We start from the raw sequence: 71,838 nt of genomic DNA, 5'->3' as shown, positions 1-71,838 counted from the left end.
CTCATCACATATAAACATACATTTTAATCTAATTAAAACAATTTTGGTCCTATTACAACTATTGGTCCATTTGATTGTTTTAGTTGTATATAATACTCCCACTATGCTTATAAAACGGTTTTTAAAGCAAGAGTATATGATACTACTAACATAAGGTTTGCATTCATTGATGGACTATATAGTTGCCTTAGGGCCTTAGGATGACTATGAACCTTTGTTTAGATTCAACACGAGCCTAGTGTTGAATCTCGGTCTAGGGATGGTGATTGATTTTAGTTACGCGTTTAATCACATTAAGGCGTGTTGTCTTAGGGGCGTTGGACCCTCTACTCCATTTTCATGCATATCAAATAATACAAGAAAGGAGTACTTCAAAGTAAAGAAGAGCTTATGCTCTTTTACAACAATTGATCAAAATAAATTACTTTAAAGTAAAGAAGAGCTTATGCTCTTTTACAACATTTGATCAAATCAAATTGCAACCAAAATCTAATCTACACATTCCCATGGTTCAAACAAATTTGAAACGGCCTTTCACATAGCTCAATTATCGTAGGCTTAGGTTCATAATCACCCTTTAATTAATTAACACTTTAACTAATTAAATTGAATGCAACATTTTCATTTGGTTTTTGTATCCATAAAATTGATTTAAATGGAGCTAAATGAAATGAAAATCCAATTCTCATTTAAAGAGACAAAACAATTTTGTTCTCAACCTAATTTGGGCCAATATGCAATTACCACAACATTTGGGCTATATTGCAAAAACATAAACTTTTGGGGTCACTTTGTAAAAACACAAAAGTCCACTACTTCATGTAATTACAACTAGAACCCAAAATTTAAACAATGCAAAAACTTCATTAAAGGAGCAAAACAATTTGTCCTTTAGCGTTTGTGGACCTAAACGTAAAAACGTAAACTTTTGGGCCAAAGTGCAAATACACAAAAGTATCAAAACTTTATGCAAGTGGTGTGTGTGAAAGGGAATTAATCCTTACACACCCACCAATAATTCTACCACCTTTCTAAACAAATATCTAATACATTTAAACATTTGAAAATTCATAAAACATAAACTTTATGAAATAAATTAAAACTTTGAATCAAAACACCAAACTTTTTGTTCTTGGCAAAAATGTCAAGAACAATGAAGAACACTCATGAAAAACTCAAAAATTTCCATGAACATTTTTCACCCAAAAACATCCCAAAACCATTCAAACTTAAGGGAAATAACATATAACCAAACTAGGGTACATAGGGGTTCCAAAAGTCACTTGAAAACACTTTTAACAAGTCAAACAAGAACCCAAAAATCCACCCTTTGGATTTGGCCGAAAATTCCCAAAAACATGGCACCAAATTTTAGCTCCAATATTCATGCTCATATGAACTACATCTACAACATTTGAGATGGCAAATTTTCTAACAAAATTTACATTCAAAGAAACAAGAATAAAGCTTGTAACATATTACAACTTTTAAATCACAAACTATGAACTACAAAACCCAAAAGGATTCACCAACTACTAGACCTAGGCTCTGATACCACTTGAAGGAAGATTTGTGAAAAACATGTTCATTTAAGCAACATCTATAAGCATGCAATTAACAATTAAAGGCGGAATCATGCTTGCATGCACTTAAAAACAAAACATTAACCATGAAATTCAAAGCCTAGTAGATTGGTGAACCAAGACTCAACTCAAATCAAAGTGAGTTGAGAAATTTATACCTTTGTAGATTCCTCTTTGCATAAGCAAAGGCTAATCACCCAAGGAGAGGGCCTTCATTCCTTTCTTCTTAGATCTATGGATTGGATGGATGAAATGGTTCTCCAAGTTCTCAAACTAAAGAACCTCTAAGTCTCCACACCAAGGTTAGATTTAAGTAGAAATGAGTGACCTTGGAGGAGAAAGATTACTAGCTAATCCCTCCAAGGGGGCCGGCCTCTTTAGAGAGAAAGGAGAGCTTTGTGTTCTCTCCAATTTCCTAAAAAGAAACCCTAAATGAATTTTGGCTATAAAGTCATATTTATACCTTAATTCATTGGAGTGGCAAACTTGTAAATAAGTCCAAAACCCACTCCATCTCTAAATGGCCGGCCTTAAGGGTTTCATTGGGCTTTTAAGGCCTTTGTGAATTATTAGTCATTAAGTTGTCATACAACTTAAGTCAATGGGCTTGACGTTCGAAGCCCATTGGGCCTTGAGGCCCATAACTAAACCCGTGGTCTTTAACGAACTTATTCGTTTGATTAATTAACATATTAATTAATCCTTGCTATAAATAATTAAACCATTTAATTATCCTTACTCAACCCGTGGTCTTTAACGAACTTATTCGTTTGATTAATTAACATATTAATTAATCCTTGCCATAAATAATTAAACCATTTAATTATCCTTACTCATCTCCTTTGTTTCTTCAATCTCCACCTTACACGGTGTACGATCCATTAGGTTCCTTTTAGCGAGGCAGTGGGCGATTAAAACCATTTCAAATCGATTGTGAATTGAAACTTACTTTCAATTCTCCCTTTAGTGATTATACACGTTTAGGGCTTCCACAAACCATGAGTGACACCTAGCAGCATATCATGGTTACCCAAGCTAATCAGAAGAGGTGGAGAGCCTATTCATTTTAGGATTACAAATGCAATACGGTATTTCTCTAATACAATACTCTTGACCACATTGTTTGGTTTGATAGTTTATTCATGTCTACTATCCAATGTGATTCGTGTGCTTATATGATTACCTTGAATGTGATTTGGAACGACTTCCTAAATCTCATTCATACTCTGGCCAGAGATTCTTAATCATATCATGGAGTATTCTCCCTCAAACAGTTTGAAGGTTAGAGATCCCTTGTTGCGCATTCACTTGCCTCCATGGCTAAGTGGCTTAACCCCAACTATGTCGTGGACACCCTCCTTTTGGAGTGACTTTTGACATAATCAAAGATGAAGGACTTAACCACAAGACAACTATGATGCCTCAGGTCAAATGACTACTTTGCATTATGCCAACCATGAGTTCTCATGTGACATGAATATGAGAACTCTTCGTTGATCGTGTTCAGTGAACTCATTCTCTATTGAGCACCTACGTACTTGTCTTGATGTCACACACACCAATGACTCGAGACTATTCACTCTCCCTGAGAGAAGACACAGCACGTACTGATCTTAACGGACTGTCAATGCCCAATTGGCAATCCTATGATCAGGAACGTTTAGGATGTGTCTACGAAAGAATGGTCTCATGAATCTAACTTCTTTAGATTGCATTCTCCCAATCACATATTCCTTAGACTTATCGTTTAAGCATATAACATTTATATGAGACGACTTAAAACAATAATCTTTGCCCTTTATATTTAAACTACATTAGTTTAACTTGTGAAATGTCCGTAAAGTATCATCATATGATTGGTTTTAGGGCACATTTCTAACAGCTCAATCAGTCGAATCCGATTTATCTAAAGGAGTTGTTCATGCCAAAAGTGCCTAGAAGGTGTGGGCAGATTTCAAAGATCAGTTTTCATAGAAGAATGCACCAACAATCTATCAAATTCAGAAGTCAATCGCATCTCTCTCACAAGGTTCCATGACAGTCTCGGCTTATTTTACAAAACTTAAAGGCCTTTGGGATGAATTAGAAACATATCGACCTCTTCTTATCTGTGATCAGACAAAGGCACATAATGAGCAAATAGAAGAAGATCAAATGATGCAATTTCTTATGGGTCTCAATGATGTCTATAATGGAGTTCGTAGTAATATCCTTATGATGACACCATTGCCTAAAGTTTGTCAAGCATATTCACTTGTCATTCAAGATGAAACACAACGACAAATGACATCGGGACCAACCGAAAATTTCTCAATCGCTGCTGCAGTCCAAAGTCGATCCAACCATACCTCTGACAATTTCAAGAATCTTCACTACGAATACTGTGATAAAGATGGGCACACAATTGAAAATTGTAGGACTCGAAAATATTATTGCAAGTTTTGTGACAAAAGAGGCCACACTGAAGATAGATGCCGAATAAAAAATGGGACCGATGGCTCTAGTCATGGGGGAAACCAAGAGAAGAAATACATTAACAAGTCACACTCCCGTGGGTCCCATAGCAGCAATTCCCGTGTTGCCTTTCCTGCTGCAAATGCAGCTGCTACATCCTCCTCTCTTGCTGCCAAAGCAGCACATGATCCTCATCTTGCTGCCACTACATCAGTTGCCCCTTCTCAACCACACATGTCTCAATCAAATGCTCTGTAAGGGCTTTCAACAGAACAGCTTCAACAATTGGCCCACGCTATATCCATGATAAATTTAAACCATGCTTCTGGTAACAACAGTGCTTATGCAAACGTTGCAGGTCTGTGCCCTTTTACTGTTGCTTCTGTTAATTCCATGTTTACAAAGCCTTGGATTTTGGATAGCGGGGCCACCAATCACATCACCTCAGACTCCTCACTTTTCACTAAAACAAAACCTTCACCCATATCTACTGTTAAATTACCCACTGGCTCTTCAGCCACAATCACTTCCGCCGACACCATACCTTTCAATTCCGATATCACATTAGATAATGTTTTATGTGTTCCTTCTTTTCACTTAAATCTCATGTCTGCTAGTCAAGTCACTGATTCTCTAAAATGTTGTGCCATTTTGTTTCCCACCTTTTGTGTCTTGCAGGACTTAGCTACGGGGAAGATGATTGGATCGGGTAAGCAACGTGATGGTCTTTATTACATGTCACCGTTGCAACGGACGCCCATCTCCTGTCAAGTTTCCCATTCCACCAATTTATGGCATATGAGACTTGGCCATCCTTCGCCTACTCGCCTTAAATTAGTCTTTCCCTCATTATTCTCGAATAATATTTCTTTTGATAATAATTGTAATGTTTGTCCCATAGCCAAGCAAACTAGACTTCCGTTTCCTTCAAGTTTTATATCCACTCATAATCCATTTGATTTACTTCATTGTGATATTTGGGGACCTCATAAAATTCCCACGCATTCAGGAGCTCGATTCTTTCTCACCATTGTGGATGATTTTACTAGATGCACATGGATTTTTTTGATGAAATATAAATATGAAACTCAAGACCTTTTAAAATCATTCATTACCTTTGCTCATACTCAATTTCATGCCAAAATCAAAGCCATACGAGTCGATAATGGGTCTGAATTTTTGTCCATGAAAGTTTTTTTCCAAACCAATGGCATTGAATATCAACGCACCTGTGTTTACACCTCGCAACAAAATGGGGTTGTCAAACGTAAGCATAGGCACATAATCACTGTTGCACGTAGCTTATTATTTCAATCTCACTTACCCCTTTCTTTTTGGGGTGAATGCGTTTCCACCGCTGTCTACCTCATTAATCGATTACCATCCCCTTTGTTATCCAATAAATCTCCTTTCAAATTATTATACAAGCATTCACCATCTTTTGATCACTTGAAATTTTTTGGTTGTTTGTGCTTCTCCACTGTTGTTCATCCCACACACAAATTTGACCCTCGTGCTAAGCGTTGTATTTTTGTTGGTTACCCAACTGGTCAGAAAGGTTACAAACTTTATGATTTAGAGTCTAAAACCTTCTTTGTCAGTCGTGATGTTAAATTTTTTGAAAACACCTTTCCTTTCCACTCTATGTCCCCTTCACCCCCCCCGAGGATATCCCTGCCATACCGTCCATTCCCATCTCAACTGATACACTTAGCCCCTCAATTCTACCACTCAAGGACCCTATCCACATTAATATTTCCCCACCCATCACTTCCTCCACCCCATCTCATCCTGAAGCCGTCCCATCTTCTCCTGGACCCCACCATTCAATCAGTCATCATTCACCCCTCCATCATATTTCTAACCCCCCATCAGACTCTCTCCCTCCCTACACCGACCCTACCCACCATTCCTACCCCATTCCGTCAGACACCTCTTCTCCTCTCGCCACATTATCCTCTCCACCCCCATGCCAGTCCCATCGTCCTAAGCAACCTCCGGTTTGGCATAAAGACTATCACGTGACTAACCAAGTCAGTCATTTTCCTTCGCAGCCTCGTCATACCTTAGGTACTCGGTATCCTCTTTCTAATTTTCTTTCCTACTCACGTCTTTCTCCTACCCACTGTGCTTTTCTAGCTACCATTACAGGTCCCATCGAGCCTACATCCTATGCTCAGGCTATCCTTGATCCCAATTGGCGACAGGCTATGCATGCTGAATTAGAGGCTTTACAACACAATAATACCTGGAGCATGGTTCCCCTCCCTGCTGGTCACAAACCCATTGGATGCAAATGGGTTTATAAAATCAAATACAAGTCTGATGGTACCATTGAGTGGTACAAGGCTCGTCTTGGTGCAAAAGGATACACTCAAGTTGAAGGGCATCGACTATCAGGAAACTTTTTCTCCTACTGCCAAACTCACCATTCTCCGCTGTCTCCTTACGGTCGCTGCTGCCCGTCATTGGTTCGTCCATCAATTAGACGTTCAAAATGCATTTTTACATGGTGATTTGCATGAGCTTGTCTTCATGGAACCTCCTTCTGGTCTTCGCCGACAAGGGGAGAACGTTGTATGTCGGCTCAACAAATCTCTCTACGGACTCAAACAAGCCTCTAGAAATTGGTTTTCCACATTTTCAGCTACCATTCAGAAAGCTGGCTATCAACAATCAAACGCTGATTATTCTCTTTTTACCAAGGCTCAAGGTACTTCATTCACTGTTGTCCTCATCTATGTAGATGACATACTTCTTACAGGAAATGATCTTCAAGAGATGGAACGACTCAAAACATTTCTTCTCACACGCTTCCGCATCAAAGACCTTGGTGATTTAAAATATTTTTTGGGGATTGAATTCTCTCGTTCTAAGAAAGACATTTTCATGTGTCAAAGAAAATATGCACTAGATATTTTGCAGGATTCTGGACTTACGGGGGCACGTCCAGACAAGTTTCCAATGGAACAAAATTTGAAACTCACTCCCATTGATGGAGCATTGTTAGATGATCCCACCAAGTACAGAAGACTAGTTGGACACTTGATTTATCTTACTGTCACCAGGCCTGACATAGTCATTTCAATTCGCACATTAAGTCAATTTATGCATGAGCCTAGCAAACCTCATTGGGATGCAGCTTTACGAATTCTCAGGTATATCAAAGGCACTCCTGGTCAAGGCTTGTTATTCCCTGCCTCTGATAATCTTGAGTTAAAGGCCTTTTGTGATTCTGATTGGGGAGGTTGTTGTGCAACTAGAAGGTCAGTTACAGGATATTGTGTTTTTCTTTGAAATTCTCTCTTCTCATGGAAGTCCAAGAAACAAGACAATGTTTCCAGATCGTCTGCAGAAGCCGAATATCGGGCTATGGCGAACACATGTTTAGAATTAACTTGGTTGCGTTATATATTGCAAGATTTACAGGTTCCACGAAAGGCTCCCATACCATTATTTTGCGACAATTAAGCCGCCCTGTATATTGCAGCTAATCCCGTTTTTCATGAGCGGACGAAGCATATTGAAATTGATTGTCACATTGTTCGAGAAAAACTGCAAGCTGGGATGATCAGTCCTTCATATATTCCCACACGTTTCCAGTTAGCAGATTTATTTACTAAGGCCTTGGGGAAAGATCACTTTGTGACATTACGCAACAAGTTGGGACTTCATAACATTCACTCTCCAACTTGAGGGGGAGTATTAGGAAATATTATACGGTATTATATGTAAATATCTTGTATTATATTTACCTAAATAGGTTTGAGTCAAATCCCACTAAATATGGCTCACTGTTCCCTAGCCTTTAATGTAGGGTTGAATAGTTGACTTGTGATGTATATATATTGTACAACAATGTAATAAACAAGGCATTCAATCTGCCATTCTCATAGCCTTTTCAGTGTTCAGTCATCTCAACAGAACCTGCCTGGTAGTTGACCTTTGATTTGATTAAACAACGCTCTTCTATCCTTGTTGGTTATTTAAGTCTCGGTGAATGAGGAATCTCTATTATTTCGTCACAAGAGATCATCTCATCATCTTCGGCGAAGTGAGGTATTCCTAAGTTACTCTTTTTTCGACACAACGAAAGCCAAATCAATTATTGAATTTTGCAGCCAGATTAACAACCTTGCCGTTAAGTTCTAAGAACCATAGGCATAAAGTGTTCATTCCTCGGCCATAGTCGCTTGGTTCAGAAGTCAGCAGGGCGATTCTACCCCGCCACCACATTCATCTTACTAGCTCGATTCACCCCGGTGACAAGTTGGCACACCAACATCAACCATAAGAAAGACGTAGTTAGCTCTTAGTTTCTCGGCCTGTGCACCACGTAGGCGTGATAGTTTTTAGGGCTCAACATTTTGGCACGCTAGGTGGGACGCAATGCTAAAACTATGATGTTCATATGATATTCCAATATTATGATCTGGCGTTATTTGGCCAATTGAACGACCTCTAAATTTGATAGAAGGCAAAAAAGATCCTTGACGCACACGCAAAGAGGCAAAAGTCTTTCTTCCAAATGATAAAGGTGAAAGCTCATAGCGCGTTGCAAAAACAACAGTTAAAAGAAGATAGAGCCTGATTTAATGCGTGGCTCAATGAGAACATTTCCTTTTGTTCTCGGGTTCAAATTGATTCCATTTGAAGTGCGGTTGGATAAAAAGGGCAAGGGACAATTTTCCGCTCCAGCCAAGCCTAAGAAAATTGTCAATTTGGCTGAAGAAGGAGTTAGGCCACTTGTTCTTTTGTCTGAAATTGAAAATTTGGTTGGCCTAGAAGAAAAAACGCTAGGCCACCTATTTTTTTGCCAATATTGAATATTTGGTTGGCTTAGAAGGAAACCTTTTTGATGATTTGTCAGAGGAATTTTCCAATGACAAACAAGGCTGAAACATGGCCTTAGATGAAGAAACTATCTCAATTGAGATTATTGGTAATTCCGCTAATATGGAGCAATCTTGTTCAGGTGAATTGTTCAAGTTAAAAGTCAAAATTAGCAAAGCAATTATGCTCGGGGGCATAATAACTCGGCCTGTTCTGCAACCGAGTATTACAAACATTTGTCGGGTGTGTTGTGATTTCATCTCAAAACCTGAAACAAAATAAAATCGACATTGGTGATACAAAAATATCTCGGCTTGAAATAAAGTATCGTTGGCCTCCTCCTCATTATGTATAAGCCACTTTTATTTTCGTTTGTTAAACTTATGTTCTTTTTATTTTTTTAATCCATCTGGCTGCTTGAGCCGATGCGAAGAAAATAGGGGGCAACTTCATGCTGACTTGCAAAAATAAGGGGAATCCACCATGATTCTTCGTATGGAGCATTAAAGCATTTGGTGGGATTTTGTCACTACCAAACATACTAGAATGTTTTTTGTAGAATAAGTATTCGGCGGTGAGGTTTGCAGACTAGTGGCCATTCACTATAATTCTCGGCTTAGTTTTTTCATTATGTTGCAGTCCTATTAGATTAGGAATGTGATTGTGTAAATCCTAATAGATATGGGAATATCTCTTATATTCCTATTAGGAGTAGTAGATTACCTATTAAATGTTGTAATCCTAAAGGTAAGGAATTAACCTTCCCTACTACTATAAATAAAGGCACAATGGGGTGGAATAACACACACCCACAATTACACATCTCTCTTCTTTTCTCTTTATGCCGCACCCTCTCTCTCTATGGCCTCCTTAATTGTTCAGTAAATTGTGCCTACAACATGTTATCAGCACGCTTTTGACGCTGTGCTAAAAAGAGTTTATTTTTCAATCAGGGGAGTATTACATTTTAATCATTCTTATTATGATTAATTTACTATTTTATTAAATTGATCTACGTGCTATTGATTCAATTTAATTTTTCTATGCTGAACGTGATACAACACATTGGAGATGCAATTTCGACTTTCCGAGATGGATCTTCTACAAATTCAAAGACTTTTGTTGTTCTCTGCCAATCAGGTACGCTTAAAATAAAGTAAGATATTTGAAATGACCTTGAGCATGAAAACATTCCCCATGATGCATGAACCCCCCCTATGTTTATATTTTCCTTCCGATATATATATTGTATATGTTCGTATATTTGTCAGTATATATATATATATATATTTGTTTCATGCATTACACAATTAAATCGCTATGTGGAATTTGTGAGTGAAATTATATTCATAAATTAGAAGCATATTAGGGTTTCTACAACACTAGAAATTTCGAAAAAAAAAAAGTAAAAAAAAGAAGGGAAATTGGACATCATGCGACACCACGACCGTGATGACCACTTTGCTGGCCCGAAGCCCAGTCATTTGGAGACACTCCTCAAAACGACATTGCTTCGATGTATGGACCTTGGCAATAACCCTCTGGGCTTTACTATGGAATACATAGACACACCAGACCGAAGGCCTGACCGGTTTAACTAGGGCCCGTAGCCCAACTCCATAAAGGAAACCTGGAGCATTTCCCTTTTGGACCTATCCCATGCTCTCGGCCTAAATCTGCCTGCAGCAATAGGCTGCTGGACATTGTCCTACATCCCGGCCCATCTTTGCTACAAGCCTGCAGCTTGCATGCCCAATTGGGCTACTTTTGCAACCTGGCCGAGCCCAGCCCGCAACTTGAGGTTACATGAGCTTGTCTAAAGTAGCAGCCAGCAATCCAATGTTGGGTTGCCTTATTTTCTCGGCCCAAAGCCAATTTTTGGCTTGTTTTTTTCTTCTTTTCAACCCATATTTATGGTGCCCTACTCACGGCACCCAAGCCTAATGTTATTGGGTTATGGCTTTTGGAATCTAATGCTAATTTTTGGCATTATAAATAATGTTAACCCGAATGTTATAATTATTTTTGCTTCTACAATCGACCCTGTATGGTCTGATCTATTGAATTAATTAAAAGTGACCTGCAATCCATTAATCTGACAATGAATCCAAAATTATTGACTTGAAGATCACTTTTGGACATTAACGATTCAATAATTTATTTTTATACTTTGAACCATTGACATACTTTCGTAGTCCCGAAGCACTCACACTTGAGTTCTTGAAGCAACCCAAATCCACTACACTTAGTTGTAGGGACCTCTCTTTTATGAACTAAACGTTCATAAACTAAATTGAACCTGTAGTTTCAAATTTAGTGCCTTTGAAACCCTAAGTTTTCATAAAACAATACACCCATGAAAACCCGACGTTTTTCATGAAAACCATGTCCTAGAACTTGAATGTTCTAACTTTGATGCTTATGGATGATTCATTCTTATAACACCAATCACAATCTTGTTTCCTCCAATTCAGTGGATTGTCGAATCGTCACAAGTTCGATTTTCTTGATTTGGAAGTTTCTAATATAAACCACTTTATGTGGGGTACAAGAAGTGAATCTCCATTTGACCATCAAGAAGCTGAGAAACCATTGAAGCCAACAATGGCATGGAAGAGCTGAATAAGCCTCCGCCATGATCTTCATTCAAAGACTTATGCTCAAAGCATTACAAATGGAAATACCTCTCGATCGAGGATTCCATGGCTCTTTGGCTCGCTCCTACGGACTGTCTAATCATGAAAGGCATTGCTTGAAGTGCACCACGATTACGTTCATGAATGAGTACAATTCTGAAGTTTATAAATCCGATCGAATTTTGACTGAAAAATACTTTTCTCGTCTTTCCTTATTTCTAACTCGCCCCTGAAGTAGCAGTGTAGATAGCGGAAGTGTACCAAATTCTCGGATCCGATTACTACCACAAACATGAGAGAAAGGTATAAACCCAGTTCGGCTGGAGTTTACTGAATAGCTTGACCCAATTCGGTCAAAGCCTACTGAATGGTGATGCACTACTTTGGCGGGGATACATTGAATGGCATATTCTCTCACAATCCAATTTCGATTTTGTTTTTATAACATATGGTAGAATCAGGGCCTGCTAAGGTTTAGCATCATGCCTGAAGCATGATCCTTGGTACCTGAGACCTAAAACTTCAAGAATAAGGGATAGTATTCCCAAACCTCAACCCTGCAGAATCTACTTCCGTCTTGATGGAATAGATCATTGGTTGTGCACCTGTTCATGCCCCTACCAATGTTGTTGAGGAGTACCATTCAAGTAATCAATATGTGAGACTAATTTTGCTTCACCAAAAATCGTTGGAAAAGCAAAATTTTGACATGGATGGCATTGTTGGCCGAATTCCCTTAGTAAACCATTTACTTTGTGAACATTTTTCCATGTTCTTGGATTTATGTTTGGTGTTTGTTTTACTTATGGATAATCTTATTGATATTCTCCTCGAATATGAGTTAATTGAATCATATTTCTTAATACATGTGATCGATTCAATTAAACACGTGATTAGGTAGGAATGTGGGAAAGTTAGTTCTCTGGATGAATGCATACTACGCACACTAACTTTACACCTAAATGACATCTCTAACAATGACTTCATGTCTATCCAACCTAATTAAGAGCATTGTCACGCTTCTCGTTGTAGGAATGGTATCGAATTACCATTTAAGGGACCTTAAATTCTCCCTGACGTTGAGTTTTTAAGGATATTTGAGATGACGATGATCATAAATGAAACCACTGAAGAAAATAGAGTGAAAATATTTGCACCACCTTCAAAAAATGAGCCTGCAGCTTTGATTTGGGGCTAATGGGTTGTCTCCCAACTGGAAACATGCCACATGTGGCTGGCTTGGAGCTGGGTGATTAAGCAGTCTACTTGTTTTGGCACGACCTTTTGGGTCACTTAGATCGAACAATGATGCTACGACTCATCTCCTTACCCGAAGTAAGGATCGTGTGCCTACAAGCACACTTTACCAAAACCCGCTCGTTTTAGGAAATTTGATTTCTAAATCATCCCAGGCAAAGATATGAAACGACTTCTTTTTCATAGTGGATTCGAGGGAATATATGTGGACTAATCCAACCAAAATGCGGATCATATAAACACTTATGGTTTTCATTGATGAATTGACAAACTGGTCACATGTTTGTCCACACATATTATTGCTAAACCTTCTGGCCGATTAAGGGTTCACCACCCTACTTATCCCATAAAGTCTGGAAGACTAGATAATGCCAGAGAGTTTACATTGACGGTTTTCGATAAAGTATTGCATGTATTTTAGGTTTATAATTGAACATCGAATTCCCATGCTCATCTCAAATAGTCTCGCCTAGTGATCATAAAGCGCAATTTAAATGATCACCCAGATTTTGGCAAACATACCAAGTTTTCGGTTTCTACCTAGGGCTATGCAATCTTTATACACAGTTATGTTGGTCCGCCTTGAGGCCCATTACCACCCAACCTATATGATGTTACAGTTGGTTACTGGGTACGAACCTGACGATTTTCATATTTACGCATTTGGGTGTGCATTCCATGTGCCAAGTTGCGTTGTGACAACGTACCACCATGGGTCCTCAAAGAAGGATGTGTATCTTTTGTCGATCATAATTCTCCTTCACAGTAACTCTCTTATCTCTTTACCGCTCATTTACGGGTTGTCACTTTAATAAGACAGTCTTTTCGCCGTTAGGGGGAGATAAGAACGTCAACGTTCCTGTAAAACGACGCGAAGTTGTGTGGACGTTGCCCACTATGTCTTATCTCGATCCCTATACCGCCCAATGAATGTCTTTCTTCTCCTAAACCAGTTGTGCAAGGATATTGATATGGCTATTGCGAAGTTTTAGTGGGCAAATTCCAGCAAGGATCGTGGTGTACATTGGATCAATTGGGATGACATGAGGTTGTCTAAGGCTGAGGGTGACATGTGGTTTAAGAACATTGGGGACTTTAATCTTGCCCTTCTTACTAAGTGGCGCTTAATCAAGGATTCAGATTCCTTATAGGCCCGGGTGTTGAAAGACCGATATTTCCCTCATTTTTCTTTCCTTGAAGCAAAGAAGGGTGGTCATGCCTCTTGGATTTGGTTTAGCCTATTGGAGGGGAGAGACCTGATATTAACAGTGCGCACTGGCAAATCTGAAGTGGTCGGCAGATACGACTTTGGTAGGATTTTTGTGTCCCTGACCTTGCAAATAGTCACCCTACTTACGATGAGATGATGGATATGGGCCAAACTATGGACTCAATCATTAACCATGATGCTGGGGTTTGGTAGCTGGAGGCGATTTCTAATGTGATATTAGGGGAGGACAGATGTGAAATCAAGAAAATCTACTTTGGCAAACCTGATTTGCCCGACCGCCTTATCTGGCTAGCGGACAAGAAGGGAAACTATTCGGTCAAATCTGGATCTAGGTGGGTTTATGATAGGGGTGGAAAATGGAGAGCCCAGCGCCCCTCATCCTTTTGTCCAACTAACCCCTTTGTCTGGAAGCAGGTGTGAGGGTTGGAGGCACCCCCCAAGGTGTGAAATTTCTTATGGCAGGGGAACTGGAGAGTTGTGGCTACAACCCTGAGCTTATTCAGGCGCAAATGCTCTACCTCACCACTATGCCCTATCTGCGATGAGCACGATGAGTCTGTAGTGCATCTCATCCTTCTGTGCCATTGGGTTGAGGTAATGTGGTTCGGTGGTCTTTTCAGTTTTCGGATCAATCACGCCTCTATCGTTTCCCTTGACATTTAGCTACTTGGGTTGGGGAGATCAGATTTTGGGAGCAAACAGGAGAAGTTGAGGATTTATTCTCTAGTTGCCTTCATCTACTGGCATATATGGAAATCGAGATGTAGGGTTGTTTTTTAGTGTCATTAACCTTCCCATTTCGTTATTATCTTGTTTGACAGGACTATCTTTGATTGTTTTGTGACTGCAACAAGGTCACGAGTCACAGCTCTATCTTTCTGATCGCATGCGTCTAATAGGTATGTGTCGTAGTTTTCTCCTCATCCTCCTAGTTCAAGATCAATGTGGATGCACGTTGGAAGTTGGGGGTGGGTCAGGGTTTTGTAGGCATGGTGGTCCAGGATAACCGGCGGGAGTGTCACGAGGTTACTAGGATGGGGATTATTGCTTCCAACACACTCATGGTTAAGGATTTGGCAGTTTGTAAGGGCTGTGTTCTCGCTCAGCCGAGGAACCTTACCCACATTATTGTGGAATTTAATTTCAAGCACGTAATTTTGTTTCTAAATTACACCTTGGAGTGTAACACCTGGGAGGTTTTTCCTATCCTTACCTGGGCTTCAGCATTATAGAAATTCTTTTAGGCCTGCACTTGGTGTTGGGTCCTAAGATTAACAAATGTAGCAGCGGACTTTGTGGCATCACACTTCTGTTTGGGGATGCGCGATTCAAATTGGGTCGATTAACCCCTATCCTCGCTCATGGGAATCTTGAACAAGAACGCCTTTCGTTGCCTCCCGTTGTCCATAAGAGTAGTGCACGTATAGGATTGACACGATAGCCTTTTGGCAGCGTCTTGTAATCTTTATACCTTGCTTGCTCTTTTATTATAATGTTGCTAGCCTTCTCTGGCTTTCTATGTTTCTCTTTGGCTTCTAGCCCTGGTTAATGAATTTCCGTTTCATAAAAAAAAAAAGGTTCTTGACCTACACATTCAACTTTTTCTTTCCCTGCACCCTTCATGGGTTATCTTTGTTTTTCGTGTAGCCATATCTTGCACTTTCAATTCGAATTGTTACTTGTTTATTTTTTTCAATTATAAAATGATTTTAATCTTCTCACACTTATCATAATTTTAAATTTTCTCGCATTAGAACAAATATTTTGCTTACAAATGATTTTATCGCAATTTATTTTCTTTGATAAAGTTGCCCGTGCTTTCTGCAAAGTTGAGGTTGCGTGAAGGTGCTGACAAATCCAGAAAAGCTGGTCTTTTGAAATTTGGAGAGGGGTGCCTCTTCGATCTCTGAACAAGTAGCCTTGTTGCCTCTTCGATTTCTGAACAAGTGGCCTGGCTTTGGAAATTTAGGGAGTGGTGCCTCTTTGATTTCTGAATGGCCATGTTGCCTCTTCAATTTCTGAACAGACCCTATTGCCTCTTCGATTTCTGGACAGGCCCTGTTGCCTCTTCTTTTTTATAAAGGCATGAATCGTGTTCAAAAAACACACTTAGAGAGTTGCCGCCTTTAGGAATTTCCCTTTTTATGTATTTCAAAGAACTCAATTTACACGACCTCTTCTTCCTTCATCATTCCTACAAATGGCTTGCCCATCTGACCGTCGTCTTGATTTGAATGTTGGGGAAGATGTTGCTATGTCTTCTCCAGACAACATATGGCATCCATCATTTTTAACCGCCACTGGTCCTTTTACAGTTGGGGACTCTGTGATGAAGAATGACATAACCGCTGCGGTGGTAGCTAGAAATCTTCTCACCCCCAAGAACAACATGATCCTTTCCAAGCGATCTAATGAGCTGGCGGTTCAGGACTCTTTGGCTTTCAGTGTTCAGTGTGCGGGCTCCGTATCAAATATGGGCCAACGCCTTCTTGCTCGAACTCATCAAGTCGAGTCACTAATGGCTGAGGTGGCAAGTCTTAAGCAAGAGATTAGAGGGCTTAAGCATGAAAACAGAGAGTTGCACATGCTTGCCAATAGCTACTCGATGAGTATCAAGAGAAAGCTCGATCAGCTGCAGGAATCCGAAGGTCGGATTCAGAGTGACCATCAGATGTTTGTGGCTTTACTCCAGAGGCACCTATTGCCTTCGTCCTCTAGAGTTTTACCGAGTGTTGAGGTTCCAAACAGTCAACCTCCGGTGTTTTTTCTTCCTGGAGCTCCGCCGAGCGATGAGGCTTCACACGAGCAACCTTCGTGAAGGCTTTCTCCTGTATTTTTTTTATTTTTTTATTTGTTTATTTTTTTCATATGTAAAATGTACATTTATGTAAATTTTTTAGAGAAATCAATAAATGAGGCTTTTTTTTTCTTGCATATGGTGCCAGATGCACCATAATTTTTTTATATTATTATTATTATGTTTCTTTGCTTTCAGTGGTGTTGATCCACGACTTTGCTCCACTATCCCATTTTTTATTATATTTTTTTTGTATAAATTTTGATGATGGGCTGGGGAATTTGCAGGGAATGACAAAGACGGACAGAGAGCTGGAGTAAAGCTTGGTGGTAGTGTAACCCGTCGAGCTTCGCGACCAGCTAGTCATTTGACGGCGGTCACTGAAGTTCTTCACCGACTTTGATCATGGCAGCCAGAGTGACGAGCTTGAGGTAGTGCAAAGTGTCGAGCTTCGCGACCGGCTAATCATTTGACGGCGGTCACTAAAGTTAGTGGATGCTGAAGAGAAGGGCTGAACTTAGAGGATGAAGCAGAGCTTTGGAGCATCGGGGAAAAAGTTGAGGATGAAGTAGTGCTTCGGAGCATCGGTGCTTCAGCAATGAAGGATCTTCAACAACCTTATGAGGTCTAGCCTTGATGACGAAGACGGAGAGGGCTGTAGAGTGACGACTCCGGTTACTCACATTCAAAGGTAGCAACAGAGCAGCAGAAGCACACCAGCCTTCGAAACCAAGACTAAAGCATTAACCCTCGCACACTTCTGGAGTTGAGGATCTCAACCAGGAGAATATCGAAGATCTGGCGACGATTGAAGGCAGATATGACACCTGTAAAGACGATGATGGTCGAAGCTGATCACATGAAGAGCACAGCAAGGAAGGGCTTGGTGTAGACTTTTAGGGACATCGCCAATTTGAGAGAGATCGAATTTGGGAGCAAGCGAATTGACGGTGTCGATTTCGGTAGTGCACTGATTTGTCCCGGCCGTGCACTGGGTTTGTCTCAGAGATGAAGACGAAGGAGTGGAGTTCGTGGTTTCCACAAAGCTTTTGAAGCTACGGTGGTCTGGGCTCCAAGATGGTGGTTCGAAGGCTGCAACTCCATAAGCTTCTCAATCGAATTTGATTTCCGTCGAAGGCGTTGTGCATAATATGCGCTCTAAACCCAATAGGTTTAAGATTCATTGCCAAATTCACATCCTTGCAAGATTTGAAGCCTTTCATTATGCAAAATCAGCAATTTTGCATTCTAGGTTGTAGTAGAGTTCCGATTCCGATGCGTCTTTCACTTTATCCAATGGAATTATCCTGGAGAATCTAGCCAAAAGTGCACGAATCGAAGAATGGTTATGGGAACGGCGTGACTGCTTGCGGTGTTATTAAAACGTCTGCACTGCCCTTTTTTGTCAGATTCTCACAACGCTTCTTCAAGAACTCACGGTCCTTCACCATTTGCTTCAACGTTGTCCTTGCTCTTCTGTTCTAAAACCAGACTTCCACTTGTCTAGGCCGAAGCCTAAGCTATTTGGCCAACGCCAATTTTTTGCTTAGGGTTGAGAGTGTTGTGCTGCTTGAAACTCTCTTCGAGAATGGGGGACTGATCTGAGCTTTTTCCCGCACGCCTCACCATCTCCATCGTTATCGTTCGGGGCATCCGAGTGGTCCTTTTCTTCTCCGCCCTCCACGTCGCACTTGGGAATCCTCAGTTTGGATTCAACGTTCAAGGTGTGGGTGGTCTTAATATTGGCAACGTCGACTTCGAGCGAGCTGCGGTTCTCAAGGCGACCAGAGCTGTAGACGTAGTCGATTGATTGGGCCTTGCAGAGCTTGCCGAGGAGGCCATCGATCCAACCCGTGCGGCATAGATCAGAAACTTGAGCGGCTTTTCATCACTGTGGGAATTGAAGAGAGAGACTGATGCGGCTGATGATGATGTTGTGTTGGCGAGATTGACAGCGCCAATGTGGATGGAGCTCGATGAAGAAAGTGACGATGGAAGCAGATTGGGCCCTTGCACGGCCAGTGGTGTATTCCATTTAGATCTGGTGGATATTTTGTCACGGGCCTTGAGGTCTTCCTGCTGGGCCTGGGCCTAGATTAGAAGAGAATGAAAGAGCAGGTGCGAAGAAGAGCTTCCATCTTCTGATTTTTTTATTTTTTTATTATTTTATTATTTTATTTTTTTTATTTGTGGGTAAATACATAATAACCTATGTATTCTTTTTTTTTTCCGAAGAAACTGTAATTTAATTTTGTAGAAAGAAACTTGCAATTTTTTTTAATAAAATTGAGCTTCATCAATGAAACTTTAATCAAACCCCTATTTTTTTTTTGATGTGACTAAACTCAGAATTGAATTCTCGAGCTGCCTACATACCCTTCCAAAGAAAGAGATCAAGTCAAAACGTAGTTCAAATACAGATTTTTTTTTTGGATTTTTTTTGTGCTGTACGCAGTTTATGCTCTTGCGGGCCATGAGCTTTGGTGCCGTGTTGTAGTTTCAGCTCGTGCAAGCAAGGAGCGTTTTGGTGCTGTTTGCAGTTTTAACTCGTGCAGGCAAGGAACATTTTGGTGTTGCCTTTTATGTTCATGCGGACAAGGAGCTTTGGTTGTATTTGTCAAGCGATCTGGGAGAGTGGTTCTTCACAATCTTCATAGCAAGGAGCCTTGACTGAGAAAATTGAAGAAGTCTTCTGGGAAGAGGTCACACATTGTGGTGGGGATGGACGATCTCTGTGTCAACATTTCATTATCTCCAACACTTTCACATTGTTTTGGAAGTTAACAAGAGCTGCTTTGCCCCCTTTTCGATTGATGAACTTGTGGAAAAGATGGTTGCTGCTTGTCCAATTTCTTCGAAGCGATCTTGGAGAGGCGTTATAGCAAGGAGCCTTGACCGAGTAATTGAATAACTTTTTTAGGAAGAAGATATCTGATGCGAAATATATTAAGCACACAAATTAAACCCTCTTTTTGTCAAATTGTAGTAAAGATGTAAGTAGGGATCGTTCTAGACCGGGGATTAGGAGGGATTGCTAAACGCTTGGAAACTGACTTAAACACTCAAAAACAAAGTTAAAAACACTAAACTAGACTCAAAGAATGCAAAACTAAAAGTTAAAACACTTAAACAAACCTAAAACTTAAAACAGCAACTAGAAGGCTCAAAACTGCCTAAAAACCACTTTCTGGGCAGTTTTGAGCACCTACACTAATTTGGACGAAATTTGATGAAAACTTGAATCAAAATACTTAGAAACACAAATCAAAACACTTTCTAACTAATCTAAGACTTCAAATAAAAGGGGGATTTGTTTTGGACGAAAATTTAACACAAAACAGAAACTTGAAACTAAACAGATTGTAAAAACGATTTTGGTGAAATAGATGGATAAAAGGCTAGTTAGGAGGTTCTTCTCCACACATGTCACACTTGCAAACAAAACGATTTTCAGTTGTTCTTCCGATAAACTATGAATACTCAACGCCCCAAGTTAACCGTGAATTGCACTAATTAACCCTCAGTTTTTCCAGAATTTATCAAGTTGGATGATTGCATACGACAACTCAAAACATTCCCTACAAGTTCCCTACATGAATTGCATAATAGAGATACAAGCAAGAATCATTACGTTCTATGAAAAACATAAGCATTGACGAAGCATTTGTTACTATGAATTGCATGAAACTTATGCTAAGAATTCATTCAACGCGATCGTTTTCAAGCGATCTTCACTACTTGTGATTATAAGATTATAACTATTAGGTGAAACTCCCTCATAATCTAGCATCATATTCATGCATGAAAACTAAGCGTGCACTCTCAATCAACATACATAAATAAGTATCAATCAAATAGATGAACGAATTGAATCCACAACTTATGAAATAACAACTGAATGTAATCGAATCAAATTGCAAGCATGTACATGGTTTCGAATCACCCCCCAACTAAGGGGGTTTAGTTCCTCATACTCACAACACAAAGTTTATTGAATTGAAACATCGAAGACATAAGAAAGATTACACCTAAAATGCCAAGGAAGTCCACTTTGAAATCTGCACAGAAAGCTCCTCTTTCTTCTTCTCCTTGCTGCGGCAGTGAGGGTTAGGGGGTTTTTGGATGGTTTTGGATGATGGAGAATGGTGGAAAACTATCTAGGATAGGTGTAGGGCACGGCTAGGAAGGTTTGGGGTCAGAAAATATGGAGTTGGGTGAAGGTTGGGCTCGGCAAAGGTGAGGGACAGGTTCTGGCGTGAATGGAGTTTCTGGATGTGTTTTTGGTTTTTTAGAATGGAGTTAGGATGGTAGGGTGGTGCGGCAAGGTGTGGGAAAGAGTTATGGAGGTGTGGAATGGTGTCTAAAGGTGGAGGATGGTGGCTGGAATGGATGAATGGCTACGGCAAGGAAGGGATTTGGGTGATGGTGGCTGCGGCAGTGAGGCAAGGGGAAGATGATTTTCTGATTTTATGGAGAGGGAAGAGAGATGCGGCTAGGTCTAGAAACTAAATATATATGCACTTAAAAACCCTAACAAATCAGATTAGGGTTTCTAGAAACCCAAATCCACCAGAAAAATAAGTTAAACAATCAGAAATTTGGTGAGAAAAAAGGGCCTAGGGTGCGGCAAGGAGTGGGCTAGGGTTTAGGAGGAATGGACTAGGGTTTAACATGGCAGATTTTAGATGATTAGGCCCTAGGGTTCGGCATGGGTTGAAGGTCCACAAGGAAATTTGGGTTTAGGACATCTAAAAGCCCAACGCCAAGAATAGAAACTCTCGAAAATGGAAACCTCCAAAAATAGAAACTTCCAACTTTTAGAAACTTTGGTTGCCAATTCCGATTTAGGAAAGATCGACCCAAAATGGAAACTTTTAGGCATAGCTTTCCTACTTCAAGTAGGAAAGCTCAAATCATCAACTCTTCAATTCCATCCCAACCTTGCGTTCCAAGCATGTCCTTTTCAATCCAAGCTCACATTTTGCTCCAAAAGCTCCAATTTGCATCGTTTCATGTAATACGTCCGCTAAACCTGAAAACACAAGAAAGTAGCTTAAAAGACTACTTTAACGAAGAAAACATAACAAAGATGCATAAGAACTAGCTAACTAAGGCGCATAAATATGCTCCTATCAAATTCCCCCACACTTAGCTTTTGCTAGTCCTCGAGCGAAACAAACAAAAGAAAGGAAACAGAACGAAACCAACTAACCAAAACAAAACCTAAACCTTCCAACGTTTGCCTCAGGGATTTCCAATGCACATGACATGTTAAAGATTGTTATCCCCACAGATTTTAGTCATCTTTACACAAGCACATACTTAATTAAAGCCACCACTTACTAATTCACAAGTAATCAATCAAAACAATGCTTTGAATGTAGTAACATGCCTTAGAGAATTCCCTCAATTCCTTACAAGATATACACTCTATTTTCACTCAGATTTTCTAACTCCACACCCTACACTAGTCATATGTGAGAAGATTGATGTAGAAATGAAAACGAATGCTCACATATATGTATCACAAAGAACGCAATTTCTAGAGTTAAGAAGCATGTTTAGATATGATCTCATGAATGGAATGCTACTACTTAGATGCGAGAACCAGTGACACCATATGCTCATACCAAATTCAAACTCCACAAATTGAAACACATAACACTCAAGATAGAAGTTAAGGGTTGTAATGGGGCTTGGGGTGTTGGTTAACAAGGAAAGGATAAGGAAAACAAACGTTCTTCAAGCAATAGTAAGCAAAGCAATGAAATTGAGACTTAGAATTCACTTAGAGTGCAGAAATTAACTTTAAAACACAAGGGAAAGATTTAAACAACTCCTTAGGGCCGAATTCATTGTTTTGGACCCTTACTTCAACAAACAATACTTTGGAACTCTTTTTCTCAACTTTTCATCTCTTTTTCACACTTTTCATATTTTTTTTCTTCATTTTTTCTTTTTCCACGAATTTTTTTTCTTTTCTTTTTTTTTTCTTTTCTTTCCACACGTGCCTATGGCACACAAAATCACAAAAGAAATACTTCCCCCACACTAGTTTTCTGCCAACATAAATCAAAAGGAATTCAATTTGAATCATGCTTTACTATGCTTAAAGAACAAGGGTTTGGATGGTCCTAAACTAGGCTAGGTGAGGAAAACATGGGTTAACAAATAACGAAGGCTAACAAGGCTCAATGGGGTTAAAACCTACAAATCACAATGACATAGGGCACACGGCTTTTTGGCTAAGGTGGTGGTCACTACACAACTTCATCTTGAATATGTGTTATGCAAATCAATAACATGCTTTGAATGAAATGGGCATGAGTTCTAGCATTTGGAACTAAATGATAAAACGCCTTCTAAGTAGCAACCAAGCAAAGAATAATGAGATCATGCAACGACTTAGAAAACAAAGAATGCACAGATTTTAACTCTCCACATAAACGTTTAAGCTCAAGTCTCACAAGGTTGTAGCGTTAGTTTGAGTTCCTTCCTTCAAACATGTTACAAAAACTGATTTTTTTTCTTTTATTTTATGATTGCATGTGAATTCATAAGTTGTAACCACAACTAAGCATAAACAAAGAGTAAATCAAACTTTCATCCATGTTAGTCACTTTCTTTAACAGCCATGTAATTACAAACCGAATCCTCATCATTGTGTTGGAAGGTACCCTAAAACACAAACAAACACACAAAAACAACTCTTTTTGGGTTTTTAAAACAAATTTTTCAAATTTTTATGTAATTTTCGGATTTTTACTTCAAAACACACTAAAACACATCAAAACTGCTCAAAAACACTTAAAAACAGCAAGGAACAAGTCTTCAAGTTTAGGGTGATAAAATCCCACGAATTTGCATCTAAAACACTTAGTTACCCCCCCACACTTAAATCAAACATTGTCCTCAATGTTTCAAGCATGAAATCACACTAAACAAAAAGAACCACACAAACAGCAACTAAAACAACTAAATAGGCAGATTCAAACTAAATAACAAAGGGAAGAGTTTAGGAACGCAAATCTGGAATTGAAGTAATTTCTTGGTCTTCCTTTGTTGAATTGCATGGGTTGCCTCCCAAGTAGCGCTTTCTTTTACGTCGTACAGCCGGACGAAAAACCCATTCATTCTCCATTTGTGCCCACGGCACCCAAAGAAATATCATCCACGGTTTGTTCAACAAAGTTCTCATAATATGGCTTCAAACGGTGTCCGTTCACTTGGAATTCATGACCTGTTTTGAGACTTTGAATCTGGATGGCACCATAAGAAGATATGTTAGTAATAACAAACGGTCCAATCCACTTAGAACGTAACTTACCGGGAAACAAACGTAAACGGGAATTGAACAATAGCACTTTCTGCCCAATTGAGAATGATTTCCCACGGATCATGTTGTCATGGAAAGCTTTGGTCTTTTGCTTGTAAATGCTTGCATTATCATACGCCTCAAGCCGTATCTCATCAAGCTCATTCAATTGCAATCTCCTTTGACTTCCTGCTTCCTCGAGGTTCATGTTAAACTTCTTAATGGCCCAAAGTGCTTTGTGCTCCAATTCAACAGGAAGATGGCACGCCTTGCCATAGACAAGTCGGAAGGGGGACATCCCAATGGGGGTTTTGTACGCCGTACGATACGCCCAAAGTGCATCATCTAACCGTAAGCTCCAATCCTTCCTTGTTGGCCCCACGGTCTTCTCTAGGATTTGCTTGATCTCACGGTTAGAAACCTCGGCTTGCCCATTAGTTTGAGGATGGTAAGGTGTAGAAACCTTATGGGTGACACTGTATTTCCTCAATAACGCTTCAATAGTCCGATTGCAAAAGTGTGACCCTCCGTCACTAATGATCACTCGTGGCATTCCGAACCTTGCAAAAATGTTAGTTCTAATAAAATCTGCAACCACCTTAGAATCATTAGTCCGGGTGGCCTTGGCTTCCACCCACTTTGACACATAATCAACCGCAAGCAAAATATATGTAAAGCCATACGAAGAAGGAAAAGGACCCATAAAATCAATACCCCAAACATCAAAAATTTCAACATTTAGGATAGAAACCTGCGGCATTTGGTCCTTTGCACTAATACCACCCGTTCGTTGGCATTTATCACATGTTAAGCAAAAAGTTTTAGCATCTTTAAAAATACTCGGCCAATAAAATCCACATTGTAACACCTTAAGGGCTGTGCGTTGTGTACCAAAGTGCCCTCCACATGCATATGTGTGACAAAAACTCAAAATTGAATGACATTCAGAATCGTGCACACAACGACGTATAATCTGATCGGGGCAAAATTTCCATAAGTACGGATCATCCCACACATAAAACCGTGCATCATGCCTAAGTTTATCACGTTGGTGCCTAGTGAACTCACTTGGAATACGTTTTGACACCAAAAAATTAACAATATCGGCATACCAAGGTGCACTAACCTTAATGGACAACAATTGTTCATCGGGGAATGTCTCCAAAATCGGCACCAACTCCTCATTATGCACCATTCGGCTTAGGTGGTCAGCCACCACGTTCTCACTTCCCTTCTTGTCCCGAATCTCTATGTCGAACTCTTGAAGTAATAATATCCATCGAATTAGCCGTGGCTTGGCTTCCTTTTTGGTGAGCAAGTACTTCAGAGCTGCATGATCAGTGAAAACAATTACTTTAGTTCCAATTAAATATGATCGAAATTTATCTAAAGCAAAGACAACGGCAAGAAGTTCTTTTTCCGTAGTGGAGTAGTTCAATTGTGCATCGTTCAACGTCCGAGAGGCGTAGTAAATGACATGCGGCCTCTTGTCCTTTCTTTGTCCTAAAACAGCTCCTAAAGCATAGTCGGACGCATCACACATAAGCTCGAAAGGTAGACTCCAATCCGGTGGAACAATGATGGGTGCCGTGGTCAACAATTCCTTGAGTTGGTTGAATGATGCCATGCACTCCTTGGTGAATTCAAACGCCACTTCTTTTTGTAGGAGTCGGCAAAGAGGTTGTGCTATCTTCGAGAAATCTTTGATAAACCTACGATAAAATCCTGCATGGCCAAGAAACGAACGAACCTCTCTAACCGAAGTCGGAGAGGGTAAGTGACGTACAAGATCTATTTTCGCCTTATCAACCTCAATACCCTTTTCAGAGATTATATGACCTAAAACGATACCTTGTTTAACCATAAAATGACACTTTTCCCAATTAAGTACAAGGTTAGTTTCAACACAACGTTTTAGGATCACACTTAGATTATGCAAGCAACTATCAAACGAATCACCAAATACGCTAAAATCATCCATAAACACTTCAATTATCTTTTCTACATGATCAGAAAATATGCTCATCATACATCTTTGAAATGTAGCGGGTGCATTACATAAACCAAAAGGCATGCGACGATATGCAAAGGTACCAAACGGGCATGTAAAAGTGGTTTTTTCTTGGTCCTCGGGTGAAATGACAATTTGATTATAACCAGAATAACCATCAAGAAAACAATAAAAAGCATACCCCGCTAACCTCTCAAGCATTTGGTCAATGAACGGCAATGGGAAGTGGTCCTTCCTCGTTGTGGTGTTTAGCTTCCTATAGTCAATGCACACCCTCCAACCGGTTTGAATCCGTTGAGGGACAAGCTCATTCTCAGCATTAGCTACCACCGTCACTCCTGATTTCTTTGGTACGCACTGAACCGGCGAAACCCACCTACTATCCGAGATTGGATAGATAACCCCACAATCTAGAAGCTTTATGATCTCCTTTTTCACTACTTCCATCATCGGAGGGTTGAGACGGCGTTGAGCCTCTCTAGTTGGTTTGGCCCCCTCCTCAAGAAATATGTGATGCATACAAGTCGTAGGGCTTATACCTTTGATGTCGGCCAATGTCCAACCTAGAGCAGATTTGAACTCCTTCAAAACGCGACGCAACTTCTCCTCCTCTTGTGCCGTGAGGGAAGAGGAAATGATGGCAGGTAGTGTTTCCTTTTCTCCCAAGAAAATGTACTTCAGATGGCTTGGCAAAGGCTTGAGTTCAAGTATAGGTGCCTGAATTATAGATGGAAGCAATTTGTTAGTCGAAATGGGAATGGACTCACGGTTAGTATACTTACCATCAAGCTTAGGTAAGGACTCAAGGGCAGCCACAACTTCAAGTAATTCCTCACTAGGGGGCACGGCATGGGATGAACCATGTATGCCGTGAGCATGCATGCAATCAGCCCCCTTTGTTTTGAGTTCCATGCCTCGTGTAATGACTTTTTCAAGCACATCGTCATTTAAATCGTCGAGATATCCCTGCGCCAAAGAGTCAATTATATCAATAGAAAAGCATGAATGGTCCTCACTAGGGTATTTAATGGAATCAGAAAGATTAAAATTAACAACTTCCCCATCGAATTCCATGGACAAAGTTCCACTATACACGTCAATCTTTGTCCGGGCCGTCTTCATGAATGGCCTTCCAAGTAGAATGGGCAACGAAGGAGCATGGTCCGACTCATCCATTTCGAGGACATAGAAATCCGCTGGGAAGACTAAATGATTGACCTGCACAAGAACATCTTCCAAAACTCCCTTTGGATAGGCGTTAGATCTATCGGCCAATTGTATTATTACCCCATCATTTTTCAACGCTCCTAAGTTCATAGATGCATAAATGGAATATGGCATAACATTTATAGAAGCACCTAAATCGAGCATGGCAGATTCAAACCTATTGTTCCCAATAACACAAGGAATGGTAAAGCTACCTGGATCTTTACATTTGGGAGGTAATTTGCGTTGCAAGATGGCGGACACATTCTCACCTACCTTGACCACTTCCTTGGTCGCCATCCTCTTCCTCGTGGTACACAACTCCTTCAAGAACTTAGCATACCTCGGAACTTGCTTGATTGCATCTAACAAAGGTATGTTAACTTGAACTTTCCTAAAGGTTTCAAGGATATCCTTTTCTGCCTCTTCTTTCTTCGTTTGCATGAACCTACTAGGAAAAGGCACATTTGAAGGGAAAACATTAGTATGAACTGAATTGGACACATTCTTACCTTTGTGGGACGAATTGGGCAAATTTGGGACATTAGGGACTTGCGGCAAAGGTGGAACCACCTTTGCCGTGGGCTGCCTTGATGCCTCCTCTTCCATTTCCAAAAGTTCATCCTCATTATGACCTGTTTTTGGTGTAGGACCTGCCCCAATTTCCTTACCACTTCTTAGGGTGATAGCTTTGGCACTTTCGAAACCTCCCTTCGGATTTGGAATGGTGGAACTAGGGAGTTGTCCGGGATCTCGAAACTTACCTACAAACTCGGCAATCTGCCCAATTTGTTTCTCAAGTTGATCCACCCTTTTATCTTGGTTTTGCATAGCCTTAGCTTGATCTTCCTGCCCATTAGACAACTTAGTTAGTATCTTAAGAAGTGCATCATTGTCAAGAGACGTACCTGAGGCACTTGGGCCGGATTGGGCTTGATTTTGGGGTGGGCCGTAGGTTTTGGGAAAGAACCCCGGGGGTTGTTGCCTAAAGCCTCCTTGGTTCTGAGGTTGCTGGGGATCCCTCCACTTGAAGTTTGGATGGTCTCGCCACCCCGGATTATACGTGTTGGAGTATGGATCATGCCTTGACTGATTTTGGCCTTGAAACCCAATGGCATTCGCACTCTCCCATCCGCCATTCTCAATCAACTGTGGACATTTTTCAGAGACATGTCCTTGGATGGAACATACGCCACATACAGTTGTTCCTTGCATTTTCATGCCCTCGGCCATCTGAGACACAAGAGAAGTAAGATTAGCCAATTGTGAATGAAGATCGGGAGTCGAACTTACCTCATGTACTTGGTGCCGTGGGGGTCCTCTTTGGCCTACACCTTCGTACTGTTGAGCGTTCAACGCTCTATTAGCAATCAAGACCTTGGCAGCCATGGGTGTCTTGTCCACCAATGCTCCCCCCGCCGAAGCATCAAGCATTTGACGTTCTAGAGGTAGGAGACCCTCGTAGAAGTATTGCAACAGTAACTCCTCCTTCATCTGATGCTGTGGACAAGAAGCAACTAGTGATTTAAACCGTTCATAATATGTAGGAAAAGACTCACCTTCTTCTTGCTGAATTCCGCTTATCTTTTTGCGGAGGAGGATGATGCGAGAAGTTGGAAAGAACTTCTCCAAGAACGCTCTCTTCATACTTTCCCACGATGTGACAGTTCCGGGAGCTAACTCATATAACCAATCCTTGGCTTTATCCATCAAAGAGAATGGAAAAGCCTTCATCTTCAAGATATTTCCGTCAACATTGACGGGAGTCATACTAGAGCAAACTACTTCAAATTCTTTCAAATGTTTGTTAGGATCTTCCATGGACAAGCCATGGTATTTAGGAATATGATGAAGTAAACTTGACTTTAATTCAAACTCATCTGTCTTACCTTGGGCAGCCATGGGGTATTGAATGCACAAGGGCGCGGCATTATCCAAACCCGAGGCGGAAAGCTCCTTGAGTGTACGATTGTCCATGGCCATGCCTTGGACTTCTTCAAATATCCCTGCCGTGGCTTCCTCCTCCTCTTGTTGTACGTTTTCTTCAAGGTCAGATTCGGAACTGGTTGGATGATGCTCCTGCTGGTTTCTAGCTCTCCTTAACTTCCTCTCAAAATCGTCGTCAAAATCCAAGATGTTTGTACGAATCGGTTGAGAGCTTCTAGTCATACATTAGTACCTAAGAAACAAGAAACAAAATTTAGGTCAGAAACTTAAACAAAGTCAGAAACAAAGTGAAATAAAAGAAACAAAAACAATCCAAGGGATTAGCAAAATTGCTAATCCCCGGCAACGGCGCCAAAAATTTGATGCGAAATATATTAAGCACACAAATTAAACCCTCTTTTTGTCAAATTGTAGTAAAGATGTAAGTAGGGATCGTTCTAGACCGGGGATTAGGAGGGATTGCTAAACGCTTGGAAACTGACTTAAACACTCAAAAACAAAGTTAAAAACACTAAACTAGACTCAAAGAATGCAAAACTAAAAGTTAAAACACTTAAACAAACCTAAAACTTAAAACAGCAACTAGAAGGCTCAAAACTGCCTAAAAACCACTTTCTGGGCAGTTTTGAGCACCTACACTAATTTGGACGAAATTTGATGAAAACTTGAATCAAAATACTTAGAAACACAAATCAAAACACTTTCTAACTAATCTAAGACTTCAAATAAAAGGGGGATTTGTTTTGGACGAAAATTTAACACAAAACAGAAACTTGAAACTAAACAGATTGTAAAAACGATTTTGGTGAAATAGATGGATAAAAGGCTAGTTAGGAGGTTCTTCTCCACACATGTCACACTTGCAAACAAAACGATTTTCAGTTGTTCTTCCGATAAACTATGAATACTCAACGCCCCAAGTTAACCGTGAATTGCACTAATTAACCCTCAGTTTTTCCAGAATTTATCAAGTTGGATGATTGCATACGACAACTCAAAACATTCCCTACAAGTTCCCTACATGAATTGCATAATAGAGATACAAGCAAGAATCATTACGTTCTATGAAAAACATAAGCATTGACGAAGCATTTGTTACTATGAATTGCATGAAACTTATGCTAAGAATTCATTCAACGCGATCGTTTTCAAGCGATCTTCACTACTTGTGATTATAAGATTATAACTATTAGGTGAAACTCCCTCATAATCTAGCATCATATTCATGCATGAAAACTAAGCGTGCACTCTCAATCAACATACATAAATAAGTATCAATCAAATAGATGAACGAATTGAATCCACAACTTATGAAATAACAACTGAATGTAATCGAATCAAATTGCAAGCATGTACATGGTTTCGAATCACCCCCCAACTAAGGGGGTTTAGTTCCTCATACTCACAACACAAAGTTTATTGAATTGAAACATCGAAGACATAAGAAAGATTACACCTAAAATGCCAAGGAAGTCCACTTTGAAATCTGCACAGAAAGCTCCTCTTTCTTCTTCTCCTTGCTGCGGCAGTGAGGGTTAGGGGGTTTTTGGATGGTTTTGGATGATGGAGAATGGTGGAAAACTATCTAGGATAGGTGTAGGGCACGGCTAGGAAGGTTTGGGGTCAGAAAATATGGAGTTGGGTGAAGGTTGGGCTCGGCAAAGGTGAGGGACAGGTTCTGGCGTGAATGGAGTTTCTGGATGTGTTTTTGGTTTTTTAGAATGGAGTTAGGATGGTAGGGTGGTGCGGCAAGGTGTGGGAAAGAGTTATGGAGGTGTGGAATGGTGTCTAAAGGTGGAGGATGGTGGCTGGAATGGATGAATGGCTACGGCAAGGAAGGGATTTGGGTGATGGTGGCTGCGGCAGTGAGGCAAGGGGAAGATGATTTTCTGATTTTATGGAGAGGGAAGAGAGATGCGGCTAGGTCTAGAAACTAAATATATATGCACTTAAAAACCCTAACAAATCAGATTAGGGTTTCTAGAAACCCAAATCCACCAGAAAAATAAGTTAAACAATCAGAAATTTGGTGAGAAAAAAGGGCCTAGGGTGCGGCAAGGAGTGGGCTAGGGTTTAGGAGGAATGGACTAGGGTTTAACATGGCAGATTTTAGATGATTAGGCCCTAGGGTTCGGCATGGGTTGAAGGTCCACAAGGAAATTTGGGTTTAGGACATCTAAAAGCCCAACGCCAAGAATAGAAACTCTCGAAAATGGAAACCTCCAAAAATAGAAACTTCCAACTTTTAGAAACTTTGGTTGCCAATTCCGATTTAGGAAAGATCGACCCAAAATGGAAACTTTTAGGCATAGCTTTCCTACTTCAAGTAGGAAAGCTCAAATCATCAACTCTTCAATTCCATCCCAACCTTGCGTTCCAAGCATGTCCTTTTCAATCCAAGCTCACATTTTGCTCCAAAAGCTCCAATTTGCATCGTTTCATGTAATACGTCCGCTAAACCTGAAAACACAAGAAAGTAGCTTAAAAGACTACTTTAACGAAGAAAACATAACAAAGATGCATAAGAACTAGCTAACTAAGGCGCATAAATATGCTCCTATCAATATCGCGCATGGATGATCTTTATGTCAAAATTTCCTCAGAAAGTCTGTCTTTGCAGTTGAGACTTAGAGTGCGCCATCGGTTGATGTAGTCAACGACTGGCTCATCCTTCCACTGTTTTGTATTTGTGAGCTCCAACATGCTTACAGTGCAATGGGTGCTATAGAAGCGGTTAAGAAATTCTCTTTCCAATTGGTCCCAGTTGTTGATGGACTCAGGCTCTAGGTCCGTGTACCACTTAAAGGCATTTTCTTTCAGCGAGTGCACAAACTGCTTGGCGAGGTAGTATCCCTCCGTCCTCGCGTTGTTGCAAGTTTCGATGAAATGTGCAACGTGCTGCTTTGGGTTTCTTTTTCCATCAAACTGCATGAACTTTGGTGGTTGATAACCCCTTGGCATCTTAAGGGCATGAATCTTATTGGAGTATGGCTTCGAGTGGAACAAGGAGGTATGTGAGCTCCCTTCGTACTGCGTCTTGATGGTGTTGGTGATCATCTCCTGCAGCTGCTGGATAGAAAGAGATCGCATGAGTGCCGCTGCTTGGTCTGGCTCTGGCTTCACATTGATTTTCTCCACCGGAGGCTTATCTTCTTCGCCAGCTCTTCTCTTTAGTGGATCAACCTCCGGGTCGGGGTTTTCGCCGTCCTGTGGCTCCAGTCGACTGACGAGTGCAGCGATTTGCAAGTCTTTTTCTTCCACAGTCCGTATTAGCCTTACGATTGCTTCATTCATTTGAGCCAGTTGTTCTTCAATGGAGGTAATGCCGATGGTCATGACTTATGCAACCAATAGACGTGACTTTCCTTTAGACGTCCAGGATGCTGACGAAGAACGTCGTTGGCTGCTTTGGGATGTCATCTTATGTGCCTCAACAACATGCTTCGGTGCCGCAGCGAGGTCTGGTTGATGACGAACTCGCGCCTTTGATGCTCCCCTTACTCCTTTAGCAGCACCAACTTTAAGTGGCATGTTGAGGAGTGGTTGTGGTGCCAATGGATTGTCCGTTCACGGTAGAAGTGCTCAGGATCCTTACCTTGGTGGTTGCGAGAACTGCTTGTCCCTTGCTTAATGTCATTGACTTTGAGGTGTGTTTGGATTCCTTGAATGGATAAAGAGATAAGAGGTAGAGATAGTCCCACCGGGCGTGCCAAATTTGTGAACACGAAAATTTCTGAAACAAACGAGACAAGAACACGTGTACAAAATAATATTTTGTATTAATGATTTTGGGGTTACAATCTCTCACAAAATTGATCATTTGATTCGATCTCCGTAAGGTGTTGATTTGTGGATGTGCGATTGATCCAAGAGCCGTCGAGGCTTGATCTTGGATGAACGGTTGAAAGTTTTCTTCAATGGCCGTTAGGGCTTAATCTTGAAGGTTGAGGGAAGTTTCTTTAAGGGCCTTTGGGCTTGATCTTGAAGGTTGATGGATGAACAGATCTTCAAGGCTTTTGGGCTTGATCTTGAAGAACTATTGATAAATGGATCTTCAAGGGCCTTTTGAAACACCCCAACCCCCTTTTATATTTTAAAAATAGTTTTAGTTCTTAAATGGTGAGCCACGTGGGGCCCACCTTATGATTTTTGCTTTTCCCCCGGTCTCTTTCCCTTCTCTGCTCTCCTCATAACCTCCTCATTCTTCTTCGTTTTCTCCCTCTGCAACCTCTTCTCTCTCTTTGCCTCTTCCTCTCCTGCATAGTAATCACACAAATACCATCTACAACTGCATTCCTGACTCGAGATCATTATCATCATTATCTTCCCTCAAACTTCTCTCTCTTCCTCGTTGCAGTAAGATTGGCCAAACAGAGAAAAGGACCTCCAGCGAGTTTTTCTAAGTTTTGCGGTTAGGTAAGGTTGGATCCCTTTTTAAATCACCATTGATGATGTTGGACGTTGTGTGATGAGATTTACATTGTTTTCCCAAGGTTTTGAAGACGGGAACGGCGTGGGGGAAACTCACCCATTTTTCTGGCGAACCCATGAGTTTCGAGGAAATTTCTGATCACCTCCGACCATGTCACGACTATTCAAGGGTAGCAATCTCTTCCCCTCATCTTGCTCTTCATTTTGGTAGTTATATCGGGGTCTAAAACCCCTGTTAGCCGTCGGCTGGAGCTGTAGCAGCTCAGGCATTCTTCTTTAGCGACACTAGGCCGTTTAGAACACCATGGGCCTTAGCCCGTTTTGGACCATCCCAATACCCTGGCCGGTACCATTTTTATATTTAGTTTTATGTTTTTAAAACCCAAATACCTAAAGGCCTTGGGCCCGTGTACTAAACCCCATAGCTCAGCCCGTTTTTGTTTTATTTAATTATTTATTTTCAGCAGCCCAAAGGGCCTTGGGCGGGTTTTAAATGAAAGGGCTTAAAGCCCGATCCTTTGTGCGAGGCCCTTGGGCCAGTGTATGTTTGTATGTGTGTGTAAGTGTGTGTGAGTGTGTGTGTATGCCGTGGGTGTATGTGTATGGGTTTGGGCTTAAGCCCAAACCATCTCTTTTCACCCTAACCCTTTTTAACCAAAAACCTTACGACCCTAAACCCAAAACCCAATAGATACTAATCCTATTTAACCTAAACCCTAATCCGAATTCAAGCTTAAAACCCGTTTGACCTAGTTTGACCGTTGACCCCTGGTCAACGTTGACTTTAGGGTTGACTTTTTGGGTTTTCGTTTGGGACCCTTCTTAGGGTAATTCGACATCCTGAACCCATTTCCAATGTCCGTTTTTCTAAATTCAATCGTTTGAGTAGAGTTTGACTAAATGTGCTATTTATGTGCTTAGGGGCAATTATTGTGACGTTTTCGTCTTCACTAGTGGCGTAGTTTCTGGCAGCTACGGAGTACTGTGAGTGGACCTCTTCTAAAATTACATGATTTTATAGTTCAATTGCATAAATGAATAGCATGCCTTACGAGTTTATGATTTGATTTTATGTTAAGCATGTTTATTGAAATTGTTGATTTTCTTCTCGTGTTTTTGGTGAGGAATTAATTGGTGGCCTATATTGACCTATATTTTAATATATCGTATTTTCTATAAGAATCATGAACTGGTAGACTATATGATGGATGACGATAGGATGCTAGAACATGTTTTAGAAACCCTTCTTTATAGTATAGACGATGGATGACTTTATACTATGAAGTGGTTATTTGTAAGAGGCGTAACCATTTGTGCTTACCTAGTGGGTACTATGCCGCCTGGGGCGAGGATCTGGTGTTGGCAAATAGGCCGGGAGAAATAATCCCTAGCTACGGGCTGAGGGACACGAAGCAGGCATTGGACCGGGAGTTGGTAATCTCTAGCTACGGGCGCAGAGACTACGGTGCTGGCATTGGGCCGGGAGAATATATTTAATTCAGTGATCTTACTAGCAGTACACCGCGCTTACGAGGCAATATACAAGACGATACATGCGATGATTTATATGATGTTTTTCCGCGTTTTACCTGTTGAGATGTTTTATGGCATGCTAGAGTTCAGAAAACCTATCTTTTATTATGATAGTTGTTTTCATTATATATAAATCTGGGGGTTAGTATGTTTATAAATGTTTTTGTATTATGTATGTATATAAACTTAGTCCACTCACCCTTGTTTTGCGCCCCCTTTCAAGATTTAGAATCGAGGCATACGATCCTGACGTCAACGCTTTCGCATTGGCATATTCAAGTCATCTCGGTGTAGGACCCATTCTTTTATTTATTTAATTTTACATTAATTCTTTTAGAACTCTAGTTAGCTGTATGCTTTGAACACATTCCTAAATTATTAATTTATTATATTTTAAAATCATAACCCTTATTTACTTCTTATCCTTAGCTTTTGTATCAATTAATGGCTTTCGTCACCCTTGGGTGTCAGCCAGTACGTGTCTTTCCTGGTATTCAGGGAATATCAAGGTCGGGGTATGTCAGATTGGTATCAAAGCGTGGTTTGTTCAGAGCATACTTAGGATTTTCTTCAATTCTCGTAAAGTGTCGGTTTTGACATCATTTGGATGTCATGACTTCTAGACTTGGCACCATTCGGTGCAGTTGTGCTAACCTTTCTCTGTTTGAATTGTCATTTTTTGGTTGAAATACAAGAACTCGTGTTGGGATTGTGCCTTATAGGTGATGAATTGGTTTGCTGGACAACTTTCGACATCGAATCGATACTCTACAATATGCTTTCCAAGGAATTTCGGGCGGAATCGAATCTACATTAGAATGTTAGGAAACATAAAATCTTCGTGGTACGAGTTGGTCAAGACCAACTGGAAATCTAAATCGATGGTGTCACTCTGTGACATGTGTTACCTAGGAATGGCGGGCAAGGTCACATCTATGTGGAAACTACTTAAGACATTTGACATGCATGTTGGAGAAAATAAGTAAACATTGGTTGTGACAAAATCTGGAAAGTGTTAGTTAGAATTTGAATCAAAATTCTCGAACTCGTTTCCACTGAGGAAATTCGTGTGGATCTTTAGTACAAGTCCTTGGCTGTTGTTCTATCGATATCTTTCTTGCTTACTCTAACGACGAAGTCAAGTTCCTTAACCGTTGACCGTCAGCTTTATATCAAATTCTTCGAGTGTTGACTTCGTTTACATTTATTTCTTTTCTTGGGAACTCCTTGGTAGCAGATTATGCTCATCAATTTCCAAAAAGGAGTTGCGATTCTTGTTGTGGTTGTAGTTGGACTTGGATAATGAAGATTCAGTCTTGTTTGGATAAACATATTCCTTGAATTTCAGCAAGTCTGATACTCGGCGGAAAACCCTAGCTCCTTGTTTGTTTACCTTTCGGTAGTGATGAACTTAGCCTCTTACTTGTAGCCCAACTAACCGGTGCTTTTGTCCACTATCTTTTCAGCCTTGTAATTTTCAGTGTAATGGCTTGAGGCTCTACCATATTCATCATTGTACGAAGATCAAGCTTTACTCTAAACCTCTCTGGACTCATTGAGCTTTGGTTTGCACAAGAGCATCACTTTAAGGTAGCTAATCGTGTCACTGCATGCATACGCATGTTGCTTTGTATCTTTCTTCTTCATCATTCTGTTGATTCAGAGGTTCTATGTTTAATTTTTGAACTTTGAAATAGCTTTCACAAAGTATTGTGAATTTTTAAATGTTTTTGGCCTCGTCAAATCTTATTAACAGTTCTGAACTATTCTTAAGCTTGGACCTAATTCCTTTTTGGCTAAGAAACCAATTGACCATACTGTGATGATTTGCAAAATAATCATAAACAGTGACTTCTATTTCTGCATCTTCACCTTCATTCGCTTATTCATCTCTCAATTGTAAAACTAGATCATGTCGGAACAATAAATCGAGGGTGAAAAAAAAAAAAACATTTGTTCTCAACATGGTTTTCCAGTTCAAATCCTGATATCTTGTACTCTATATTTAATGGACTTGTTTTGATCCTCAAATTCTTTAATGTTCTTTCAGCTTTCTCGACATGGTTTCTCTCTCAATCAGTAAGGAAATCATGGTCAATTGATTCGGCGAATGCATACGCCTAGTTTCATAACGATGTTAGCAAGAATATTTGGAACATAACCTGTACACAAGCTTACCAGTCTTATCGAGAAGATTTTCGTTTGGTTTGAGGGTTGAGCCATCTTTTGGTAAGGGATTAGTGAAGATTGTAGTGCAGGTGATCAGCAGATTGCATTACCAATCACTACCTTCACGCAAGGATATTCAATCACCAATCACTTCCTTTCTACAATTCATAGCCATCGTATTGTACTTTAGTAGACCTTTTCGATGAAGTGATGTGTTTGCTCAACGCATCTTATCACTGTTTCACTCCAGGACTCTTTTGTTTGCAAGTACGTAGTTGTTGAAACACTTCTAGCAGATATGTTTGGTGCACTCTGGGATGGCACCACAGCACGGTCGAGGCAAGAATCGGATAATCTTTACACTTCTCTTGAATCCTAAGGTACAATTTTCAAATGGGTTCGTTGTTGGCAAAACATTGGAATAGTTGGTCACATTTGGAAGAATTGAAGTGAATATGATGCTTGGTGCTGGATAGAGTGTTACGACTACAGTTTTTGTTTTTTTTGGTTTGGTGTGTGGCACTTTTTATGACATGGTACGAGAATTTTTCACGGACAACACTGGTTGACAGAAAAGTCTTGCGAACTTGTATTCAGAGGATCGATCCTACGATATGAGAAATTGTACACCTTTGAGAAATTACTACTTGCTTATCGAGACAACAAATGTGTGGTCGATATTGCGGGTTGCAGACTGTGATATCGATAGCTTATTTGTTTGGTTCGTTAAACAAGTGGGCAGGAAGACCTGTCTTCAGCAGTGGTTACATATTTATTATTGTTGGGGCTCGACCCAAAGACACAGCTATTCTCGGAGTACTTGACGTTTCGAATTCTTGGGCAAGACCCACTTTCATTTTCCAGTTTTGGTTTTCAGTAAAAGTATTTTAACTTCTGTTACTAGTTAATTGTTTTGATGTTACAAATGTTTTTGGAAAAGTATTTCTGTTTTCATTTTTAAATTGATTTCAGTTTTTGTTCTATATGTTAGTACATATCTATTTTGACGTTATCTGGCCTTAAATTATTTTGTGTTTTCGACTTTATATTTTATTAAAGTATGTTTTCTACTTTTACACTAATGAAGAAAGAAAGTATGAGCCTAGAGGCACGAAAGATGGAATCATTGCAACCAATCGCGACGGTGTGGCATTTTCCCTTTTGTGCAACCGCTCTTACCTGATCTGTTCGTTACGTATATGTATATTATTCTTCTTTCTATTTTTGAGTATTTTCAGTGTAGTATGTTATTTTAAATTTCGAGGACGAAATTTTTTATAAGGGTGGTAGATTGAAACACCCTAACCCCCTTTTATATTTTAAAAATAGTTTTAGTTCTTAAATGGTTAGCCATGTGGGGCCCACCTTATGATTTTTGTTTTCCCCCTGGTCTCTCTCTTCTCTGCTCTCCTCGTAACCTCCTCATAACCTCCTCATTCTTCTTCGTTTTCTCCCTCTGCAACCTCCTATCTCTCTGCCTCTTCCTCTCCTGCACAGTGATCACACAAACACCATCAACAACTGCATTCCTGGCTCGAGATCATCATCATCTTTATCCTCACTCGGACTTTTCTCTCTTCCCTGTTGCAGTAAGATCGGCCAAACAGAGAAAAGGACCTTCGACGAGTTTTGCTAATTTTTTCGGTTAGGTAAGGTTGGATCCCTTTTTAAATCGCCATTGATGATGTTGGACGTTGTGTGATGAGATTTACATTATTGTCCCAAGGTTTTGAAGACGGGAACGGCGCGGGGGAAACTCATCCATTTTTCTGGCGAACTCGTGAGTTTCAAGGAAATTTCTGGTCACCTCCGGCCGTGTTACGACTATTCGACGGTAGCAATCTCTTCCCCTCATCTTGCTCTTCATTTTGGTAGTTAGATTGGGGTCTAAAACCCCTGTTTGCCGTCGTCCGAAGCTGTAGCAGCTCCGGCGTTCTTCTCCACCAACACCAGGCCTTTCAGGCCGTTTAGAACACCATGGGCCTTAGCCCATTTTGGACCAACCCAATACCCTGGCCCGTACCATTTTTATTTTTAGTTTTATGTTTTTAAAACCCAAATACCTAAAGGCCTTGGATCTGTGTACTAAACCCATAGCCCAGGCCGTTTTTGTTTTATTTAATTATTTATTTTCAGCAGCCCAAAGGGCTTTGGGCCGATTTTAAATGAAAAGACTTAAAGCCCGATCCTTTGTGTGAGGCCTTTGGGCCAATGTATGCTTGTATGTGTGTGTAAGTGTGTGTGAGTGTGTGTGTATGCTGTGGGTGTGTATGGGTTTGGGCTTAAGCCCAAACCACCTCTTTTCACCCTAACCCTTTTTAACCAAAAACTTTAGGACCCTAAACCCAAAACCCAATAGATCCTAATCCTATTTAACCTAAACCCTAATCCGGATTCAAGCCTAAAACCCGTTTGACCTAGTTTGACCGTTGACCCCTGATCAACGTTGACTTTAGGGTTGACTTTTTGGGTTTTCGTCTGGGACCCTCCTTAGGGTAATTCGACGTCCTGAACCCATTTCCAATGTCCATTTTTCCAAATTCAATCGTTTGAGTAGAGTTTGACTAAATGTGCTATTTATGTGCTTAGGGGCAATTATTGTGACGTTTCCGTCTTCACTAGTGGCATAGTTTCTGGCTACTACGGAGTACTGTGAGTGGACCCCTTCTAAAATTACATGATTTTATAGTTCAATTGCATAAATGAATAGCATGCCTTACGAGTTTATGATTTGATTTTATGTTAAGCATGTTTATTGAAATTGTTGATTTTCGTCTCGTGTTTTTGGTGAGGAATTAATTGTTGGCCTATATTGACCTATATTTTAATATATCGTATTTTCTATAAGAATCATGAAATGGTAGACTATCTGATGGATGACGATAGGATGCTAGAACATGTTTTAGAAACCCCTCTTTATAGTATAGACGATGGATGACTTTATACTATGAAATGGTTATTTATGAGAGTCGTAACCATTTGTGCGTACCTAGTGGACACTATGCCGCCTGGGGCGAGGATCTGGTGTTGGCAGATAGGCCGGAGGAAATAATCCCTAGCTACGGGCTGAGGGACACGGAGCAGGCATTGGGCCGGGAGTTGGTAATCTCTGGCTACGGGCGCAGAGACCACAGTGCTGGCATAGGGCCGGGAGAATATATTTAATTCAATGATGTTACTAGCAGTACACTGCACTTACGAGACAATATACGAGATGATACATGCGATGATTTATATGATGTTTTTCCGTGTTTTACCTGTTGAGATGTTTTATGGCATGCTAGAGTTCAAAAAACCTATCTTTTATTATGATAGTAGTTTTCATTATATATAAATCTGGGGGTTAGTATGTTTATAATTATTTTCGTATTATGTATGTTTATAAACTTAGTCCACTCACCCTTGTTTTGCGCCCCCTTTCAGGATTTAGAATCAAGGCACAAGATCCCGACGTCAACGCTTTCGCATTGGCATATTCAAGTCCTCTTAGTGTAGGACCCACATTCTTTTATTTATTCAATTTTACATTAATTCTTTTAGAACTCTAGTTAGCTATATGCTCTGAGCACGTTCCTAAATTATTAATTTATTGTATTTTAAATTCATAACCCTTATTTACTTCTTATCCTTAGTTTTTGTATCAATTAATGGCTTTCGTCACCCTCGGGTGTCGGCCAACACGTGCCTATCATGGTATTCAGGAAATATCAGGGTCGGGGCATGTCACCTTTGGGGCTTGATCTTGAATGAACGGTTGAATGGATCTTCAAGGGGTTTTGGGCTTTATCTTGAAGAACGGTTGGATGTGTGGATTTGTTGATGTTCTTGATCCAAAGGGCCGTTGGGGCTTGATCTTAGGATGAACGAATGATGAACACTTTCTTCAAGGGTCGTTGGGGCTTGAACTTGAATTGATGAAAGTTCTTTAAGAGCCGTCGGGGCTTGGTCTTGAAGGAGGATTTGACGAAGAACGAAGAGGGCTTTCTTGAACCTTCAGGATTTCTTGGGAATTTAGAAGGTTGGATGCTTGAAAGCTTTAGAACTTCAAAGCTTCTAGGATTTAGGGAATTCTCTTCCAATTTGGGAGTAGAGAAATGTATATGTGAATTCCTTCCCTACAATGAATGAAATGACTTCTATTTATAGAATTTTCCAAGGCCTAATTTTGAATATAATATTCAGATGAAATAAATCGTTTTTGCCAGGTGTTGACACGTGTCTTGTTTGATGACTTTTATGATTTATTTTGATTTTTCGTTTAGTCACACGCTACGTGTAAAATTTATATGACACGTGAGCGTTGAAATTGTAACTATTGGTCAACATTTATTTCACTGAAATTTCGATGTCTACAGGCATATTCCTCATTTGCTTTTCTGTGTCTACAATCACGAATGTAATGGCCTTTCTTTCCACAATGGTAGTAGACACCATTTGCATTCTTTTGATTGTTGTTGGAATTGGTCTTCTTAAACTTCCCTTTGTCAATTTTGGCTTTGAAGTTCTTTTTATATTTGTTTCCTTCGACAATGTGAACTTTAGAGAAATCTTGATTTGCAAAATTCTTATCACGATTTTGAGTTTCCTCTTGAATTTGAATACCCTTTTACAAATCCTCCAAATTAGTATCTTCCACCATGTGTAGAAGTTTCTTTCTATAGTTATTCCATGTTTGGGGTAATTTTGCTATAATAGCACCAACTATCATAGGCAAGGTATTAAATATTGATGATATCAGAAATATCGGTAGTCCAAAAACACGGAAATTTCAATGGAAATATCGGGATATTATCGATATCGATAAAAATTGAATAAAAACCACGGAAATTGTAAGAAAAACTTGGAAATTTTTATTGAAACTTTGCAGGATGTTTATTTAGTCAATTATCTATTAGTTTATCACAAAAAATTGGAAGGAAATGCATTGCATGATAGATATAACTGATTTAAGTTGATTATATAGCGAGCTGGCAAACATTGTGAGTGTAGAAAATATGTAGTAATTAATGAAAGAAGTTTAAACACACCATAATCATTTATATATAATGAATTAGTACAATATTTTACACTTTATACATTGCATGGTAAGATACATGAGTGACTTAGCAAGGTCTAAAATATTGATGATATCAGAAATATCGGTAGTCCAAAAACACGGAAATTTCGATGGAAATATCGGGATATTATGGATATTTTAGACCATGATCATAGGATCTGGAATAACTATTTGAAGTCACAAAGTTTTGAGACGAGGACCAATAGTACATGAACTTGGTCTAGGATGGGTTCGTTATCAAACATAGTGAATTCATAATAGGGTAATCGCCAAAATGGTCCCTGAGATTTGCATAACTCATCACTTTGGTCCCTAAGATTCCAAATCGATAAAAGTGGTCCCTGAGATTTTCCACCATCCATCATTTTGGTCATTCCGTTAAAAACTCCGTTAAGTGTCATGGAGCTCTTGGCCGGAAGTTTGGGCAATTTTCAAAGCTTCATAACTCAATCGTTTCTTAACCAAATTCGACCCATAAGATATCAAAATGAAGATAGGAAAGTGTAGAATAAGATTATACCTATTTTGAAGCCTAATGGTTGCTGGAGATTACCGAAAAATAGCCTCAAAGTTGACTGGTCCGAATGAAAACTTGAAAACTCGCCGGAAACTGGGTAAACTTTAAACATTCATAACGTCTTCAATACTTAATGAAATCAAGTGATTCAAAAACAAAAAATCTTACTTCTCGACGAGATGAAGAGAATGGTACCTTTTTTTATGGCTAAATCGTCGTAGTTTGGCTAGAAAACGGCTCGAAAGTGGCTATCTTGGTCTCAAGTTAGCCACTTTTGAGCCGTTTTCTGGCTAAACCAAGGCGAGTTAGCCATAAAAAAAAGGTATCATTCTCTTTGTCTCATCGAGAAGTATGATTTTCGTTTTTGAATCACTTGATTTCGTCGAGTATTGAAGAAGTTATGAACGTTTAACGTTTACCCAGTTTTCAAGTTTTCACTCGAACCAGTCAACTTTGAGGCTATTTTTTTACCATCTCCGGCAATCATTGGTCTTTGAAATAGGTATAATTGGTAGGAGCTTATTATGCGACTTAGTTAGCTTGTTTTCTTGCATTTTCATAGCGAGTTTGTGTTTATTATAGTGATTTAAGCTATTTTCGTGTGTTTGTAGGCCTAATTGGAAAAGTTGGCAAGAAAGTGCATTTTGAAGCATTTTAGAGCATTTTTGGGCTGAATTGGATTGCATGCATGTGGAGCACAAGGAATGGACATTTTTGAAGATCAAGTGAAGCTAGGAACGTGCTAAAGAGATGGAGAAATCAATTCAAGACTTGGAAGATGAATAATCAGCTGCAAGGGCACCTAAATCCCTTCTAGAAGGCCTATCCTTTCCCCTAAACATATGCCGCACCATCCTTTCTAGAATCCCTAGAAAGGTGGCGTCTTCTTCCCTTCTAGAAGCCTAAGAACTTGCCACAAGACATTCTTTCAAGAAACCCTAAATAGGTGCCGCACCTTATACTTCTAGAAGCCCTAAAATCTACACAAACCCTAGTTCTTTTCCCCTTTGGATTGGGCCAAGCCTTTGCCACAAACCCTAAGCCTTTCTCCATCAGAATTTGTGAAAACCCTAGCTTATAAATATATGTTTTCAGCCACTATTTCGACAACCACCCCTATATAATTCAGAAACACATTTAGCCACAATTCACACATCCATTATACAAACCTTTACCGCAGCCCTTGGGAGAATAAGAGAAGCTTGTCGTGGCTTCCATTGGAGCAAGGACCTTGTGCGCAAGCCACCTCCAACCATTGGAGTTCTAAGAGTTATTTCTTCCCTCGTTTCACTTCCATGTTTATTTTCTGTTGCTTTTCAATTGTTATGAACATGTGGAACTAATTCCTTTTTAGTTAGAGGTGAATTCAAAGCCATGGACATATGTTTAGTATGAATTGATTACCTTCATTTATTGTTTCGTAAAACATGAATTTGATTTACTTATCTGTTTGATTGATAACTTATTCTTGCATGTTGATTAAGGATGCATACTTAGTTTGCATGCATGAATCTGATGCTAAATTATAAGGGAATTTCACCTAATCGTTATGAACTTATAATTAAAAGTAGTGGAGATTGCTAGCCACAATTGTGTTAAGTAGATTCTTGGCTGGAGTATCATGCAGTTCATAGTTACGATAGCCTTGTCAATGCTTATGATTTCCATGGAACTTAATGATCTTTGAATGTATCTCTATCATGCTGTTCATATAGGGAACTTGAGAAGAATAATTTGGTTGTGATGCATTGTCCATTCAATTCAATGAATTTAGGGAAGTCTGAGAGTTAATTAATGCATTCACGATTAATTTGGGGCATTGTCATTCATGGTTTAAAGAAACAATACCAGAAATCAATTTGTGTGCATATGTTCATGTGTGGAGAAGGACCCTCTAACTAGTTTTTCACCCTTGAATTCACCTTAATCTCATTTTAACTTACTTTGTTTGCTGCAATTTACTTAGTTTTGTCAAATTTGTCCAAAAACCCCCCTTAGTTCTTATTTGGTGTCTTAGTTTAGTTAATTTCATTCAAATCTGTCCCCATTTAGTATTTTGAGTCAAGTTAGTTTAGAACTCGTCCAAATCACTCCCTAGAGTTTGTTTTGAGTCTTTTTAACTTAGTTTTGCTGTTTTGAGTCAATTTGGTCAGTTTTGAGTCATAAGAGTCTAGTTTTCTATTTTTGAGTCTAGCTTAGTGATTTAAAGTTTAAATTGAGTAGATTAGCATCCCTTCTAATCCCCGGCCTAAAACGATCCCTACTTACATATACTACAATCATAGGGTTTTAATTTGAGTGTTGGAATATTTGACATCAAATTTTGGCACCGTTGCCGGAGATTAGCAAAATTGCTAATCTTCCCCTAGTAGTGCCATGTGTTTTTGTTTGTTTTTTGTTTCTATTTTGTTTTGTTTTCTGATTTCGTTTTGTTTTGGTTGCTTTATTTTAGGTACTAGTTTATAACTCGTAGTTCTCAACCTGTTCGTGAGCATATATTGGAGTTTGACGACGACTTTGAATGAAATTTGAGAATAAAGAGGAGGCATCCAGAACCTAGTCCACCTAGTTCTGAATCCGAATTTAAAGAAGAAGAGGAGGAAGAACAAGCCATGGCTGCGGACAATCGAACAATTAAGGAACTTTTAGCCTCGGATTGGACAATGCCGCCCCCCTATGCATTCAGTATCCTAAGGCAACTGAAGGCAAGACCGATGAGTTTGAATTGAAGTCAAGCTTGCTGCATCATATTCCCAAATACCATGGGTTGTCCATGGAAGATCTAATCAAGCACTTGAAGGAATTCGAAGTTGTTTGTTCGATCATGACACCAATCAATGTTGATGGGAGCATATTGAAGATGAAAGCCTTTCCATTATCTCTTTTGGAAAAGGCTAAAGATTGGCTTTACGAATTGGTACCCGGAACTGTTACTTCTTGGGAAAGCATGAAGCGAGCATTCTTAGAGAAGTTTTTCCCAACTTTGAGAGTAATTCTCTTGAGGAAGAGAATTAGTGGCATTCAACAAAACCAAGAAGAATCGTTTCCAGCCTATTATGACCGGTTCAAGACATTAGTTGCATCTTGCCTGCAACATCAAATGAAGGAAGAGCTCTTGATTCAATATTTCTACGAATGACTCCTTCCAATTGAGAGACAAATGCTTAATGCTTCAGCGGGAGGTGCTTTGGTTAATAAAACATCGGTGGCTGCAAAGATCTTAATTGCAAATCGGGCCTTGAATGCACAACAATATGAATGAGTTGGACAAAGAAACCCCCCATGGCAACAACCAGTGAATGAGGTAAGTGTAATTTCTAAACTTCAATCTCAAATGGCTAATCTCACTGTTCTTTTGTCACTAGTTGTCGATGGATCCAAAGTCCAAGGTACGGCAGTTTGTGGTGTGTGCTCTATACAAGGACATCTCAATGATCAATGCCCTCAATTGATAGAGAATGGAGGATGGGAAAGTGCCAATGTCGTGGGCTATCAAGGCCAAAATCAGCCACGGAATGATCCATACTCTAATACCTACAATCCAGGGTGGAGAGATCATCTAAATTTCAAGTAGAGGGAGCCTTAACAACCCCAACAACAAGGAGGATATAGACAGCCACCTCCCGGGCTCTATCAAAGGCCAATCGTACCACCACAACTTCCAACACAATCTGCCCAACCAAAGTTAGGTTCTTCTTTGGATAATGATACACTTCTTCAATCACTAACTTCATTAACGCAGGGCCAACAAAATCAAGCCAAGGAGATGAGTGAAGTGAACAAGCAAATTGGGCAAATGATGGAGTTCATGGGGCAGTTCAGAGAAGAAGGCAAACTAACTAGCTCAACCATTGTCAATCCAAAAGGAGGTTTTGAAACTGCCAAGGCCATCACTTTGAGAAGTAGAAAAGAAGTTGGAACCAACCCTCAATTGTCACATCCCGACCCGGGTCCACCACATCCCTGACCGTTCCCACCATCGTAGCACGATATTGTCCGCTTTGGGCTTACCATTCCCTAACGGTTTTGCTTTTGGGAGCTCACTGGCTTCAGGTTCCGTAGGAACTCTGAAGTTAAGCGAGAAGGAGGCCAGAGCACTTCCAGGATGGGTGACCCACTGGGAAGTTGCTCGTGAGTTCCCAAAAACAAAATCGTGAGGGAATGGTAAGCCCAAAGTGGACAATATCGTGCTACGGTGGTGGAATGGGCCCGAGATATGGTGGACCCGGGCTGAGATGTGACAATGGATGTGACAATAGATTGGCTCTAATACCATTTGTCACATCCTGGCCTGGGTCCACCAATGGATGTGACAATAGATTGGCTCTAATACCATTGGTATCAGAGCCAATCCTTGGCCGGAAGTGTGCCGACCAGGACGTCGGGCCCCTAAGGGGGATGGATTATAACATCCCACATTGTCCAGGGGAGTGATCCTTAAATGTATATTCCCATCCCTACCTAGTACGAGGCCTTTTGGGAGCTCACTATCTTCGAGTTCCATAGGAAATCCGAAGTTAAGCGAGAAGGGGGCTAGAGCACTCCTAGGATGGGTAACCCACTGGGAAGTTGCTCGTGAGTTCCCAAAAACAAAAACGTGAGGGAATGGTAAGCCTAAAACGGACAATATCGTGCTACGATGGTGGAACGGGCCTGGGATGTGGTGGACCCAGGCCGGGATGTGACATTAACCGTTAAAAACAAGCCAAAAGCAAGAAGAAAAGCTGCTGCTCAAAGAGGAAGAATTGGACAAAGCCACGACAAAGAAAGAATCATCCTTGCCGCAGCCCCCTAATTCACCTAAGTCGTCCAATTCAAGTAAGGGTGATTCAATTTTGACCCATTCTAACCCTATTCCACCCAATGCACATTTCCCTTGCAGATTTATGCAATCGAAGAAGGAAGAGAATGAGAAGGACATTCTTGAGATGTTAAGGAAGGTGTAAGTGAATATTCCACTCCTTGATGCAATCAAACAAGTTCCAAGGTATGTTAAGTTTTTGAAAGAACTTTGCACAACAAGGAAGTGGATTTCAAACAAAGAAGTTGTAAAGGTAAATGAGAATGTTTCAGCCGTGTTGCAAAGAAAACTACCACCAAAATGCAAAGATCCAGGGAGTTTTACAATTCCTTGTGTTATTGGAAATACTAAGTTTGAGCATGCTATGTTAGATCTAAGTGCATCCATTAATATTATGCCATACTCTATTTATGCATCTAGGAACCTAAGAGAGCTTAAAAATGATGGTGTTATCATTCAATTAGCCGATCGTTCTAATGCATATCCAAAAGGAGTTTTGGAAGATGTTTTGGTACAGGTTAACCACTTGATATTTCCAGCAGATTTCTATGTGCTTGAGATGGAAGATTCAACCCATTCTACACCATTGCCAATCCTACTTGGAAGACCCTTCATGAAAACAGCCCGCACCAAGATAGATGTGTTCAAGGGGACGTAACAATGGAATTTGATGGGGATGTTATTGATTTCAATCTTTCTGAATCTATAAATATCCTATTGATGATCATTCATGTTTCTCTATTGATGTATTTGATTCGTTGGCGCAGGACTACCTTGACTCATTGGAGAGGGATCCTATTGAAACCACCATAGTACACGGATTGGGACTCAACAAACAAGAGGTAGAAACTATGCACATTAACGGCAAGAATGAGAATGCCCTTGCTATGCCCCCTAGTACAGAAATAGGAGAGACGGTTGCTGCCCTTGAGTCATTGGCACAACATTTTGGTAAGCCTCTAATCCCAATTCCAATCCCTGTTTCTACTAACAAGTTGTTACCTTCGGTGATTCAGGCACCCATTCTTGAGCTTAAACCATTGCCAGATCATTTGAAGTATGTCTATTTGGGAGATAAAGAGACGTTGCATGTCATTATCTCTTCATCATTCACGACAATGGAGGAGGAGAAATTGATTTGGGTGTTGAAAGAGCACAAAACAGCCATTGGATGGACATTGGTCGACATTAAGAGAATTAGCCCTACAACTTGCATGCATCGCATACTTCTAGATGAGGGGGCTAAACCAACTCGAGAGGCTCAACGCCGACTCAACCCTCTAATGATGGAAGTTGTGAAGAAGGAGATTATCAAGCTTCTTGATTATGGAGTCATTTACCCTATTTCGGATAGTCGTTGGGTTTCACCGGTCCAAGTAGTTCCAAAGAAATCTGGAGTCACAGTGGTGAAGAATGCAGGGAATGAACTTGTGCCCACTCGTATCCAAACCGGTTGGAGAGTTTGCATTGACTATAAGAAGCTTAACTCCACCACAAGGAAATATCATTTCCCTTTGCTGTTCATTGATCAAATGCTTGAAAGGTTAGTTGGTCATTCTTTTTATTACTTTCTTGATGGTTATTCCGAATATAATCAGATTGTTATAGCTTCAAATGATCAAGAAAAGACTACTTTTACTTATCCATTTGGTACTTTTGCTTATCGTCGAATGCCATTCAGTTTATGTAATGCACCAGCCACATTTCAAAGATGCATGGTAAGTATCTTTTCAGATTTTGTTGAGAAGATCATTGAAGTATTCATGGATAATTTTAGTGTCTTTGGTGATTCGTTTGATGGTTGTTTAGATAATCTCACTTTAATATTAAAACGGTGCATTGAAACTAACCTTGTTTTGAATTGGGAAAAATGTCACTTTATGGTTAAACAAGGTATAGTTTTAGGTCACATAGTTTTAGTAAAGGGAATAGAGGTTGATAAATCAAAAATAGATCTTGTACGCTACTTACCCTCTCCCACTTTGGTTTTGTTCTCCATGACGAAAATAACACTTTAAGTTTGTTTGAGTAAATGTAGAAATTTAGAGAATAATTCGAATGATGACTTTGAGGTATGACTTGAATCGTTTCCTTAAAGTGTTATTTGCCCACGCAAATGAGTTTACTAAAGGGTTATTGGCAAATCACTTCCAGGATACAACAAAGTATGGAATATTCGATTAGCAAAACCAAATTATATTCCCTTAGAAATAACCAGAAAGAAATTGTATGGATGTGATGGAGAGAGTAGAGAGCAAGGAATGTAGAAATAAATTTCTAAAATTGTGTGTGAAACATTATGCCACAATAGGTTTTTATAGGCATTAAGGCACATGTTCATCAAGTCCTTTCATTTTAGTTGAAGACATATAACTCTTCTTAAAAGTGTTGATCCAAAAAACATGTCTTCTATTTAATATTTTCAGAAAATAAATATTGACTAATTACATCTTTTAATTCTACTCATACAATTTGAGTAAGCATCATATGTTTTAACTAAAAGTTGCAACCATTCAACTAATTACATTTGCTACGCACCGCAGCACCCTTTATCATGCACACACACGTTGCACAATGCAACACGAAATCATTATATATATATATATATATATATATATATATATATATAATAATTTATATATTTATTATTGAAATCTCTAACAAATAATTTATACGTGCACGCCATAAATTTCTTAATTTTTTCGCTATGAAGCATGCACATGCTCCTAACAGTTCTTTCTTCCTCCACAATTAAGCATGCTGCATGCACATGCATTTTACTTTTCTCAGCGGCTGACACATTTACAGTACCACTTTATTCTTAAATTAAGTTTGATCAATTACTCATTTAAGTGGTTGAAAAAAGGAAGTTTGATTGGAAGGAGTAAACTAGTGACTAACACTAACAAATTTACAAATGAGTTTTTTTATTAACAACCCGCACATTATTAAACACACTTCATATAAGAATTTATTATTAAATCTTATATATCTTACTGTGGTTTAGACCAAAGTGTATTCAAATCAAATTATCATAGCTTAGCCTAGCTTAATTCCTCATTCCTTAGTGTAAACAATATCAATGTATTAAAATCAAATGATTTGGATATCCCATTATAAAATGACTAACTTAAGCAACACAAAGCCATATTTATAACACAAACCAAATTATGTTCAATAATGTGTTTCGTGTTTTTCTTCAAGCTCTACTTCGTGTTCCATAGTTGTCTAGTCAATGCTGACCCAATGGTAAAATGAAATAGCCAGATCTGCATTTTGAAAGCCAACCCATTCGACACCTTCAACACAAATAAATCATGGCAACCGGCCTCTTTGATTGAATACATGGTCTTCATAACATCATTTAAGTGACGTTGGCAACTTTGCATGGTTCATTCATCAATCTTAAAACCCCTAATTAACAGAAACCCCCAAATTGAACCCTATAATTGACGCAAACTTAAATGTGTAGAAAAATCTAAGAATTATTTAGGCTATTGCTATGAAGATTGAATAGAAAATGGGTGGAAAATTTCGTTTTTCTTGTGCTGGAATGTTTCATATTCATGTTTGTGATTATTCATCTGTATTTGTTTGATGACAAAAACAGCACATTGGTCAGGCAAACTGTCAAATTACTCAATCTTTTTCTCGAAAAATCAAATTTCCACCCAGATTAAAGAGTTTTCCCACCATTTTTTGGCCAAAAAATTAAACTAGGCAGACATTTATGTACAATTTTTGCCCAACGAATTGATCACCTTGCCCATCGAAAATACATGTTCATAATACAGGTGTCACATTTTTTTCAACGTTTTCCCTGCAAATTGGTTCTTTAGGCAAAGGTTTGATATTTTATAACAGGCGCGAGAGTCTTTGTCACGTCCCGATCTGACATACGTCCATGATCAACATGTGACGCTTAACTGTAAGGGTACAAGGAATACAAACAAGAAATATTGAACTGAAATTAAAAACATTTACAATTGTACAACAAAATAACTAACCCACACTAGGGTGACACGCCCGTAGGCTCCCAAAAGAAAGTCCAAGGAAAATACAAGGAAAGATATCGGGGTAACCTAACCACTTGAAGCTTTCTAACTTCTGTTCGCTACCCCGAGGGCTCCTCGTGTCAACTAACACCTGTGCACTGGGCAAAGTAACAACCCGATAAACTGCGAAGCTCATGTGAGTGACGATAATATGACGTATGTGATAATCATGAAATAAATCCATCGATCACAATTTATAAACAACCTTCATAAGATCACAACAATTCAGTGTAAATCCCAAATGAGTCACACAGACATTCATCGGCCTTTCTAAATCAAACCACAAAGGATACCAAATTTCAGATTCATAAATATGTTGAAAGCTAGGGTTAGACCGACACAGTTCGGTCGAAGCCTGCAGCTTCTAAGCTTTCACATTCTAGACCGATTCCAAGGAACCAACGAAGACAAGGGATCCAATTCTAGACCACTCAACCGAAATCAACGATGACCGTGTTTCGGACCACTCAACCGAACCGAATAGGAGAGGGATTCAAGACCACTCAATCAAAGCTGACAAGGAAAGGGTTCCATACTACTCAACGAAATTCGACAAGGGCAGGATGATTCTGGACCACTTATCAGAATCTTAGAGAACGAGGGATTCCGGACCACTCAATGGAAGCTAGACAGAGCAGGGAACTGGACCACTCAACGGAACCTTAGCGGAACCTAGTTCCGGACCACTCAATGAAAACGAGTGGAATTCAGGGAACATAGTTTTGAAAGACTCAATGAAACAAGACATGACATAAATTCGGGGTTACAACTCCTCATAACAATGGGTTATGGTCCTCTACTAGCGCTCACATTTCATAAACATTTCAAATCAAATTTCATAAAACAAATCGATGCAGAATGTAAAATAACAATTTAATATAAAATACATTTATAAAATCATGTCATATCCACTAAGGCCCGGTTTGGCACGTCATATTGCACACTAGATAGTATTATTTTAATATGAAACGGTGTTTGGTGCGCTATGTATAGTTTTAGTCTCGGATTAAATATCTGGTCCCCTCACTTTAGTCCGCTTTGCGCCTGCTTATTTAACCCCCCAAAACCTATGGATAATTAATTAGTCGGGAGAAACTACGCTTGATAAAATGAATTCCTTCCTCTGTTCCATCGCATAGGCCTTCGCGAATTCCTTCCTCGGTTCCATCTGTCTGAGCGTCTGAGTTCCTTCTTCTTCTTCTTCTCTATGTATGCCTCTCTCTCACACAGACTCTCTATCTCTTTCTTTCTCTTTCTTCCCTCTCTCAAATTTTCTCGCAAATTCATTTTTTTTTTCTTGCTTGATTTCTGTATTTATTGTTATCTTCATTTTCTCAATTGATTGTATTATTAAGGATACTTATGTAAATGAAATTGTTAGTTAATACTTAGAGATGTAATTCAATATTTGTTAATCAGTTTAAATGTGTAATTAGTTAGTTGGAGTGGCTGATGGTGACATGTGTAAATGAGTTGTATATATACAACTATCATGTAATTTTATTAATTGAAATGAAAAGTTATTCTTTTCTAACATGGTATCACTCGCCTCTGTCTAACGACTTGATCCTCTTTCCTTCGTCCCTACGCTTTCTACGACTTTTCGTTGCTACGCTTCCATTTTCTTGAAGCTTCTTGCATCCAAAACCCTAATTTCTCCTGCAATCTTCCATGGCGACCTCAGCTTCTCCCTCCTCTAACGCTGGTTCCACGATCTTCCTCCTCCGATCGTCGATTCCAGCTTTAATCTCTCTTTTGCCTCTCATGTTGCTTCCATCACGATTCAGAACATTGGATCTCTGGTTCCGATGAAGCTGACCATGACGAATTACTTGACCTGGAGTGCCTTATTCGCTCCCATTTTCCGTCGGTACAACCTTGCGGGCATTGTAAATGGCTCGATTCCTCCACCACCTCAATTTCTCACTGATGCCGCTGGGTCTCGCACTCTGAATCCAGCATATGTTACCTGGTATGAGAATGATCAAAACATTCTCATCTGGATCAACTTTACACTTTCTGATTCTCTGATTGCCTACACGGTTGGAGTCAATTCTTCCAGAGAACTATGGGTGAAATTGGAATCCCGGCTTGTGACTGCTTCTCAATCGCACATTCATGAACTTTGATCTCGTCTTCGAACTCTAACTAAGGGCGATTCTTCTGCTGCACGATTTCTTCAACAAATTGAAAAAATTGCTGATGCTCTTGCCATTGCCGGCGCTCCGATTGAAGATTTCGAGATAATCTCTGTCATTCTTCATGGACTTCCACCTGAATATGACTCGTTTGTTGATGCGATTCAGTTTCGCCTTGGTTCCACGACAATTGATGAACTTCATGGCCTTCTTCTCAGTAAGGAGATTCAATTAACGAATCGAAAGAACACATCTTCGTCTTCGCCATTTCAAGCCTTTAATTCCTCTGCAGGCCTTCTTCCCACGCCTCATTCTCAAGCTCTTCTGGTGGCTCATGACTTCAATTCTCAAGGCCGTGGCCCAGATCGCATCAATTCTTCAGCTCGAGGTGCAATCTCCAATTCTCGAAACTTTCAAGGTCGTGGCAATTTTATATCTAACAATTTTCGCCCAAATTTCAATCGCCAAGGCTATCCAAAGTATAATCGCGGTGGTCGCTCAAATTTCTAATCATCTGGCAAGAAGATTCCTTGTCAAATTTGTCAACAATTTGGTCATGAAGCATTTGCTTGTCCTCACCGTATGAATCCCCAATTTTTTGGTCATCATTCTCCCTCTGCTATGGTTGCCAGTACAAACACTTCTTCTCCAACTTGGATTGTGGACTCTGGCGCTACATCTCATATGAAAAATTCGGCTAATCATCTCCAAAATACAGAACCTTACACAGGTCTTGAGCAATTTTATATTGGCGACAACAAAGGTTTGCCAATTCTTCACTCTGGATCCTCTCAATTACCTACTTCTCATTACAATTTTCAGCTTCGTAATGTGTTACATGTCCCTGACTTAAAACACAATTTGCTTTTTGCAAATCAATTTCTCCTTGATAATTGGTGTTCTATGCATCTTTATCCCTTTCACTTCACTGTGAAGGATATTTCTTCAGGGAAGATGCTTTTTAAAGGACCAGTGCAACATGGTTTCTATTAGTTTCAACCTCTCAACTCTGCCTTGGTGAATGCTTCTTATCTTGCCTTTGCTGCTTCGACCAATGCATCTAGGGATGTTTGGCATCAACGCTTAGGTCACCCCTCTCCTAAGATCATAAATAAGTTGACCTCTGAGTCTTGTATTTCTGTTTCTAGTAATAATCATCCTACATTCTGTAATGGTTGTGCATTAAGCAAGAGTTCTAAACTACCTTTTGTTCCGGTACTGAGTCGGACTAGTAAACCTTTAGAATTACTTCACACAGATGTTTGGGGGCCGACATCTATATCTTCTGTTCATCATCACAAGTATTATGTCATTTTTGTGGATGATTTTACCAAATATTGTTGGTTATTCCCTTTGCAATACAAATCTGATGTTTTTAGTACTTTTGTGAAGTTTAAGGCTCATGTTGAAAATATGTTGTGCACCAAAATTCAAACTCTGCGGTCTGATTCTGGTGGTGAATATTTGAGTTCTTAGTTTTCTCAATTTCTTGTTGACCATGGCATTCACCATCAACTCAGTTGTCATCACACTCCGGAGCAAAATGGTTGCTCTGAGCGTAAACATCGGCATATAGTGGAGACAACGAGGACATTATTGACAGTTTCTCATGTTCCTCATATCTATTGGGATCATGCTTTTGCTACTGCAGTTTATTTGATCAATAGAATGCCGACTACATCCAAAGCTTCTCCATGGGAATTATTATTCAACAGATCTCCATCTTATCACACACTGAAAATATTTGGTTGCAGTTGCTTTCCTTGGTTGCACCTTTATTCTCCATCAAAGTTAGATCCTAAAAGCAAACACTGCATTTTTCTGGGTTACAGTCTCAATCACAAGGGGTTCAAATGTCTTGATCCTAGTTCTAAAAGGATCTATGTGTCCCGACATGTCATCTTTGATGAGTCCAGTTTTCCCTTTCACATACCAGTCTCTACACCTCCATCCTCACCATCTAATGTTACTCATACTCCCTCTATTCCATCTCACTTAACCTTTTCTCAACCATTAATCACCCCCGGTACTTCTTCTCCAGAGCATTCTCAGGTTTCTCCCCCTACTACTGTCTCTCCAATCTCATTACCTTCCATCAGTGTCTCTCCATCACCTCTACTTTCCCATACAACTTCCCATTCCCATCTCCCCACCAATATCCATCCTATGCAGACCCGAGCTAAATATAGCATATACAAGCCTAAGGCCTTAACTGCAACAAAACATCCTCTACCCTCTCATCTTTCTCATGACTTTGTTCCTACTACATATCTTCAGGCCTCTAAATATCCACACTGGATTAAAGCTATGCAGGATGAGTTTCTTGCACTGCAGTAAACTGGAACCTGGACTTTGGTTCCTCCCTCTCACTCCACCAATGTCATAGGCTGCAAGTGGATTTTTCGAATAAAAAGGAAACCCGATGGTACTATTGACAGGTACAAGGCACGTCTAGTTGCCAAAGGATTCCACCAGCAAGCAGGCTTAGATTATACAGAGACTTTTAGTCCGGTTGCTAAACCGGTCACAATTCAGATTCTCCTCACTTTGGCAGCTCAATATGATTGGTTTCTCAATCAGTTTGATGTCAGCAATGCATTCTTGCATGGTACTCTCTCTGAACAAGTGTTTATGCAACAGCCACCTGGTTTTGAAGACTCTATTCATCCCAATCACATTTGCCATCTCCGCAAGTCTCTCTATGGTCTCAAACAAGCTCCTCGAGCTTGGTATGAAAAACTTCATGGTGCACTTCTCTCTTTGGGATTTATTGGTTCTCAATTCGATCACTCCTTGTTTGTCAAGACTGATCCCATGTTGTTCATCTTAGTCTATGTTGATGACATTATTGTCACTGGACCATCTCATTCTGCTTGTCAACAAGTCATTACTCGGCTTAGCTCTATGTTTCCTATCAAGGATCTCGGTCCCCTTCACTATTTTCTTGGTATTAAGGTGAAACGGTCCTCCAAAGGTATTTACATATCCCAAACCAAATATATTATGGATTTGCTTAAGAAAGCTCAAATGGATGGGGCCAAACCTTGTGCTACTCCTCTGAGTACATCAAAGCTTGATCATTCCTCCCCTTTACTGGACAGTGCTGCTCAATACAGATCTCTTGTCGGAGCACTTTAATACTTAACTTGGACTCGGCTTGATCTCTCATTTGTTGTGAATTTGGTCTGCCAATATATGCATAGTCCCTGCTATTCCCATTTTCAAGCTGTTAAACGGATCTTCAGGTATCTTAAAGGCTCTCTTGTTTTGGGATTATGGTTTCCCAAATGTTCCTCTTCTCCATCCATTACTGCATTCTCTGATGCCGATTGGGCCGGTTGTCCTCTTGACAGAAAGTCTATTGGCGGTTTCTGCATTTTTCTTGGCTCTTCTCTTATTAGCTGGAGCGCTAAAAAACAACCTGCTGTTGCTCGCTCATCCACTGAGGCTGAGTATCGGTCTCTTGCCAATACTGCTGTCGAACTCACTTGGATTTGCAAACTTCTAGTGGATATTGCTTACCAATCACCTTCTGTTCTGTGGTGTGATAATGTCTCTGCTTTTTCTCTGGCCAAAAATCCTTTGTTCCATGCTCGTACCAAGCATGTTGAGCTTGATTACCATTACATTCGTGAAAAAGTTTTAGCTCGCGAAGTTTCTGTCCACTATATTTGCACCCAACAACAGATTGCAGATATTTGTACTAAGGCCCTTGCTAAGGATCGGTTTCATTCTCTCCGCAACAAACTCTCCCTTCGAACTCCTCAGCTCAGTTTGAGGGGGGATATTAAGGATACTTATGTAAATGAAATTGTTAGTTAATACTTAGAGATGTAATTCAATATTTGTTAATCAGTTTAAATGTGTAATTAGTTAGTTGGAGTGGCTGATGGTGACATGTGTAAATGAGTTGTATATATACAACTATCATGTAATTTTATTAATTGAAATGAAAAGTTATTCTTTTCTAACATGTATAATCTAAAATTAGGGTTTCTCATTGATAGGAGCATATTTATGCGACTTAATTGGCTTGTTCTCGTGCGTTTACGTTGTGTTTCCTTAGTTATTTTAGCGTTTAAAGTCATTTTCGTATGTTTGTAGGTCTTAATAGCAACGTTGGCAAGAAAAGTGCATTTTGGTGCATTTTGGATCAATATTGGGTTGAAATGGATTGCATGCATGAGGATGGACGTTTTGGGCATATGTGTGTGCAAGTGTGTGTGTGCAAATGCAAGGGTAAACAATGACAACTCATACACATGCAAACTCACGGCAAGAGAGGGAGAAAACACATGCAAAGACACCCACATGCAAAGTGAAAGAAAGCACACGGCATGGTAGAAATTATGGTGTGTTTTGTGGTGAAATGATGAAGCATGTGTGTGTTTTGTGGTTGAAATGATGCAAAGAACATGTGTGTGTGCAAGTGTAATGGTAAAGCAAAGAACATGGCAGCAAACACATGGCAAAGAAAGCAAACACATGGCAAAGAAAAGATTGTTGCAACTCACACATGGGAGCACACGGCATGGGCAGAAATTGTGTGTGTTTTGTGGTTGAAATGATGAAGCATGTGTGTGTGTAAATGTAAAGGAGAAACATGGCAGAAAATGTGTGTGTTTTGTGGTTGAAATGATGCAAAGAACATGTATGTGTGCAAGTGTAATGGCAAAGCAAAGAAACATGGCAGCAAACCCACATGCAAAGTGGAAGAAAAGCACAAGGCATGGGCAGAAAATTGGTGTGTTTTGTGGTTGAAATGATGAAGCATATGTGTGTAAATGTAAAGGGGAAACATGACAACTCATACCCACACAAGCTGCACATGCAAAGGAAATGGAGTGGTCCTCTCTCAAGCCTATAAATACCACCTCCCATATTCATCAAAGAGAACAGTTTTTTATCCATCTTTGTCGTGAGTTCTCCACCACCATTCTCTCCAAATTCAGCCAAAAATCACCCCTAGCCACACCACCCATCAACCCTAAACATTTCCATACCATTCCCCATCCATTCTACACCATAAAAACCACCCAAAACCTGTCCAAAACCTCTAGTGCCGCAGCTTGCAAGGAAGGAGAAAGAAGAAGAAACCTGGTGCCATGCCTAAGCCCAAGCCTTGGGAGTGTTGGAGCGTTTCTAGGTGTTTTCTATCTTTGTTTTTAATGTCTAAATTTATGCATCTTTGCTTTGTGAGTATGAGAAACTAAACCCCTCTTAGTTAGGGGGTGATTCGAAACTATGTTCATGCTTGCAATATGATTTGATTACATCCAGTTGTGATTCATAAGTTGTGAATTCAATTTACTTATCCGTTCGTATAAAAACTGATTTGTGTATGTTGGTTGAGAGTGCACGCTTAATTTTCATGCATGAATTTGACGCTAGAATATAAGGGAGTTTCACCTAATCGTTATGAACTTATATTCACAAGTAGTGAAGATTGCTAGTCACAATCACGTTAAGTAAATTCTTGGCATAAGTTTCATGCAAATCATAGTAACGAGTGCCTCGTCAATGCTTATGTTTTTCATAGAACTTAAAGATTCTTGCTTGTATCTCTATTATGCAATTCATGTAGGGAACTTGTAAGGAATGTTTTGGGTTGTCGTATGCAATCATCCAACCTAATAACTTGTGGAAAAACTGAGGGTTAATTAGTGCAATTCACGGTTAATTTGGGGCGTTGAGTATTCATAGTTTATCGAAAAGCAACTGGAAATCGTTTTATATGCAAGTGTGTCATGTGTGGAGAAGAACCCTCTAGCTAGCCCATCATCCATAGTTTAACCCATTACCCATCAATTCACCTAAATTTGTCTAAGAATCTGTTTTGTTTTACAAAGTTTGTTTTGTTTTCAAATTCGTCAAGAACCAATCTCCCATTTATTTCAAAATGTTAGATTAGTCAGTAATCACTTTAGTTTGTGTTTTTAAGTGTCTTGAGTCAAGTCATAACCCAATTTCGTCCAATTTAGTGTTAGGTGTTCAAAACTGCCCAGAAAGTGTTTTTAAGGTAGTTTTGAGTGTTTATTTGCTGTTTTGAATCTTTTTGTTTATCTTAGTATTTTAAAGTATAGTTTTGCATTCTTTGAGTCTAGTTTAGTGTTTTAAACTTTGTTTTTACGTTTTCAAGTCAGTTTCCAAGTGATTTAGCAATCCCTCCTAATCCCCGGCCTAGAATGATCCCTACTTACATTCTTTACTACAATTGACAAAAAGAGGGTTTAATTTGTGTGCTTATATATTTCGCATCACTCATTTGTCTCAAATCTGAAAATTTAAGGTAAATGGAAAAATTCAACACTAAATTGTTATGTTTTTCAATTGATTGTCTTCATCCTTATTTTTTTTTCTTCAGATGTAGAGTTTGTATTTGTTTGTGTGTGAGAGAGAGGGGAGAGGGGAAGAGGTTCAGGGTATTTCCCTTCTGTGATCATTTATTTCTTCGATATTTTGCCTCGTGAGGTAGTTGCCAGACTTCGTAAATATTTTGAATTCGATGTACGAAGTTTACTATTTTCTCTATTATCATACATTTGTGTGGTTTTCAATAGGTATGAACATTATAAAAACTCAACAAACAACAAGGACTTGTCAAAAGTTTGATTCTTTTTCCTTTTTTTTTCTTATCAGATACAATACCAAACATAGTATAAGTACTACGGTCATTAAGCCGATATTGCACCAAACGCTCAGCTAATTTAATTAGTACTATCCGATGACTATTTATTATATCCGACTAAAATAATCATTACAGTCCGAACTGTCAAACGAGGCCTAAAGATACTAACATAGGGACTTTCAGCGTAATAAACATATCACATATATTAAAGTTACTTGGAATCTGTGCTAATGAACCCTTGAACAACGATCAGGGCAATCACGTACAATCACTGCCTAGAATAAAGATCAAGTCTCGTCTCAAAATTCTAGAGGTAAAAAACATAATTCTAAATTGTATACGTCTTCTACAACATTCTAGAATGATTCAGGACATGTTGACCGAAAGTCAACTCTTGATCAACGGTAGAGTCAACAATCCTACGTAACTCGATTCGGAAGATCTGCACGTTGGATTTTTGATTCATAACTTTGTAAGGTTATCATTATGCTTCTAGAACAACATATTAAAATTTTGTGATGATGTGACAATTGGATCTCTGCCAATCGCAAATTTAAGTGGCGGCGAACTACAAAACTAGGTTAAAACATTATAATTACACTAAATGGAGGCTAAAAATGGACTAAGGGCATCAAAATTAGCTCAAAAAGACATTTTGGGTCGTCGACCCTAGGCAGCTGCCACGCGCTGTCATGAGCTGTCACGTGCCACATTCGCCTTCACGTGCGGGTCTGGGATCGTGGGAATATTTCATCACTGGACGAAATATTTGTTAAAACTAACAGAAAAGTCACTGTTTTCCTAACGTTGTTAGGGAATATTCCAAAGACTTAATAGAGTATTCCCTTATCCCTTCCCTTGCTCCGGTCACTTGGTGTCGCCACTGTCCTAGAGCTGGAATATGCAGAAACTTGCTGGGAAACTAGGTAAATTTTAAAGGGTTTGTTCTTTATCATTTCTCCACCAAATCACGCAAATAATATATGAAAATTTATCTACTCGTCACAAAGAACCGATCTAGGGTAGTTAGAACTCTCACCTTGGCTGTAATCAACAGAAAATTGTCGGGAAAGTTTCGTTCCGGGTGAAGCTAGTGATTTCTCGGGTTTTGTCCACCTTTTCACAAATCAAAGCCCATTACTAGGTTTGTGGGGTCGAGGTGACTAAGAATTTGGTGATTTGGTGATCAATCAACCAAAGTCTGGTGGTGGAAGTGCTATGGTTTTCACGGGAAAAAAGGAGATAAACAAGGACCTCGCTTCTCTGCCTCCCAGTTCTCATACACTTTCATCCCCTCCTATTTGTGTGGTTACGGTAAAGCCACGTCAACATTTTATATCACTATTGTTTTTTGTCTTATTATCTCTATAAAAAAATCAATATAAAATGTTGACATGGCTTAACTGTAACCACACAAAATATGAGGGGATGAGAGTGTATGAGAACTGAGAGGGCAAAGAAGCCGAGTCTGATAAAGAAAACAAAAGAGAAATGAGAGAGAGAGAGGGGAGAGTGAAGTAGAGAGAAAATAAGAGAGTTCCAAAAATATTGGGACGAGCCCCTAAGTCCCACATCGCACATATACTAAGGCCAGAAAAGACAAGAAAAATGTGTCCAAATAAATGTAAAATTATTAAAATGCCCTTGATTTCTAGGTTTCGTAAAATCTTCGTTTTGGCTTCAAATTTCGTTCTACTTGTACTCACGCGTACGTATCGACACGTAGTATCTAAAAATTTCAAGAAATGTGAAAAATCATGAAAGGGTAAAAAGGTCTGCATACAATCTCATTTAAATAGGGAAATCCTACCTATTTAAATAGGTCTCATGATTTCCCAGCCTTCTCCTTTCTTGCATTGCAACTCTCCCTAATCTTTCTCTCTACAAAATCCCCTCCTCCTTTGCAAACTCCCAATGTATGGTATTTGTGAACGCTATTGTGAATATTTGTGAATGCTATTGTGAATTTATGATATTTCTGGGGAGGTGTGGGGTTTTTTTTGTTTTTTTTTTTGGGGGGGTGGTGGGTGATGAAATTGAGGTTCCATCATAAAACTAATTGGCTATATGAGAAGTAGCCCAAGATCATATAAGCACATAGCAAACCTTGTCCCTCACCGATGTGGGACAACTCTCAACACGCCCCCGCACATGTGGCAGATTTTCAAGCCTACACATGGACAACAACTAGGTGACGTGGAGTGCGTGTGGCCGTTGGGCTTCACACGTGGACAACCTTGCTCTGATACCATAGAACCAATTGGCAATATGGGGAGTAGCCCAAGACCATATAAGCACATAGCAAACCTTGTCCCTCACCAATGTGGGACAACTCTCAACACGTCCCCGCACGTGTGGCGGATTTTCAAGCCTACACGTGGACAACAACTAGGTGACGTGGAGCGCGTGTGGCCGTTTGGCTTCACACGAGGACAACCCACTCTGATACCATGATGAAATTGAGGTTCCATCATAGAACCAATTGGCAATATGAGGAGTAGCCCAATACCATATAAACACATAGCAAACCTTGTCCCTCACCAATGTGGGACAACTCTTAACAATGGGGAGGGGGTTGAGGGAGGGAGGGAGTGCTCGAGCGGGGTGAGCTCTGTTGTTTTTCTAATTTTTTTTTATAAGAAATATTATAATGTTTTTATTTTAAAGATTATTACGAAATATTAGAAATTTTTAGGAAATTTTTGAAATATTATAGTTTTTTAGGAAATATTAGATATTTGTTGGAAATTTTTAGGGTGGTGCATCACAAACCCATTTTTACCTCCACACACCACTTATTAATTTTTGTTCCTTTATTTTTTTTCAATTCATTCGATATGACGGCTAGAATCTAAAAGGAATGTGAAACAAGTAAAAAGGGATGTCGATATCACACATTGCATCAGCTTCATCTGCCCAATGTTTCACACGTGTCGGGGTCGTTTACGACCCATGACATCGGCAAGCATACGTCGAAGTCAACAGGTTGTTGAGTCGCGACATGGAAGCTGTCATCTACATCAAGTGCCTCATGAAAGTCCTTGCATGGAAGAAGCTCGCCCTTGAGGTGAAGGATGAGATGATGATAGAGCTTTCAATAAGTGTGCCTTTTTTTTTTTTAAATAATTATTTTTATTTATTTTACTTATTTAGTATTTTTTTTTTTAACTAACACTTGTTTATTTGTTTATTTCGGGTCGAGATTGACGTGGAAGAGTCGGGTATGTCTGAATACCCAGCTGTGGACTCATCAGTTCAAGGAGTGGAAGTACCACCTACACAAATACTACGACACTAGTGCATCTCATGTTGAAGTTCTAACCCATCCACTATTAGAATTTGTGGAAATGATGGACGGGTGGCATCGGCTCTATCGTTATTTTCAGAGCTTTTAGTATCTAGAGATGGACAAATATTTTAGTTTTAACAATAATGTACGAATATTTCATTTTAATATTATTGTACGATATACTAGTACTAATATAATAAATAATTTTATTAATATTATATATTTTTAGATTAATATAATTAACACTAATTAATTAATTTAAATTAATTATAACTTAAAGGGAACTATTATTGGCACTCTAAATATCTCATTTGGACTTCAAATTTTCTATAATTAGAAAGAAAAATACACTTGTGAGGAGTGTAAAATGAGATTTTTGGGTGCTAATAACAGTTCCAAATTTAAAATACAAATTAAAAAAAATTAAAAAGTTTATCCAACAAATACTTTTGTCGAGTATGTATTATATAATTTTTTTTTCTTATTTTTTAAATTTCTTACCCGATGATTGTTTCATTGGATAAAATATTCTTTTTTCAGTAACTCAACGAGACATTGTCGTCGTACTAAGTTGGTCAACACACTTGGCTTAGTGAAAATATTTCGTTAGGCAAACAATATTTCTCTGAAGTAGTTCTACAATTCGTCAAGCAAAAGTCTCAGCTACGACCTTTTGCCTAACTAATTTTTCCCGATGGAAAATCCTTTGGCGATGTAACCTTATTTCAACCGACGAAATCCTTTGTCTGGAAGTGTTTTCTTTTTTAGTGATGTTTGTGGTTATTAATGACACATTTGTGATTATTATCATCTTTATTCATGTGATGTTTAATGACAAAAACATCGCGTTCAGAATATCAAATGAAATCTCTACATTTTTCATGAATATTCATGTTTTCTGTTATTGATATTTATGGGAGAAAACAGCACTCATGTCTGATGTTTGATATTCATGACAGAAACCTAGCTGTCTTCTTTGGCTTCTTTTGATGAATAGACGAAGATGAAATATGCAAAGTTTAACGTGTTGGTATCAAAATTTGAACAGAGCAGGAATGGGTTCAACACGCAAGGGGAACTTTGTTGGCAATATATATGACAAATATGTCTATTGTTATCCTTGGCACCTTTCTCTAAAGCAATTGGGTAAACTAAAGTAGAAGAATAGGCTTAGAATAGCGTTTGATATTAACTTGCAAACATAACCGGACCAACCTTGAATTCCAACTCTCATAATTAATCACCTGAGTTTCTCCTTAACTATAAGATGAGAAATAACATGCATGCATTTGTGTCAAAATATATAAGAGATTCCATCACACACAATGTTGACGAAATACTAGACTAAAAACTTTGGCAAAAGGTGAGGCCATGTGTACAAAGTAGATTTGTATTGATGAATTTGTAGGGTTACAATCTTTGTTTACAATTTTCCTCTGATTCAGTATTCAAATTTGATGTAGATGCGTAGATTGTTGATCCAAGGTTCGCGATGACTTGATCTCAGACGAACGATTGAACGATTGCTTCAAGTTTTGAGCTTGAAACACTAGTAAAAAAAACACTTTGCGGGACGTACGTACATTCGTCGTGCAAAGTCAAAAATATTTGCGCAAGGGTTTGCGCGACGCAACTTCGTCGCGCGCTAACCGTCACGCCAAGGCAATGACACTAGGGTTTGCATGACGAAGAAATAATGCATGTCGCGCAAAGTGACTTTGCGCGACACACATCCTAGGGCGTGTGTCGCGCAAACCTTTTTTTTTATTTAGTGAAAAATAATTTTTTTATTTTATTGAAAAATAATTTTTTTATTTTAGTGAAAAATAATTTTTTTTTAATTTTTTTATAAATATTGTAATTAAATTCTAAAGAATAATTAATTAACCAATCAAAAGTATTTAATTATAAAATATATGAAAATGTACATACAAGATGTCCAAACAAAAAAGAAAAAACTACAAGTGAACTAGGTTTAATACATCAGGCTACTAGGTATCGACAGGGCAAGATGGCTCTGAGGTCGAAGGTGGAGCAAGATGAGGTGATGGTAGCGAGATTTGGAGGCCGGACATCTGTATGGCTTGTACAAGTTCTTGCACCCTCCCGACACAGGTCTTCATCTCCTCGCCTTGGGCCCTCAGGTGCGCCTTCATCTGCTCACCCTTGGCCCTTGTTAAAGATCAACACCAGCCTATTAAGATAGTCGGTACAAATGAACTAAATTATTCTAGTTCAAATATGCATGGGATTGTGCTAGAAGATTCTAGCAAGTAATATTGAAGGTGGCCGATGCATGCTGGAAAATGCTAGATAATTCTAGCAAGATTGTTAGTTAGTGGTGCATGTATAAAAGGTGCATGCATATTAAGAATATGATAGAAAACTCCAGCAAAGTGCAGCAATTAGTGTTTGGGTGGAAAAGCCTATGTCCACCGCCTTAGGCTTAAGAAAATCTAGATAAATGGTTTGTTTGTAGAAAAGCCTAGAACCATCACAAATGTGTTGCTATTATGTAATGCCCATGTCGGCGGGCAATTGGAGTCGGCAAAGCACCACCTATAAATAGGTGTGTGATGTTGTGAAAGCAATCAACCAATAAGAAAATAGTCAAGTAGGCAACCAAGTGAGAGTGAGAACTAAGAGTAGTCTTGTGAGGAGTGTGAGTGGTCTAGAGTTTGTCTCTAGAAAGAGAGTGAGTGTCATTGCTTCTAAAGTGTCTTTGTGTCCTTTTGAGTGTTGTAATATTTTGTGTGTGTAATACAAGTAATTTGTTTACTTGTGTTGTCTCTCCAACATTTGTGTTAGAGTTGTGTACTCTAAATTTTTCCCAACAGCCCTCAGGTGCGTTACTTCCGCCTTCAATGCATCGACCAAAGGTCCTGAAGTCACTAGGTTTACTGCTGGATTTGCAAAAGACAAAGGAATTGGACGCCGGACTTTCTCAATGTAATACACAGAAAAACCAAAACAATGCTTTAACCAGGAAATGAAACAATCTGCAATATAATATTTCAACTACAAGGGTTTTCTTTAAATTCCGTACTAATGTAAGTAACCTCTGGTCTGGATTGTCTATATTGTAAAATTGAAACTTGGCACAACTTGAGGGCCAGGTGAGACAATCAACCAGCAGTAGGAAATGCTTGTGATTTCATCAAGCGCTGATGCTGCCACAACCCATATCAGGAAAACATGATATACAAAGTTGCACTGACTATTGTTGTAGAAAGGAAGATGACAACTACCTATTCATCCAAAATACCATGCTGTCCTGTTTTCCGAATTGGCAAATTTATCCTTTACAAATAAATAATAGTTGGAAAGTATGTGAATCCTATAATCTCGTTTGGACCATTTAACTTGATAGGTTGTTTGCTAAACTAGTTTGTTTAAACTAAGATATAACCCTAAGAACAATACTGAGCAAAAAAAAATCAGAGGATTACATATCACATAAATAACATCTTGCAAGTCTAGTTTAACTAATTGTGAGAACATGGGGGATAACTGTTGTGTCATGGTCGTAGTCTTGCTGATTGCAGTAACAAGAAGGTGTTGCACGATAGTAATAGTGCCAGTGCTTAGTGGTGGTGATGGTAAATACCAGTGGCAGAAACAGTGTAGCAATGGAGATGGCGGCAATGGGAAAATTGAAGCGGTGCAGTTGCAATGATGGTGGCAACATGTAGCAGTGTAGCACCAGTGATGGTGTTGATGTTGGCAGAAGAAGGTGATGGAAACGAACACTTTCTAGGTTTGCTATACAATTGGTTTGGTCCCAAATTCGTTCAAACACATTCCCACTACATCATGAAATTTTAAAACTGGTCCCGCAAAACACACCTAGCCAATTTTTTAGATTTCCTAACAGCCACCAAAACAAGAGAATATTTGATAATTCTTATCTATCGATTTGTAATTGAGTTAAAAAAAATGAATACATAAATGACTCCAAAATGTTCGGCCTTAATATATTCTATTTCGGTACCAATGACTCCATCATGTCCAAAATCATTTAAGAATAATTTCTGAAATAAACTTGGTGCACAAATGTGATTTCTGATAGCACCATACCCATTTATAAGAACCAAACATGGGTAGGATTTCTGTTCACAACTCTCTATTTTTGTTTTGCGACTAGTTGCCTCCTAAGTTTCTATCTAAATTTCCCGAGAAACTAATGACATGCTCATCAATTTTAAACATAGCGATGATAAAAGATAAACCGATAAGAAAAAAATACTTACCGTGAGATTCCAAGGTCTTTCTGGTTCCGCACAAAATCTATCAAACAGAACTCCTGTCGGTATATACCTGCAAGAAGCTCTTGCAACTTATGAAAGCATCCAGCGCTATTAATCCACGAATCTAACAAATAAAACTAACACGAATCTATAAAAACAAATAAAACTAACACGAATCTACGAAAACAAATAAAACAAACACGAATCTAACAACTTATGAAAGTATCCAGCGCTATTAATGACAATTCACCGGCTTTGTTTGAGGTTCTTGGTGATTGAATCCTTAATGGAGCAATGACTTAGAATGACATCTTGTCTACTATTGGAGAGGCTTTCTTTGCTGAGTTTTATTGGGAATAGCTTGAAGATTTCTTGAGCCGATCTAAAGTTGTGCTTACCAACGTGGGCCTTTATCATGTTGTGCACGCATCTTTGTTTGGTTATGATCATCATCCTTCCGTCCTTCGTGCGTTTTTTTAGCATTGGTGTTCAGCGACCAACGCACTTCACACGTCACAAGGGGAGATGTCGATTTCACTTTGGAATCTCCATAAGATAGGAGGCTTGCTGATCTAGGGTAAGTTTTACAACGAGGTTGCTCCTAGTGTCGAGGATTGCCTGTGAGTTGCTGATATTTGTTTTGGGCGTATCACAAGCTTTCCCATGAGGCTTAAGGTAAGTCAGGCGTGAAGATTTCTTCATGGATCTGATTTTGGTATTAGGATGCCATGAAGTACAAGAAGCCTTTGAGGAAAGTGGCCACAACACAACCACTAAGCCAAAGGGAGACTCAACCCCGTTAGGTGCTATTGGTTCAGCTAGGCACCGTGCCCTTGCCAAGTTGAAAGCATTTGAGGACCTTGGCGTAGCGGCAAAACACGTGGAAGAATCTTACCTAGCCATTTTCTTAGCTTGTTGGCTTTGTAAGTTTGTTTTTTCCAAAGATGACGTCAACTTTATTTGTCTCAGAGTTTTCAAAGTGGCTACCAAGATGGCTACAGGTGAATCTTTTAGCCTTGCTATCCCAGTCTTAGCCAACATTTATGATGGCTTGAGCATTGTTTTGATCTCAGTGAGGATCGTGTTGCGGTACTTCCCTACCATTATGTGTATGGTTGGTTGGGTGAGTACTTTGGCACTCATTTTTCTTCGTCAACTTTAGACAAGTCAAGGCCTTCTTCATCATCTTCAGTCAAGCTGGGGCCTTTGATGACAAAGTACTTTTGCGTGCATTATGCAAAGAGCTTTGATGATTTGCAGGCGCAAGTGTTGTTTAGAAGCTGCGAAGATTTAAGAATGGACCATCTTACAAGGGTTGGCTCAGCACAGCGAAGCCTCATAGATGATTCACAGATTCGTTTATCAGACTTGTCTTATCTCACAAGTCTTCGCTTGGGGTATAATTCTTTACGACAAGGAGACCGATGTATTGTTCAACCGTATAGCCCTCACCACTTCAGCAGGTAGTTTGGCTTTTTCTAACATCTGCCAGGCAAGCTGAAGTAAAACGCACAATTGGAATCCTTGCAAGCTATGTATATGCATTGGAAGTCTTGTACCCGTGCATGCACAAATGCTTCTATCACCCTACCGACCAAGGACGAGTTCAAGAGTAATCTAGTGACCTGTGCTTACATAGGCTGGTGGTCAAAGGTACATTGTGAAGAGTTGGGGATGGAAAATGACACTAATTCTTCTCATTACGTAATGATACGCTAAGGGAGGGTTGTTATGTGGTTCCTACGCAGCTAGCACCTTTTGATTGAGCGAGTACAGCTCATTTGCAAGATGGACCTGCAGGTTTAGCTCCTAAACACCCGTACTTGTCTTCTTAACATTCAGATGCTTCTGAAGAGGCGGGTGACGAAGTTGATTTGCACGAATATGAACTTGTTTTGCGGTAGCATCAACAAGTTTTGAACAAGCGACAACATAAAAGTGATTGATATGAAATATTCTAACAAACAAATTAAACCCTATTAAGATAGTTGTAGTATATGAAAGTAGGGATCGTTCTAGGCCAGGGATTAACTAGAGCTGCTAATCCATACAAATATGACTCAAAAACACAAAGCTAGACTAACTCAAACCAAACTAAAAAGACTCAAAACAGCACAAAACAGTCAAATAGACTTAAACTAGACACTAGAGGGTGAATTGGACGAAAATTGATTTTAACTTGACTCAAAATACTTAAAAACACAAATTGGACAGATTCTAACTAACTTAACTCAACAAAGTAAAAGGGATTGGGTTTTTGACGAATTTAAAGCAAAACTAAACAGAATTAAAGACTCTAAATACTTTGGACGAAATTGGTGAATTAAATGGGTGAATGGCTAGTTAGAGGGTCCTTCTCCACACATGACATATGCAAACAAACCAATTTCCAGTTATTATTCCTTTAGACTATTAATGACAACACCTCAAGTTAACCGTGACAGCACAAATTAACCATCAGATTTTTCTTATTTCATTGAATTGGACAAGATACGCATCACAACCAAATTATCCTTATCAAGTTCCCTAACTATGAAAAGCATGATAGAAAACATATCAAAGGTCATTAAGTTCTTTGAAAACCATAAGCATTGACGAGGCATTCATAACTATGAAAAGCATGATACTCCTGCCAATGATTCACTTAACACGATCGTGATTAGCAACCTCCACTACTTGTGAATATAAGTTCATAACAATTAGGTGAAACTCTATTATACTCTAGCATCAAGTTCATGCATGCAAACTAAGTGTGCACCCTCAATTAACATACATAAACAAGTTTTAATAACTCAGATAAGCAAATCACATTCAAGACTTTAGAAACAATAACTAGATGTAATCAATTCATATTAAGCATATAATCATGGCTTCGAATTCACCTCCAACTATAAAGAAATTAGTTCCACTTGTTCATAATTAAACAAAGATAACTTAAATTAAACATTGAAATCAAAGATAGAATACACCTAGAAACACTCCAACACTCCAACGTCTTGAATGGCAAGCACAGCTCTAGGGGTCTCATCTCCTATCTCCTTGCAAAGCTACGGCACAATGAGGTATGTGTGGTGAATGGTGTAGAAATATATGGTAGGGGGTGGTGGTCAAAATTATGGCTGAAAACACATATTTATGGCCTAGGGTTTTGACAAATTCTGAAAGGAAAAGGCTTAGGATTTTCGGCAAAGGCTTGGGCCTCAATCCAAGGGGGAAAAGAACTAGGGTTTGTGCAGATTTTAGGGTTTCTAGAAAGGTTTGGGGCGCCACTTTTGTAGGGAATTCTAGAAACAATGTTATGTGGCTGAGTTCTAGAAGAACAAGGCCTAAAAACATGCAGCACCAATGTAGGAACAGATAAGGTCTTCTAGAAAGTTTTCTAGGTGATTTAAATCAGAAATTAACTCCCCTTTGCAGCAGGAATTAAGTTAGGAAAAGATTAGGATAGGATAGGATGAGATAAGGTTAGTTATAATTTGGATAAGATAAGGTTGGATAATGTTTTAGATAAAGTTCCTTCCTTTTAGCTGATTCGTTATCTTCTTTGTCTTGGATTTACTTCTTCAGTCTTTTCAGCACATTTCTAGCCTTTTGAACTTCAAATTCGTCCATCCATCTTGCTCCACTCATAAGCTATCTATTTGATGCCCAAAACTGCTTCAAAATGCTCCAAATTGCACTTCTAGCCAACTTTGTCATTTGGA

General features: G+C 39.4%; 1 protein-coding gene across 1 annotated transcript; it reads right to left on the bottom strand.

The window, feature by feature from the left end:
• Nucleotides 1–18,337: 18,337 nt before the first annotated feature.
• LOC139193388 (uncharacterized) lies at nucleotides 18,338–29,189 on the bottom strand (the record flags this gene model as incomplete). The annotated part of the gene is made up of 4 exons (XM_070816388.1): nucleotides 18,338–18,672; nucleotides 26,840–27,976; nucleotides 28,481–28,556; nucleotides 28,662–29,189. Coding segments are annotated over 4 exons (2,076 nt in total), but the record flags the coding sequence as incomplete, so codon positions are not given.
• Nucleotides 29,190–71,838: the final 42,649 nt, after the last annotated feature.

Source organism: Malus domestica, chromosome 17 (assembly GCF_042453785.1).
Source record: "Malus domestica chromosome 17, GDT2T_hap1".
Lineage (NCBI taxonomy): Eukaryota > Viridiplantae > Streptophyta > Magnoliopsida > Rosales > Rosaceae > Malus > Malus domestica.
Note: the sequence above shows the minus strand (reverse complement) of the source record. Positions and strands in the feature narration are given on the sequence as shown.